General features: G+C 34.8%; 4 protein-coding genes across 4 annotated transcripts in view; 3 read left to right on the top strand and 1 right to left on the bottom strand.

Moving 5' to 3' along the window:
• Smp_154930 (putative pold3 protein) overlaps positions 1-10400 on the top strand; it is a gene marked incomplete at its 3' end in the record, with an annotated part of 10803 nt that extends 403 nt beyond the window's left edge. Inside the window, exons 2-13 of the mRNA XM_018795666.1 lie at positions 1507-1592; positions 1634-1689; positions 1741-1924; positions 1964-2025; positions 2116-2234; positions 2271-2345; positions 2382-2427; positions 2472-2545; positions 2587-2751; positions 8329-8556; positions 8739-8902; positions 10296-10400. Coding sequence (XP_018649956.1) covers positions 1533-1592; positions 1634-1689; positions 1741-1924; positions 1964-2025; positions 2116-2234; positions 2271-2345; positions 2382-2427; positions 2472-2545; positions 2587-2751; positions 8329-8556; positions 8739-8902; positions 10296-10400 — 1338 coding nt within the window. The 5' untranslated portion in view covers positions 1507-1532. The remainder of the gene's footprint in view (positions 1-1506; positions 1593-1633; positions 1690-1740; positions 1925-1963; positions 2026-2115; positions 2235-2270; positions 2346-2381; positions 2428-2471; positions 2546-2586; positions 2752-8328; positions 8557-8738; positions 8903-10295) is intronic.
• A 2985-nt stretch (positions 10401-13385) lies between these two features.
• Smp_154920 (putative ral guanine nucleotide dissociation stimulator,ralgds) lies at positions 13386-50515 on the bottom strand (the record flags this gene model as incomplete). Its single annotated transcript, XM_018795665.1, has 15 exons — positions 13386-13714; positions 15029-15146; positions 18392-18631; positions 21395-21548; positions 24840-24908; positions 25740-25972; positions 33207-33448; positions 33563-33722; positions 39951-40004; positions 43586-43762; positions 46721-47059; positions 47551-47705; positions 48473-48830; positions 50263-50460; positions 50498-50515. The coding sequence occupies 15 exons, from the start codon at positions 50513-50515 to the stop codon at positions 13386-13388; spliced, it is 2844 nt and encodes a 947-aa protein (XP_018649955.1).
• Positions 50516-55245: 4730 nt separating this feature from the next.
• Smp_154910 (hypothetical protein) lies at positions 55246-55893 on the top strand (the record flags this gene model as incomplete). Its single annotated transcript, XM_018795663.1, has 1 exon — positions 55246-55893. The coding sequence occupies one exon, from the start codon at positions 55246-55248 to the stop codon at positions 55891-55893; it is 648 nt and encodes a 215-aa protein (XP_018649954.1).
• A 3938-nt stretch (positions 55894-59831) lies between these two features.
• Positions 59832-70515, top strand: Smp_061000 (hypothetical protein; the record flags this gene model as incomplete). Its single annotated transcript, XM_018795662.1, has 3 exons — positions 59832-60083; positions 65514-65975; positions 69811-70515. The coding sequence occupies 3 exons, from the start codon at positions 59832-59834 to the stop codon at positions 70513-70515; spliced, it is 1419 nt and encodes a 472-aa protein (XP_018649953.1).
• Between the last annotated feature and the right edge of the window lie 1574 nt (positions 70516-72089).

The raw sequence follows: 72089 nt of genomic DNA, 5'->3' as shown, positions 1-72089 counted from the left end.
GCTAGCTTGGTTGTTGGGTAGAGGTTTTCTTCATGATATGACTTACATAAGCCGCATTTGTATAAACTAACGTGTTATAGCTCAAATCACTATCCATTAAATATGCAGTGTCACACAATTTTTTCATCCTTCGGATGTCATCTCATCCAAACCTCATTCCTAGATATCCCACGTTATTTGATCTTATGTCCTTGAAACGAGTTTGTACAAGCCACTTTATTTTTGTCTTGATGTCAGATGACGGTTCAGTCTTTAGAGTAGTCTGTGTTTCCAACCAATTACTCTTCCGAATTAGTTCTGACGATAGTCCTAGTGGACTTTAAAGGTACTTCGGAGCTGACGTATTTCGTAAATGAGAGATGGAACAACATATTCAGATATTTATTAAGTTTTTGTAATCACTGTGAGCACTACCAAGTATCACTTATAAGTGAAAGCATATCACTGTTATTTCGACTTGTTTAGAAGAATTATGCTGGGAAAGACACAGGTCAATGTTACAGCCTTGAGTCATCAGTCACAGTTACTTGCTGTTTCTCGTTAAGAATTTTCAGTAATAGACCTAGGCAACAAAGTTTGTGTCAAGTCAGCAACTAGTTTTACTATATTACATCCTATAAACTTTCCCTTATCTATAATTTGGTGCTTTTCAATATTAGTTGTAGTCCTACCATATTTGGTACACATGGTAGATTTATAAAGACCAGCTTCTTAGTGCTGGCAGAAGTTCTTGGCTGTCTTTTACTTCGATCATCTAGTTAACTTCGTGCCACGGTCTGCGTTTATTCTAAGTGAAATCTGTGTTCATTGATTTTGGGGTTTTAAGGTCCGGTAATTTTAACACATTTAAAGTACTTGACAGGTTTAGAATCTAGTTAGTTGGTTCTGGAGATCAGATCAGTTAGGTTTGATGTTGTCAGGCTTATCGACTGGGGGACCAGCAGATGACTTTCTCTTCAGTCAAGTACTCTTCAGGGGCGCTCACTTGTTGTTCTACCAGGAATCAGAACCAGTACCTTCAGGTGTTGAAGCGAGCTTAGTTTCTTTGGACCTATGGGTTGGGATTCTGTGGTCTACATTTTTGAATTATATTAGCTTTAGATTTAGCATGTTAATGATGCCTTTCTCACTGTCTACATGCTCAAAGAAGACCAGTCACAACTTCTGACTAGACCTTCGAAAATTCTCCAGAGTTGGTCACTAATGCATACGCCATTGCTGTTTAGTCCTAACCGGCTAGTTTGTGACATAACTTTTGAGTTCAAACACAGCTTTGCATGTATCAGATTAAGAATATAACAGATATTTTTATCTTGTGAATCGCAATTCCAAACGCAGTATATAAGCATTTACTTAATTACTGTATTTGACTATATTTTTAAGTTGAGATCTACAAAAGCAAGAGTCTGAGTTGGCATTTATCTTCAAACCTTAGCTTTTGCAAACTGGAAATTTTCGTCTTGGTTAACCTTGTGTAATCAATCCTTTAATTTTTCGTGTTTACAGTCTTATTCGAATTCGCTCAATGTACGATGGGGGATCAACTACTTTTCGAAAATCTTGACGAGAAGCTAGAGGATGAAGATGGATTTGTATGCGTTCTGATATGTACTAGATAACTTTCATTTTCTAGATTACTGCCAATTGGTTATCTATCACTTTCGACTTAAATATAGATGCATCGAGACGGTAATCCATCTGGTTTTCAGTAGATATATATATGTATACATATTCGTTTAGTTTGATGGCGGCATATCTCCAGGCACGTGACAACTTGTCATCTGTATATCTACTGACTGGGATCAGTAAACAAAATGATATATTAATTAAGTTGGCCAATTCAGACCAGTTATCACTGGCTCAGAAGTCGTTCTCGTTCCCACCTAAGTGTGTTGTGTATAGTATACAACGCCGAAGGTGCAAGGTGTTTCTGCCGACAAATAAATTAATAATTGGCTTTTAGGATTCTTTATCACTGGCTTGCTACGATTTATTGCATAATATTTCTACAGATCAATTAAAAAGGTTAGTTTACTTTTTTGAGATATTATCCAAATCTGTCATACTTGCACTCGTGTATATTTTGTGTACTACTTTGTAACTGGTTCTTTTTAGATTAAATAGTATTCCGTGGGAGTCATATTCTGGTCCACTCTCATGTCGAGAAAATCAAGAGACTGCACAGAAAGCTCCGGAACATGTTGATTCTCCTGTGTTACCGAGTCTTGCTACCAGTAAGTCTTACTGGAATTGTTCAACAACAAAACTAGGTGGATGCAATAAAAAAATTAAAACTTCAGATTTCAGAAACTTTTTCAGTAAGACTGAAAAGTCTGTCCAGGATGGTTAGTTAACTGTTTGTTCTATACTCGTTTCTGTAGATAAAATGCTTGAAAATTATTTGGCTCCAAACACTAGAAATGATATGTAGGTCAGTATTAAGTTTCTTACCGTCTGTAATATTATTCCAGAGTTCCCAAGCCAGTAGAAAGTGGGAAGCTGAACGTATCGGACGAAAACGAAGAATTCGGTTTGAAAACTACATGTAACAGCTCACTCAACTATACTTTTTATGTATGTTTTTAGATTCTTCACAAAAGCGGAAACGTATTGTCATTGAATCGGATGAGGAAGAAGAAGGGAGTGGTACAATTCCCAAGGATTGCCTGTCTACTAATTTACTTAATTCTAAAGCAAGTACGAAACTTAGAAACAATGATATACAGAAAAAGCGACCTACTCGTGGTAAAGGTAATCGGATTTTGTTTTTACGATAATTAAAGTTATTTAAACTTCTCTATTAAATATTCGACGTACACTTCTGGCAAACGGTTTTAAAACATTGATAGGAGGGGGATATAATTTAGGTATATAATTGTTGCCGCTTTTCAGCATCGTTTACACGTACAAAGCAGAAGTAGTATCACTAACCGTCTCACAGAACGTACTTTCGGAAGCTGAGTACTTAAATTTTATTTAATAAATGACTTATTAATTGCTGTTTAATCACTTGCATGTGTAAACAATCAGTTGAAATATGTACTGAGCGTCTAGTTGGAATTTGCGCTCAATATATTATGGATTAGTATTGAATTAGAAGTCTTAAGATGGAGCGGTTCAGATATATTATTACTTCAAGACATTAGATTTTTATCTGAGTCGTTTAATGGATTATAACCTTTGTGAGTATGGTTTAAAGAGTAGTAAAATCAGTAATTAGTAAATATTTGTAATTTAAATGGACGCGAAACACGGTATTATTGTAACTGGGCAATCTAGGTTTCGAATTCCCAATTATTGAGTTGTAGTTCCAAACTTATTCCATTATTTGTTGCTGTTACCTTAACGTGGTGGTCGAGTTTGTCTATCGTGATGAACCAATCGAGCTATACTGTCTGGAACAATCGTTCCTCAAAGTCCTACCATGCCAGACAGGTCGGTTAAAGAGCGATAAGACTAAAAGCAGCAAACCCAAGGTCTGGGGACGAAGTTGTACTGCTGACTTTACAGAGGTGTGACGGCAGTAGAGTGTTTCCTTCAAACAACCAGCATAACGGTGATGCTGCCTTCCCACAAGGAGGGGTTGGGTTCGAAAAGGTCGACCCTAAAGATGCACACCTCGCCTTATTCCACGGATATCCGTCTCCGGCGGTAAGGTCCTTTGAAGAACGGAGCTAACACAAAAACTACTCACTAAAAAGTTGTGTGTGACAGACCTCAAGCAGTTGTCCCTTGGACACTGTGGTTACGCTCTCAGGTCCTTAAGACCAACTCTAGCCCAACTTCCTTTTCAGGCATCTCTAGAAAAAAACTTTCCATGGTGTGAGCAGCCGGGAAGTGATAACCACTCTCATAACTCTAACAACACTCACGACCATTATGTTCACAATCAGTTCCCCTATTCAATTCCTATCATTCCTCCTACCTCGACTATCAACTGTAAACTTCCTCCTCAAGTGTCACCATTGCCAACGATTCCATTGCTCGAAAAGCTGTTTCAGGTCTACTGAAACATCGCTCCAAAGTGCACATTGGAGCCTTCAATGTGTCATGTCCTATGTCAAACCGGCCAACAGGCCTTTTTGACTAAGGCCCTAAAATCTCATACCATTGATGTATGTTGTGTCTCTGAAACACGCATACAGGATCCTAGTGTAGTCATACAGTTGATCTCACCTAACCAAAACGATGAGCCGACGAGATACACCCGTTTATCTGGCGATCCGACGGCAGGTTCTTATGGACTGACGAGTGTAGGCATAACACTGAGTATGAGGGCAGAACGAGCACTTTTAGAATGGATCCCTGTTAATAGTCGCTTATATGCTGTTCAGCTAAACGGCTCCGCAAGAACTCAGAAGGATAGGGACACACGTTGCCTTTTCGTCATTTCTGCCTACATTCCTAACGATTGCAGCCTGGATAAAGTGAAAGATGACTTCTACAGAAAGCTTTCTGAAATTCTTCAAAAAGCTAGATACTCAAACATAGTACTGGTAGTAGGTGACTTTAATGACCAAGTAGGTAGCTTAGGCCAAACAGAAAGACATTTAGGTGCGTACTGTGGTATTCCGGCTCATCGAACAGATAATGGTGACCGTGTGCCACAACTGTGCTCAGATAATCGTTTAATTTTAGAAAGCAATAATTTGAAGCATAAGGAGAAACATCGCCTAACATGGCGACCCCCTGCATTAAACCAACTATAGACTCAAACAGACATTAGTCATCGTTGGAGACGCTCGACAGAAGACTGTCGCTCGTTCTGGAATACATGTTTAGGCTTTGATCATGCTCTAATACGAACACGCATTTGCTTGCTCCTCGCTGGACGCAGAAAAGCCACATTAAGAAGACCCATTAGAGTTGAACTCAACGGTGAAAAAGCTAGAAGTAGATTCCAGGGACAGTCGAGGTCACACTTAGTTTTGAAAACAAGGCTGACCCAGATGTTGCTTGGAAAGATATAGAAATAGCTGTGGAAACAGCAGCGACACCTATTAGTGATTTTAACCAAAGGGTTACGAAAAACCGGTGGATTTCTGCAATATCTATTGCATTGATAGATGCCCGTAAACTCATCCCATCTGGCTTCGAACACGATAAAGAGCGAAAACAAATCAGATCTAGGCTAACAAAATATCTACGGAACGATCGTGAGTGGTGGTAAGTAACGAAAGCAAAAGAGGTGGAAAAGTCTAGTGACTGTAGGTAACACACAATGATTTTTCAGACTAAAAGAACCTGGAATTAAGAAGTTAAGTGTAAGTGAGACGATTTCAGACAAAGGCGACACTTATCTGCTCTCAGTTCAGGCGTTTAGAACGATGGGCGGAACACTTTAGGTAGTGGTTCAGCTGGCCTTCAGCTACTCTACAACTACCCACCATTCCCAAACAGCCTAAATGGAACATTGGAGTAGGCCCCTGACTCTAATTGAAGTTCAAAAAGCTATAGCTAATCTGAAACGAGGAAGAGCAGCTAGTCCAGATGGACTGGCTCCAGATGTCTTTAAATATGGTGGTCCAATTTTAACGATTAAGTTCACTAAGATTTTGGCTAAAATCTGGGAGTTGAATGTAATCCTATCTGACTGGTCACAATCACTGATTGTCTCAATGTATAAGAAGGGGTCAAAATCATCCTGTGATAATCATAGAGGGATTAGTTTGACTAATGTAACATCTAAAACACTAACCTCATTAATCATCAAGCGCCTAACAAAGACTCGTGAACTGCAAATACGAAAAATTAGTCTGGCTTCAAACCTGGTCGTGGCTGTATCGACCACATATTCACCATTCGTCAGGTTTTGCAACACAGACATGCTTAACGGCGTCCGACAATGATAGTTTTCCTTGGCTTAAAAGCAGCATTTGGCTTTGTAGACCGAGAGGTTCTGTGGTACTGTCTGTCATTGAAAGGTATACCTCAGAAGTACGTAGACCTTGTGAAGGCTCTTTACTCGAACACTACCAGTCGAGTGGGAGCTTTTGGCAAACTGTCATCTGATTTTGTCACCTCAAGTGGTGTCCGGCAATACTGTCCACTGTCTGCATTTTTTTCGATTTCATCATGAACCTACTGCTGGAAATAACGTTCTCGTCGTCTGAATTTTCGGGGATTGATCTCCTTCCAGGAGGTCCACTTGTCGATTTAGAATACGCAGATGACAAGTCCTGTTTAGTGGAGACGCTGATAAAATGCAGTCTTTTGGTAGCACTGATCAACAATGCCAGGATGTTTAGGGTGCGTTTCTTCTCTAGAAGCAAGTTGTTGCTTCAGGAATGGCCTGCATCAACGCCTGAATTAAGAATGGGGAGTGAAGTGAACGCGTCGGCACCTTCACGCGCCTTGGAAGTCTGATCAGCCCTAATGGGTTGAGGTCTAACGAAATCTCAGCACGGATTCAAAAAGCTCGTTTGGCATTTGCCAACTTACGTCACCTATGGCGAAGACGAGATATCCGTCTATCAATTAAGGGACGAGTATACTGCGCAGCAGTTCGTTCTGCTATATTTTACGACTGCAAAACCTGGCCATTAAAAGTGGAAGTGATTCGTAAGTTACTAGTATTTGATGACAGATGTCTTAAAAATATTGCTCGGATCTTCTGGGATCACCGTGTAATTAATGGTGAGGTTAGACGCAGAGTATTAGGGACTGATTGTAAATCAGTTGATGTGGTTGTGAATCTTCATCAACTGAGGTGGTTGGGCTATGTATTACACATGCTCAACCACCGATTACTGTTATATGCTAGTGAAGATTAAGTTACGAGTAACTTCTGAGAACTATTAATGGACTAATATTATATATATATTCTTATTGTATAACTATTCAGTAACTAGATTATGTATATCTATATTTCTCTCACTATAAGCTTTATTTTGATCTATAGACTATTATGATACAATTTACCATTCTTAAATTATACTCAGTTTATTAATTACAATATCTCACAATCACAGCCACTTTTTGGCTTGATCTTGTACAGATGTTATTTCCTATTTTATGGTATTATGTCTGTTTGGCTTGTATATAAACCAGGCATGTTTGAAATACATGATTTTCATAGTGGAAGCTGGCATTGGTATTCTGGACTCAACTGGCAGAGCTTAAAATAAAAGAACCAATGAGGACACTAGGCTGCTCATACCGGCAGATGTCATTGGTTTGGCACAGTATTAAGGTTGTATAAGTCGTATTCCGATTGGCGAAAAGTCATGTGATAATTAGCCACTCTAAAAGTCACAACAATTACCACGTCGCTCAATGCTGACTAGTGTTGGAGACGAGTGGGAGGAAGTTAGGGGTGACCAAACCAAAACGTGGCATCAGTCGTTGAAGTCACTAATTTCTGGTCTAAGCCATGTCAGTAGATGCAGACTACTATGTTGGGATCGGCGTGACTATCGTAACCAATGGTTGGAGACTCTGGGTGACAACGTTCAGAATCAATCACAATTGCGTAGGTGTATACATTCTTTGTCTTCCCCTAAACCGTGAGATTTAAATTATTTTATACTTTTCTTTCTACGAACCAATTGTTTTTTTTGTACCTGGTCCTGCGTTGTAGATGACTGACATTATTTGTCAATAAGACGTGACCAGAGTGCCCAAATTGCTCTATTTAAACAAATTAATTGTATTGTAAAGGCATATGAGGAAATTGTCATACAATCTATGCTTAAATAAGCAGAAATATTATTTGATAAAGGATATAGTTTAGTTGAAAATATAGTTAAAAAGGATTTTTCTCACTTAAGGAAGTTCATTTCACTTTTTGTGACAGGAAACTAGAACGGGATTGTCACTGGCTTCTGTCCTGACTCATGTTTGACAAAGTTCCAAGCTACTAAGTTGCATCTTATCTAGGACCCCAAACGGAAAGTTATGATTCCCCAACATATGATAGTCTTATATAGCTGTATTTCATACCACAGTGCCACGTCATAAACCAACCCTCTTTCCGTTTTTCTACCGAGTTGCGGTGTCAGGAATTAAAGCTCCGTGTAAAAGCCGTTGGGTTTATATGAAATATGTCCGAGCTGCCACAGTCAGCTTTTCAGAATGATAAAAGTAGCTTGTCACCACTGCATCCGAACACACCCTAGCCGAATCCCGGAATAACTAATTAATATGGCGACCGGATGAGTGCAATCCTTTTGCTTTGATAATGGTAGATTACACAATCACCAAATATTTCAATATGAACAATAATCCTTCAGTATCATGACTTTGATGTGTACTAGAGTATATAGACGTTTATAATTTTACATTATATGTTTTTCGTTCAAAGGTATTTGTTTTTATTCACTTTTTCAGATAAACTGAAAGTGTTAGCTTCTGACTCAGAAACTGATTCATTTTTCATGGAACCTACACAATCAGAAAAATCACCCGATGATGTTAAGAAAATCAGTGTTAAAACTTCGTCAACACCAAGTAAATGTGAAGAAAATTCAGGAACTGAGAAATCTAGCAGTGCTGCTCGTTCAAATCGCATTCGCCACCAAGTAATGAAAACGTTTGCAGATGAAGATGGCTTTATGGGTAAAATAGATTTTCCCGATACACTATTGTTAATAGTGGACGATTATGTGATTGATTTTATTACTGAAGTGTGTGATTATCTAGTTTTTATTGTTAAATCATCATACTACATTAGTATTAAAAGTAGAGTTCTTACAATAATGCTTTAAAAGTGATGTATATATATATATATATTTATTTAGTTACAGAAAAAGGCTGGGAATGTTCGTCAGACGATGAAACATCTAAACCTACAAACGCAACCTCTCCTCCTTGTACGGATCAAAACGGGAAAAATGAACGTGTTGGGCAACCAAAAATTAATAATCCTGTCCCTCTAACTGCACCACCAACGATTCAACAGACTGTAAGTAGGAGTTAGAGTTACTTTTCTGATTTTTCTATCACTTTTAAAAAACTTACTAAGTAATATTATATAAGAGTGGTTGACCTCACTACAGTATTAGGTGATTTATTCGTTACTATGTCGTTGGAAAAAGCTTCGAACTTTCCGATGATTATGATACATGGCTTCTACTAATAAATTAGTATCTGAACAAGTGAGCTGAAAAGATATCTGTTAAAAGTAGACAGTACTGGAAGAAAACAGGTGTTAATTCCTTCAAAGCAATAGTGAAACTCCTAGATAACCAAGGCTAGGTTTACACTTTTAGGTGATGCTAATAACTTAGTTTTTAAACACTCAGAATAAAATCCCTCGGTCATGGTGGATGTCTTCAAACTGCGAACTTCCAGTAAAGGCAGTTAACCTTCAGTTGACTACATTTTTGTGTTCTCGTCATTGAAAATTGAGGTATCGTTTGTCACCATACAGTAGATGTCTGTAGCTAATTACGCTCTTGGCGCCCTGACAGTATCCCAACCCTCACGCAAATCGAATGCCGAAGTTTGGCGCATATAAGTTTTGGTGCCTCTTTGTACCAAATAAAGTATCTAATTACTTGCACTTTTATGTAGTCATTAATCAAAGGTAAGTAAAAGTTATCTGTGATACCGATGGTTAAAAATACTCAAACAAGAAGAATTCTCTGAGTACTTACTGTAGTATGTGCTGTTCTTCAAACTACTAATTTATTCAATTCTGGTCTGAGAATTTCAATCTGAAGTGTAGATCTTCTAATAAGGGCCTTTTCGTATTACTTAGACAATATAAACTGGTCATGAAGCATTTAAGATCTCATTTTCAAACTTCTTGAGAATAAAAAGGGACTAGTGCACAGCCAAGCGTTTTATTGTAGTGGTTATACGATTGAATTTACCGTCATTATGATAAGAATTTACTAATGTACGACACAATTTAACGGCAGTATATCTCTGTATTTACGTTGATAATGTGTAAGAAACAAGCCTTTGTTATTTTTTAAGTACCATATTGGGAAATATTTCCCTCAGCTTGAACAGTTAGTGTGAATGAAGCTTTCAATATTTTGGCATACAATTTCTACAGAAAATCCGAAACAGCAGTTGTTGAAATTCATTATTCCCATATGAGGCTGTGAATTAACATATCAAGATGTAAATGTTTTTAAGGAATACTAAAATTCTGGTTAATTTTTCATGAGCTTTGGTTCCGTTTAGAGTTGAATGTGGTGAATTCTGTTCAAATAATTCATACTACTTATAAGTAGCTAAGATCATCCGCAACAATTGTTTAACAATTTTTCACATTGTTTATCAGTGTTGCTTCCGTAGGTATGAAATTCCGAATTTTAGTGTTTTAATTCACTTTACTTTTACAGAAGCCACCCAAGCAGCCAAACAAAAAGAACACGAATAATAAGCCGGTAGCTAGTAGACAAGCTTCACTGTCATCATTTTTCAAACCCAATAATACTGGAAGCTAATTACTTGAAGATCCAATTGGTAATTATTTTCTGATTCTCTTATGGAATCTTTGTATAAAGAAGATTTATTCATGAAAATAAAACATTTTCTGTGTACCAGACATTTGCTTTTGTATTTATTTGGCGTAAAAGTTCAAATGCGAGTTGGTTGTGTGACTGAATGATGCTTGTACACGAGACCGAATTATTAGCTCAACCCTCTGAATGAACTAATATCAAAGACAAAACTATCAGTCGGAAAAATAGGTTTTATATGTAATAAAACAACATGCTTTTATACAAACTGTTGGAGATAAAAACAGGTATGATTAGAAATCAGTTTAAAGATGAGCGATTAGAAGATACTGATTTTGTAGATTACTTGGACGTCATTAAAATTAAGATCAGAATATTAGTACAAAAAGGATCGATAGTTACTCACCAATACAATGTTCATTTTAAAATACTTATCTCTGCCTTGGTAATTCTGTAATAATCATTTCATACCTAACATATATAAACCCATAGTTTATATCACTTGTAAGCTATTTGTTTACTTCATACTGAGCTTTATAGAATTATTAATTAGAAAATGCAAAATAGATCAACCCTCCATTTAATGATAGCATTTTACTGAAATACTAAATAAGTATATCTAAAAATAGTATGTTTTTAGCAAACTATGCATTAGACTATTCATCAACTATCTGCCAATTATATATTCACCAGTATTGGTCGAAATAATTTAAAATGGCTGCTAGACTTTAGTTTGTCACTTTTTATGTTAGTTATAGCTGAGAATAATCATTCTCTTCAGAACGCAGTGTACATGGAACCTGGAAAATACTCGTGGAATCAAGTTGACCAGTGCAGCAGTCAAAGGATTAACGGTTAAGGTATTGGTTGTCTTATTTGCGAAACATACATGTTTACAAAATTGGCAGTAACACTACTATTCCATGATTAAAATAAAACAATAGGCTTTTTATTAATAAATTATAAACAACTGTGTGATTGTAACACTAGGTAACGCAGACTTGATTCCCACGGAGTCTCAGTTCCTCGAAATTGCATAATACTTCTTGCTATTGAGTGTCTAATAGCACGACACCTAGGTCAACGGCTTCCTATCGGTTGCCTCTCATTTTAAAAATCAATATACTTCTGTCTAATGATACCTCACATTTAACAGATAGAGGTTACATACCTTTTTAATGATTTAGTACTAGACGTCTATTGTTACTATCCGATTATTTCTATTCAATTCTCTTTAACGATCATTTTCTTCGTTCTTCTTAATACTGTGCATGCTCCTTTGCATTGAATTTCCACCAGGGGATCAGGTGATTATTGTTGAAGGTTTGTGTCTAGGTCGGTAGACGTTTAAGACACGGATTGCAGGTTAGAATAAATTCAAGTAATTAAATTAGCAATAACTAATATTCCTGAAGTTTGTGACGTTTACTGCTATTTTAGAAATGAAATTTCACTCAAACGTTTTTAATACAGAGACCGATTGTCGGGATATGATGCGCCAGTAATGCTCTGTGTAATACATTTTGAAATAAATAGTGTAAGTCGAATACATAGACAATTATTGCTATTTCAAAGACCTTGGATGTCGAAAAAATGTTAATACGATCGCGAAAATCATAACTGGAAAGTGAATTTGATTCATATAAATATAAAAATCGTACATTTTGACTCACTAATGACTGTATCGTATTTATTAATGTAAAATAATGGTCAATATTCCAACTTGACTATTTGGTTAATAACAAGCATTTACCGACGGTGACTAACTATTTAAGGTATAAATTATACTTCTTAAAGGGATCTATTTGTATACATAGTGATGAGTCTCATTTTCGTCAATTTGCTATGGACCAGGTATGTTCATGGTAGCCAATAATTTCAAGAAAGGACCATGCACCTCGTACGCTGCCCCACAGTATTCCACTGTTATAATCATAAATCAGTTGAAAATTGTATCACTACTTAAGAATAATGTTATGAAAGAAACTGCCAACGTTAGTATAACTAACACACTTGGTATCTGATATATTTGTGGCTCTTTCCACACTTTCAATGTTTTCATAATTAGCTTAATAATTATCTCCGTCAATGTAATAATGAGGTTATCTATTGTGTGTTAAGCTTTAGATTTGAATGAGATCATATTTAAAATAATTGTATCAAAGACTTGGTATGTCAGTAAGAACATGGCTTGTTTTGATTGAACTCTAGACTATCGCCTATCTAACTTGAAATATCAATTAATAAGAAAAAAATTCATCAAAATGTCTAGATTAAGAAATTATCCTCATAAAAAGTTGTACAGAAAATATATTCATGCATTGTGACAATGATATGGTATTCGAAATACACAATTATTTATAAATATACAGTTGATTATGTTCTGAATCCAATAGTGGTATATCAATAAAAATAAATAAAAGTAAAACAAACAACGATTCTTTACTATTGAACAGTATCTAGGTTGAAAAGATAGTTTTAAATAAACAAAGAAAATGTGAAGTCACAACATCTAATAATCACATTAATATAGAGGATACACTATTAGATATGTTTCGACGTAGCTTATGATTCTTCAATGTTCACATCTGTTTCTCTGTCAATATCAGTTCATGATCAGTCCATAAAGGATTTAACCAAAACAATGAACAACACGACAAAAAATTCAAGGTGAGTAAAGGGGAATTGGATTAGGAGAGGTGATAGGAATAAAAGAAATTAGAACAACTATTTAAAAAATGCGCGATCATGAAAGACAAATTTTTCTTTAGGGGAGAAAAAATTGATTCATTTATTTGGTTATTGATTGATAGGATCAATGAATGACAAAAAATAACTGGCGCAGTGACAAGAAATATTCACAATATCAAATATGCATCTGAGCACATTTGATAATGAAAAATAACGGTAAACTGATAGGGAAAAACAATCAACTTTTCTTTTTTTTAATAAACAATTATTGATAAATATTCATGACCATAATTCAACAGTACAGTGTTTATTTGAGCTTTTACTTGTTAATTTATACTGTTTAGTATATTCAGTTGTAGTCATGTTAGGCTTTGGATTGTGTTTTTTACCATGATAATTTGTATTATTGTTGGCTTTTATATATGCTGCTGTTGTTGATGATGATGATGGTGAACTGTTTAAACTATTATTATTGTCATTATTATTCTCATTATGAATAGTTGGTGTACAAATAAATTCTAATAATTCATAATGTTTATTATTTGATAAGTTGAAAGAAGAATAATTTATCGATTCATAAAAGTTGAAATGTTTTGGAAGAGTTATATCTGTGGGAAATGAAAATCGGAGAAAAAAAAGAGTAAATTAAAGATATAAAATGTTATAGTTTTACATTTATCGACTATTTATTAGAAAGTAACTGTTCAGTAATGGAGATGAAAATCCAGTCATTAATTTTAAGCGATACAATATAGTGTTACATTGCTATTAGAGTATAACGATTGTTAGTAGTAATCCAACAGGATATTTATGAGAGTAGATTCTATGCTTTTTAAAACACTTATCAAAAAGACATCTTTAAGGTCAATGATCTGTATATCCTTTGTTACATTGAATATTTTCAGATTCGAAAGAGCTGCTAAGCGTAAAATTTGGATCACAGACGTTTTAACCATTATATACCTATAACAGTTTAATAAGAATGCAATTATTTGGTGATTATTTCTAAATATACATCAAACGAACAAAGTCAGTAGAAAATAATGATACTTCACAGAGAAGGTAAACAGGCTCAGTAGAAAAAGTAAACAATTTTCTACACCATTTATATCTACCACTAAGTTTCCAACTACCTGTCTCAGTAAAAATAAATCAAAAATTAACATACGATCAGTGTAAGGGTTTTGTGGAGACTTTTGAATGTTACTGATATCACAAATCGACATAAATTAGACATTTATTAAAAAAACATGAAGCGCTGAGCAGTAACCAAGGGACTCCTCAGTGGTGTGCATACACGACTTCGTCACAAGAGATCAAAGGCATGGTCTTCAGATCTCGTGGCGAGCACTTAATCTCCAACCTACTTAGCTGGGGTTAGGTGGTGTACATGTTTCGTGATACTGCGAGACCATTTTTTATTATCTTGAGGGGGGAATCGCTTTACATGACAGTTGAACTTCACTGGTCGCGGTTTTTCACTAAAACTGGATATTACTCCTAAAATCATTCACAAGTAAGCACATGATAATTATCAGTATAAAGGTTCCAGAAGATATCGAACGTTACTGATCCCCAGAGTTCTGGTGAGAAACCGTGATTGGTGGAATCCAACAATCTTGAGTATGAGGCCGTCACCCTCAGAAGATAATGGAGGATGTTTGCGTAACGTTGTGATGTGATTGAAGTTAGAAATGTACATCACAGGATGATTGCTCAGTGGTCTGCAGATTAAGCGCTCGCCTCCAGATCTGAAAAACCTGAGTTCAATAGTTTGTGGTAGGGTTGTGCGTACACTACAACGAAACTACCATCTAGTGCTTCCTGCTTTCCATGGTTGTCTAACTTATGTCACTTCATGATATTGTTAACAAAGGAACAAAAATAAATACAATTCTCGAAATATTGCAAAAATAACTTACCTCGGGCATCTTTATGGACATGAATTAGATCGTAGTTATCAACCTTTTGATCGGCACAACCAAATAATTTAAGGGCTTTTGATAGTACATCAGAAACACTATCCACAGGAGAAACTGACTATTGAGAAAATATTTTCAAAAAATATATATAGACTATATAGATTATGACAGGAATTAGGGATTAGAAAAATACGTTGATACCTATACAGGATCTGAAATTATTCTGAGAAAATGTTTATGAATAATCGAAACGGTGTTACGCCGTAGGTTGATAATGTATGAATCTCTACAGAATGGAAATCAGACGAGGGTATTGCAGTCTGTTTACTATGTAAGAATTTGTTTACTGAAATAGTCAATCGCAGTTTAAATCTGAAAAATTATCTTAGCAATGTGTTAGACACGATGCTTATTCAGCTGGTAGTTTCTAACAAAATGTTTGGACGAGGGACAATGGTTAAAGTCACGAATTGATATCGGCTGAGGAACCATCTAAAAGAGTAGTGCTCGTAGGCGGTTCTACCGTAGTATGGGATTCTTCACCACTATGTGACCGTAGCTAAGGGAGAGACTATACACAAGGAGAGGAGAATGACCTACATCATTGATTAACTTAAGCTAGACGTTAAAGAAAAGTCGGGATAGATAAAATCGGATATGAAGATATCTTGGGATGGAATGAACTTGGAGAAAGAAACGAGAATCGTGAGAAACTTGAAAATTTACCTGGGACTGTATTCCGCCACAAACGCATGCACAAATCTAAATGGGTGTCACCGGATCACCGTACATAGAACCAGATCGATCACATCTGCATCAACAGAAGATTTAGGTCCATGGAAGATGTAGTAACAAAACGAGGAGCTAATACAGTTTCAGATCACCACCATCTAGTGGTGGCCTAGTTGAAACTAAATAAGCATTAGACAACTAGGTACACAGTATCATGAAAGTTTAATACAATCTTTCTTTGAGGTACCGATAGACTCAACGAATTCAAGATAACTCTTAGTAATAAGTTCAATGCCTCACAAGTCCCACAGAAAGAAGACGAGACTGCTATGGAGAACTGGAAAAGGACTAAACAAGCAATCAGTTCAGTGTCAGATGCTTAACCGTAAGTAGCACCAGCATGAAAAGTTGATCTCTATAGATAGATAGCTTGAGAAACATTCAAGAAAAGGAAAACAAAAATACAGCAATTAACAACAGTCAAACAAGAGCAGAGAAAGTCAAGGCACAGATCGAACATACAAACAAACAAGAAAGTGAAGAGGAGTATTAGAGCTGGCAAACAGAAATATATGAAAGACCTAGCAATGAAAGTGGAAGAAGCTGAAAGAGAAGAACATTAAGGACAACTATATGATCCAACGAAGAAACTAGTAAGGGAATATAGTAAAGCAGAGAGACCAGTCAACAACAAAGAAGCCAAGCTAATAACTGAGATTTAAGAAAAGAGGAACATGTGGGTAGAACACATTGAACATTTCGTGAATAGATCAGACACAATGAACTCACCAGACATCAAAGCAACACCTACAGACTCTCCTATATATGTTGCCACACCAAAGATCGGAGAAATCAGTATGATCATGAGACAGATCGAGCATGGGAGAGTAGGAGGACCAGACAGCATACTAGCTGACTCACTGAAGTCAGGTATAGAGGTGAATGCAAACATGCTCCACATTCTATTCAGAAGGATTTGGGAGGAAGGACAGGTGACACCGATACACTGGAAAGAAGGATTCTTCATCAAGATGCCATGGAAAGGAGATCTGAGCAAGTGTGAGAACTGCAGAGAAGTCACACTACTATCAGTATTAGGAAATCTTTTCAACAGAGTGTTCTCAGACAGGATAAGATTCAGTAGACTCTCAAGATTGCGATCAGCAGGTCGGACTCCGTAAGAATTGGTTGTGTATCGATCATATCGCGACACAACGGACTATTGAAGAAGATTCGATTGAATGGGATTCGTCACTATACATCAACTTCCTTGAATATGAGAAAACGCTTGATAGTGTGGATAGGAGAACCTGATGGAACTATCTTCGACAATATGGTGTACCGTGGAAAATCGTCGACATCATACGGAATTCATAAGACGGACTACACTGCGATCTTGTGCATGGAGGAAAACTGACGGACGCATTCCCAGTGAGGACCAGTGTCAGACAAGACTGAATACTCTTGCCTTTCCTCTTTTGTTTGGTTGTTTTTCGGAATATGAAGACATCCGTATCTCAGGGGAAGCACGGAATACAATGGACAGCTAGGATGCAACTAGACGATTTGGACTTCGCAGGTGACCAAGCTTCCTTATCTCATACGCAGCAACAAATTCAAGTGAAGACAGTCAATGTAGCATCAGGTTATACAGAAGTGGGCCTCAATATACCCAAGGAAAATACCAACCCAATCACACTTCATGGAGAAACCGTAGAAGGCGTGAAAAGTTCAAAGTACCTGGACAACATCATCAATAAACAGAAAGGATCTAATGCAGATGTGAAGGCAATGATTGTTAAATGAAGGGCAGCATTCCTACAGTTGAAGAACATATAGAAATCTAAACGACTGTCAGCCAACATCAAAGTCAGAACTTTCAATGAGAAAGTCAAGACAGTTCTAGTGTATAGAGCTGAGATTTGGAGAACGACTACGACCATCATCAAAACACCAAAGTTATTCATAAACAATTGCCTACACAATTTACTCAATATCTGTTGACCGGATACCATCAGCAACAGCCTACTGTGGGAGAGAACAAATCAACTTCCCACTGAAGTGGAGATTAGGTAAGTACGCTGGATGTGGGTAGGACATGCTTCACAAGGCAAGCCCTATTTTGGAATCTTGAAGGCTTAAGGAAAAGGGTAAACCAAAGAACACATTGCGTATGCAATCGGAAGCGAACATTGAAAGAATGAATAGAACTTAAAAACAAATGGAAAGAAGAAACCAGGGGAGAGATGGTCGGAGATCTTTGTTATGAAGCCTTTGTTCTACGTGACGTAACCGGAGTAAGTAAGATCTTAATCTTAATCTAAAAAGTACTGGACTGCCGTTTCATTATTCTATGAAGCACATCACAAGATTGATGTAAACAAGATCCTACAAACTTACCTATACTGTACCCCATGAAGATATATTCATCAAACGTTTCGAGAAATCAATGATCGGAAAATAGTATTTTTGATACTTTAGAATCTCCCCCTCTAAATACCATATATTCTATCAGTTAGAGCACATTTTGAATATATCCATGTCATTTTGAAACTTTCCCCACATTTCATTTAAAATATCTAATACAAATGAATAAATAGATAGGTTTTATACTTGTTATTGAATACTTACCAATTGAATTATGGGTTGTGTTTGTTTCGAATGAGAAAAGTGATTATCATTATGGCCATGAGATCCATGAGACAGACTACCTAAATGAGCAACTTTAGCAATAAATGGTGATACACGACCATCATGCTGACTATTTGTATGATGCAAAGAAACAGTAATGGATAAATTACTGTTGTAATCATTACGTGTATCGAATGTAGTTGATGAACTTTTGTGTGTAGTCCATCTAGAAGTTGATGTCTATAAAGGTTGAAAAGAAGAGTTTATAAAGTATGATGATTTAGTGTTAAATGGCATCTAAAGGTAGTCAGCTATATGGAGTCCTATCATCTATCGATAGTCAACTAACTCTTAACGGACAATATCAAGGTCATATAACCCATCAGTTAGTTAATCTCAATGACAAGAGAATCTTCATGAGTGCATTGTGAATAAGATAATTTTTCTATTCTTAGTAGAATGAAGAGACTGTGAAAACAGTAGGGTTCGATAGTTTACATCACAGGCCGGTCTTATTAAGAGAACCAGTGTAGAGCAAGAGGTATTGGGTAGCTGCTTCATCCTAGTATAGTGCTCCTCAAAGGTCTGTATCTACGATTCTACTGGGGCTCGAACCAGGGAATTATGGGTTGCGCAGTGTGCGCTTAATCTTTAGACCAATGAGTCATACACGATGATTCACATTTTTAACTTCAGTCGATTCACGATATTGTTGATTTAGTGATCTAAATGTTCAGGTATAGTCGCGAAAACTGGAGGTCCTCAGTTCGATCACCAGTGACTGGTGTGCGCTGTTGAGGAATCCGGTACTAGAACAGGGTAGCCGTTCAGTGATTTCTCGTTTCCAATGACTGCTGTACAGTAAACCACAGAGTATCTCTACTGAATCATGATAAAATACTCAATCGTTGCATCAATCGTCCGCCATCATGTAAATCTCAATTTTGATATATATGTGAATTGTTAAAAACTATGCTGTGATTGTACTACACTACTGAAATGATTCTAATTTCTAAGGAATTTTAAATGCAAACAGTGATCACCAGAAGCGTATTACACAACATCGTTTAGAAATTGTAAAAGTAGATTATTTCCGACAAGCTCGTTTGTCGACAGGATCTCTACAAAATTGTGTCATAACTATGCAGCTTATTTCCAAATGTAAAACGTTTGTTCCTTCTAGTGGTTTATTTCCTGTTTAAAACTTAATTAATTGTTGAATCATTATGGAGAATGGTAGAGAAAAAATGCCGGTATGAGATACGACATGGAAAAAAGAATTGTTACGGAAAATTCTCATTTAATTTAATAGTCTGCTCCATCGATAGCTAAAACACTTATGAAGATTACATATGACGTAAATTATTCTTTCTGTGACGAGAACGTTACCTGACATTATTGTGTGGGAATAAACGTAACTAAAGTATATTTATTTCATAAAATCTAAAGATGCAATTTACAGTTGATGTTTCTCGCTAGTAAACAACTTTTCTTTGTCAAACTAATTTTAGTAATCGTGTTATTGAGATCTATTAAATGTCCACAGTAGTAGGTTGACAGGCTTTTGTCGGACAACCAACAACTTTATCCAATATGCATTTTGATTTATGCCACTGTGTGGCCTCAGTGATCTTCATGTACAATTTATACTTTTGTCGAGGTAATCAGTGAACAAATACTTCGCATTCGGACTAGTTGAAAATGTTTTAAATATGAAAAATAATCCGAGATTCTTTAGGGATTATTCAAATATGATTTTTACGTATAACTGTGTGTTTCAGGGTCTAATTTCTGTCAAACTATTCGTTCAAGTTGTGATGGATGTTCATGTGTAAACATTATGATACATTTGTGATATCTCAACGTTTTGCAACTTAATTTGAACTGTTTCTTCAGAGTCAGTAAATAAATGATCAAAATAAAATAAACAGAAATTTAGATAGCCTAGAGGAACAAGACAGAATATCTTTGTCAATCTGATTTTGGTTCTTTATTTATTTACTCTGGAAAAGCAACTTGAATTAAACCAAAACACTCCTGAGATTCTGCTTTTTACTAATTGGGATATCAAAAATATTATTATTACTTTATCATCAACATTCTGTTCAATGTCCAGTTGATTGGGAAGTATCAAGTCAGCCCTTGGCAATGATACTAGCAGACTTATTATCTAATTAAATATTCATATAGTTAAAAATGTATTTGAAAAGTTGTATTTTTATTAAATAACTATTATCCGAGCTTCCAGGACAGGTGTCATTATCGGATATTCTTGGAGCTCGGTTAGACGTAGTAAATTACGAATAGCAACAGTATTTGTTTTAATTTGTGTTATTTAGTGCAATCTACTCGGTTGTACCAAATGGAATCTCTTTAATCAATAATTTTGTTGTAAGAACTAAATAATGAACAGTTAACACAGAAAACCTATATTCACATTACTGAAATCTATCCAAGAAATTTTATTAGTAACAATCACATCATGATTTCAAATAATATAAATGGAAACAAATGCTTTTTGACTCTTCTATGTTATTGAAATTATATTGAACAATTGTATCTTAGCACTTTTATTATTAAACAATCTACAGACCACACATATTCCTACTTGATCGAATTTCTTATTAGAATAGTAAAAAAAAACAACCAGATAAGTGGTTACAAGTATAGTCGATTAACTCTCCTCATAATTCACGTGATCCGGCAAATAAAATCACAAGGCATAAGCTACCACGATTTATGGACCTGAATAGGTACATAACTGGAACATTTTCGATATAAAGCTAAGTTTTATATATATATATATATATATATATATATATATATCAGCTAAATAACTGAATTTACAAAAGACAAGAGACAATGCAATATCTAATGAATTAAAAGATGGCCTACATTAAACACAATGGAAATATATTACTAAACAATTGTTTAATAAATAATTACCAGGAAAATTTCACTTTTACCCTATTTCTATTTTAGTCCAGTAAAATAGTTACTTACTTTCATATTATGTTTGTGATTATTTTGCTGATTCGAAATGTCCAAAGTATTTCCTGTGATTAGTTCGTCAGTAGTTGTTGACCTGTTATATTTGATATCATCAAGTAAATCACTTGATGAATATGTTCCATTAATTCGTGATTTATTATTTCGACTTAGACTACCACTAGTACTACTACTAATATTACTAATGTGAGTGTTAGGATTCCTCATGATTGAGGTAGTAGTAGTAGTAGTGGCATATATAGGTGTAGCACTGGGTGGACGGGTTATAGCATATTTAGATCTTTCCACATGGATATTTGTATCATTACGTTGATGTCGTGGTTTATTAGTATTTATTATATCGACTGCACCACTTGAATCACTTGTATCAAATGTGTATGGAGATGCGCTGAATGAGAATTAGAAATAAGAAGAAGTTAATCTAACATTCACTTAATAATTTTATGTAACTTCTGAAGTACAGGTTTATGCGCTTAATCTTTAGCCACACTGTTTAATGGATAGCTAGTAAAAACTAATCAGCTGCTAAAACAGAAATAAACGGAGTTTGAACTGCAGACTAACTGGTTGAAAGGTGAATACTTAAACCCTTATGACACTGTTTCACGAACATAGCATATAGTTAGGTAGGACGCATTTCAAGTTATTATAGTGTAAAATTGGTTTTGACGACGGTTTTACCGCACTTAAATCGATTGAAAATCTCCTAAAAAGCAAAACAGGGTTTAATATATAATTGTTTAGTTCTTAGTTTGAAGCATATCGGTTAGAAAAAAACACTGATTGTAAGAGTCAGAAACCTAATGTAAAGTAACTTTACACTAAGCAGTAAACTTGAAAGCTGAACAGATGGACTTTTACTGATATTTTGAATAACAGAAATTCATGTAAAACACTTCAGAAATGAAACAAACTGTAAAGGCTATTAAGCAGAGATGGATAGTGGCTAGCAGTGGAATCCAGGACGCGCGTTTCGTCCTATTTGGGAAGATGCAAATGAATAACATGAGACTTGGTAACCAAGTGTTTGTAGCTCTAAGCTATACTTATTGTACAAGGACTAGTGATATTACCCCATAGACTAAGTCGAAGTAGGTGGCGGAGTTGAGATCCTTGGCCCTATAGTGCTTTGAATATTAGATCACCGTTTCAGGACACTAGATATTTTAGTGTTTTTATAGAACAGTTTTTAAAGTTAGATATGAGGTATTAGCCTAAACTTCTCCAAATAATTTGAATATTTTATTAAACTGGAGCATATAAAACCTGGCTTTAATCAAAATATGTTTGGGAAGATCCAAACAAACAATACCAAGTGAATTCAAACTTCACCCCATCGCACAAGCAAGTGGCTATCAGGACTCAGTGGCCGAGTGGATAACGCGATGGCGTTTGAAGCGAGGGTACTGGGTTCGAGTCCCAGAGTGAACATCAACTCTGAGATGCAGGTACATCCAGCTGACGAGTCCCAAATAGGACGAAACGCGCGTCCTGGATTCCACTGCTAGCCACTATCCATCTCTGCTTACCATGCTTGTGAATTAAGGTATATCGAGGCAATACGCACAGTATGCACATATGCCAATTAGAGACTGACCAGTTGCAGTCCGAAACACATCGATGGGAAGATCCAAACAAACAATACCAAGTGAATGTAAAGGCTATTGTTTGAATGAACTAGAGAAAAAAGAGCGCTAAAATAGCATTCACCGATTGTTTTCTCAGAAGTCCTTCTGGTAAATGTAGATTAGAACAAAAAGGATGACGCAGTACATAATGTACAAGACAACAATAAAAATGAAAATGTAGCTACTAGTTAGTGATCGTAGAATCTTGTAATAAAGTGATTCTAATGAAGGCCATTCACACTAACATTTATGAAGTTAGAGCTTACAAACATTCTGTTATCTCAAGTAATCAAGCTAGATGTTATGAATATTCAGCATTGTCAATCTTATGATTTGATATCGTTCATACAACTTGACATAGACCTGATCTTGAAAAAATGTAAGGAATTTCGAATACCTTCACTGAGGACACAAGAATGCGTGGAATATTTCCTATCTGAATGCTGACATTTCCTTAAAGACAAATCAATATTTAGTTAAACGATGTAAAATGAAGTAATGCGCTAGACTGACCACTATATTTTCTCCAGAGATTGTTTTATTCACTCAGTATTTATTTGTTTATTTAAACACATAAACATTGGTACGAGGAGGCACTAAATACATATAAGCCACATAAATCATTCGACTTGAGTGAGAGCTGAGACATTGCTCGGAAGCCTAAACCGAAGCAGGTGGTTTTTTCAGGGGGCCACACCCCGAGTCTTTGACCTAAAGGTCTGATCCACAAGGCAGTCAAGCAATGTAAGGAGATGCAGTCCCATGGTAGCCGGTGACCAACGATTGATCCATACTCCATTTGTTCCTTCAGAATACTGGGGCCCATGTGCACCATTGGTTTGGAATCAGGGTTTTCCAACTATCCTATATGGACTCATCGTGTCCACCAACCCGGTTAAAGTGACGGACATTCGCTTTCCGCCTTTTCAATTTTGTAAATAACACCTCCTTCGCGAGAAGGCAGTGAGTAGGCTTTCCCTGGCAGTGGTCGTATACGCGTGGCTGTATGAGCATTTCGAGAGGGAGAGCTGACTCTTTCCACTCTCTGCCGTACCAGGGCATTCGGGGGCCTCAGTAAAAATACATTTGACTGGACAATACATCTTACCGAAGAATTTTCTTTAACATGAGTTGAATAGAATTATTTAATAAGAAATTTATTTGGCTAAAAACAAGTAGACGTGAGTTGGTTTAGGAGAATTTTTAGTTCATAAAGTATCGGCTATATTTGATACAATTGTCTGGCATGATGGAAACTATGTAGAGCTTTGAATAACATCCATTCAAGTTGTTATGCTTTGAAAAATTACAACAGTTGTGCCTTATACAACAACTGAAATCGATACTCTGTAATATTACTGTATTCAATATTTATAAGCGCAGTATTTATTCATCGTTTTATATAATATTTGATTGATGCCAATCGATCGTTGGCAATGTGACTATTTACTAGTTATTTACAGCTTGATAAATAAACTAACTTGTTTCACAATACTAAGAAACTTGTATACTTAATGATCAGGACTTCAGCTTTACTTAGTACATAAAATTGAACAAGATAACTGGATCATTAAATTGAAAATCTTTTTTTGAACTATCTACTTCTATATCGAAAGGGATATTTGATGTTTACACACAACACAACATGATGTTTGATCGACAATTCTAAATATATGGCAGTGTACTTGAATATTATTAAATTTTGTGAAGATATGATTATATAAACTTTAAGTGATTATTTGTTGTACTGCAATCGTTATTAGAAAGAAAGTAGGATAAATTCTCAATTTAATTATTAAAACTTTACTTACCTGAAAGGTCTGTTTACATGCTGTTGCATTTGTTCATCAGCTGGTTCTAGATCACAAGAACGATTGAGACTGTGGTTATAAGATAAATAATAAGTGAATAAACAAATTATGAGAATATATTCAATACAATCAGAATAAATAAAAAGGTATAAGAAAGAAATATCAAGTTATTTGCACTTAAGAGACATCATTTGTGCCACATAGGAAATGATCGACTTAGTTGTGGATCCCAGCTTTAAATATTAGATAGTTGATAGTAACTGATAGAAAATCATAAAATTAAGCCTGGGTTTAGCTGGCACACATTGATAAGATATATTTGCACTCTCGAGGTAACTGAAGCTATTCCAAACGTCTTAACATTAACCAGATCTGAGATACAAAAAAGGTTTTAAAAACTACTGATTACGAATGTTGGATTATCGAAGGCGCTTTAAGTGTAGATGAGTTTCGAAATACAATGACTTGAAGGAAGTTTCAGCATCAACTGTAAAACTGTTTAGAACCCGATGACACTAGGGATATGTCTCAATATAACACGAGACTTCTTGGTCTTGGGAATTCACAACAAAATCAATGATTAAATACCTGATACCATCGTTTCACAATAAGCAAGGTTTCGTCAAATTTAGTCATTCTGAGATAAAGCATATTTTCCACTCAATGTTCACTGTTAAATTATCACAAAAACATCCATACTATCTCTGATTTTCAAGATATCTTTAAATGGCATAAGTTCATACTGAAAAATCTTTAAAATTAACAACCCCCCCAAAAAAAAGTAACCATATATCCTCATGATATAATGATTGCAAGTGTAAGTTATTGTGATCTGTTTTGTAATAACACTAATATTGATAAAGAAAATGACAATAAAAATAACTGATGAGACAAACTTACGCTTCATTTTCTGAGATTAATGGATAAGAATGAAACCAGGTACTAAAATCTGGTTCGGGTCTAAGTGAATAAAATTGGGCATTTTGTTGAAGAAGAAAAATATTTGCTAAAATTTTAAGAAGAAAAATATTTGCTAAAATTTTAAACTCTCGACGATGTTTATCCAGATTGATTAATTTATCATCAGTGCTATCGATTGTAGAATGACGCCTAGAAAGGCCAAACTTTTCCTTCTATAAAAATTATGACAAACTAAAATGTGTAAATAGTGTGAAGATATATATATATATATATATTCATCTATTAAGCTAATAAACAATCTGAAACAAATTTGATCACATATTACATGATGTGTAATGTTAACTATCATGAAGCCTGGATCCAGAGTTTCAAGCTAACCACCTCCAACTAGATAACATGTTGAACATTCTTTGTAGACAGATGAATATTGAACAAAGCTTTTTAAAAGCATCTTCTTATGAATTCATCAATAAACTCTAACTCAGTAACTAAAGATAGGCTTATGTACTCGATTTTACGGGACGGCCGATAATAATACTGTTCGGTTGGTTAAATCAAGGTAGGTGGAGTACAGTTTAAACATGAGAACCAGTCTTTAGAAATTGAGTATTCTAACAATCGAATTATTACTCCATTAAATCTGTGGTAAATACATTCTTTGAACAGTGGTTCGAATGACAGACGTTTCAACCTTTAATTAACTCTTAAAGGAGGTTCACTAATCCACTTAGAGTTATATAACAGCTAACGCTTATCAAGCTCCAACTCAGTAAGAAAATACGGAACTGTAAATTTAATTTTTATCAGGATGAAAATAATTATTTTACCAAGTCATGTGACTCTAATCACGTATGTGTTAATGCTTAAGGTCACGATAATGTTCGTGAATGCTGATACTACTATTAGCTAGCTATCAAGTGAGTCTAGGTACAATTTAGCTGGGCTCAAATATGTGATACAGTAGTAAAAAAACTAAGTCCTTAAATCATTATGCTAAAACTTTATTTTCCGAATGTTTTAAATTGGTTAGAGATCAGTGTTTATCCAGTAAGTACTGAAATTATCATTACAAATATGATAAGTCTTCTGACGAAAAAAATAATTGATTAACAAATTATAATGAAAGATCACTCAAATAATAACTGAATATTCATAACTTATATGGTAGACAGATCTTGGTTAGACAACCACTGAAAAAAGAGATAGTATGGTACTCCTCGAAAGTGGGTAGCCATGATTTCTTCCAAGGGTCTGATCCAGGACTTTTAGGTACGACGATGAGTCCTTGACCTTGAAAATAATGAGTCGGAAACCAATAATATACACCTATAATTTTAATCAACTGGTGATGCTACGTGACAATCCTTCGTCGCCCGTAGCGGACAACTGTCTCACATTTGACCTGGTTAAACTCCACTAGTCACAGCTTTTCACTAGAACTCCTTGAACTGTCACTCAAAGTTAGTGACTAGTGAGCACAATATTATTGCTATAGATCATAAGGCAGATTTTTGAATTTTCATAATTTACATCATGGATTGTTAACTGAATAGTTAACAATATTATTACAAGATTTTGCTGTTCGGGGTAACAATATTTATTTTTAAGTGTAGACCTTTTTCTGAAATGATTGTTGTCACACAATATTATCATCAGTTATGTTAAGTTGACTAGGCACACAAAAAATGGAAGAATAATAAACATCAGTGATGTTTAAAATTTGAATCCCAAGCAGGTTAAATTATTCATAGTTTCAATTAAGAACAGATCTTAGCTAGACCAGGAAGCATTGGATAGTCGTTTTGTTTTAGTACGGGACGCCTCAGTAGTGCCCATACGGGAATAAAACTTAAGAACCTGTCTCGCACGCGAACGTTTAGTCTCTAGACTACTACACTGATATCCAACAGCGTTAATGTCTAGCTTTGATCAACTCACTATATTTGGCAACACTCATCCATCTTCTGTCATGTCATTCAACTTCTATGTTTCAATAATTTCCAATTAAAATTATCCTCATTAAAATCTAAACGACAGGACTAAGCAAAAATAAAGCTTTCTAGCATTCCTATGTTTATTCTGAGGAAATCTTCACGATTAGGCATTTGTCTACTTTCACTGAGTTTCTAAACCCAAGTGATAAAAACTAAAGGAAATGATTAAATGCTTCATCGATATATTTGAGACCAATGTATACGTGGAACAAAATGTGAATAACCGAAATCTGAAAGTCACAAAGTATTAGTTATTTATAGAATTCTGGTAGTTTAGCGGATAAAGTAACTTAATTTTAAGAAACAGATCCCACGTTTAGATCCAGGTTCATTTATAATTCGGTTCGGACAGAGAATCAGTAGTATTACAAGCCCTTACATTTAAAGTATGGAACAAACTATAATATCTAGATTTTTAGTTGGTAATTCACTATTAAATTAAACTACTTCAAAAACTCGAAGAATATTTGTTCCTTCCTTCAGATAAAAATAAAAATAATGTATCATCAGGTAACTAATCTTAAACAGCCACAACGAGCTTAATACTATTAAGCACTTAAAGATCTCGCTACTTATAACATTGAATTAATCACGAGTAAGCGAGACTATAATTTATGGATGAACCAATGAAAACAAAGATAACAAGTCTCGGATTTTGGCGCAAAGTTCATTAACACGTTTGGCTAAATAACATTTTGTTATCATAGCTGATATCAGTTAATGATGAAAACCCTAGCTCTGAATACTATACCAAATTTCTAACTCTCAATCCTAATAATAATTCCTCATACGAAATTATAACCCTCTTTTGACCCCAGTAAGTAGGTGAATTTTCTCAAGGTCAAGTAAGAGTCGTTCAAAATTCATCCATACACAAGTAAATCATAAAAGTTGACATAAGGAAACCACATATGTCTGTAGTCTAATATATCTTCTATCATGAAAATATTTTAGTTGCACGTCAACCTAATTGTTTTTAAGATGTTACCTTGATCTTTAAGCTTATTGCTGAATATACGTTAGCAACTGTATGCAATCTTAGTACTTTTATTACTTAACAAAAAGATAAAAACAAAGAATATGAGAACATCATGACTATCACATGAATAATCATCTTATCAAGACAGATATTAATCCAGATGAGAGTAAGGAGATATTTCATCTAGAAAAGTACCACTATACTGGAGAAAATATTGATAAATCTCTTTGGATTATTTTTTTTTAGTTCTAGATACTCATTTTGTCTTATCAACAGTCATATGATTGTTTATGTCAATACACATATACGTAAGGAGATGATCCTTTGAAAACTTAATACTTCTTAATAAAATTATCAGAATGAAACAGAATAAATAGTAATGCAATTATAAATATCTAAAAGAAAATATTGGTATAGTTAGGTAGGTTAAATCACATGAGTGATTTACTCTGTTACAGTTTGAGAAAAAAAAGATGACAGTATTGATTTATTATTGAAAAAAAAACACAAACTGAAACTGTTTAGTGAAGATAAGGGAAAGGATATATAAAGTATTATTACAGTGTAAAATTAAAGTTGAGTGATCAACAATAGTTATTTTCATAGGTATATATTGAGAAGAATGTGTGAAGTTCTTGAGCTTTTGTTAAATCGGCAATACAAGACTAATAGCTTAACGGTTTTTGGAAAGGCCATATGTTAACGACGTAAACGAGGACGACAATAAGACAGTCTAATAAAGAGTAAGATATAAACTGAAGGTAATACTTTGATGAGTGATAAGTACTCAAGAGAGCATTGAATACTACAAGTAACAGCAAAATCTGTTATTGAAACGACAAAAATAAGTATCGCCGATACGATACTAGAATAAATAGTCGACTGGTAGGTAAAAAGATAAACACACTAATACCATATATATCACGATATCTGATAGTTAGATCACGTGATACACAGATGCACAATTCAGACCAACAATTGAGAACCGAATTCTAGGTCAGAGAATAGTTTAATTTAAGCACATAATAGCAAATTACGGTTGGTTTTCATCTGAGGCATCAGCAATTAAAAATCGTGTTGATCTTTAATGTTAATTGATGATACTGTTGAAACTTAATCGTTCCCAATTACTTAAATATGGACTACTAGTACAACTAGTTTAGTTCATGTTTTTTTTTATTACGTGGCACAAGCGAATTTCCCCGTAAATTATTATGAAAATACTAGGATGTAATTGATTGCAATGTTAAATAATTAATATACATAATCTATATCCCAATAACTTAACTCATCTTTAGTTTAATGAATCAGCAACCATAAAATTAATTCTACTAACAACCTTTCAATAACAGTATATATTATGTAATTAGTTATATTTAAGTTTATTGTCAATACACTTAGAACATTATTCTTCTCTGATGTCTTTAACAGCCTTCTATATAGATCAGACAATTCACTTTTGAATAATATATAACATGTTTAAACAAACTGATAAATCACAAAAATACACTAGTAACTATTATCACCACTTTTTCGATGATCTCAAGTTATCCGTAATGTTTTCATGGCTCTGTGCTGTACACAGACCGTTTGACCATTTTCTTGTTTATTTAGTGAGTGATCACTGCATAATACTCTTATTTTCATCAAAAGTTTCATTTTTTATTCCAATATGTCGAACTACGTTAAACTGGGCATATCCATCTGAGACGGTTGTGGATAACTCGAAGTTCAAATGAACATTTTGATGAAGATTATACTTTAATATCCGGCACTCGTTCATTAAATAAACAGAAAATATGTCTGGAAGTATTGGGTTCAACATATTTAGTGTTAATACATAAATCACAAGGAAATTACGTTATGGTAAATGAATGGCTGTGATAATATAGGTAAATAAGTTAAAAATTCACTTGAAGTTTTGTTTATTTAACTCATTTACCACGTACAGATTTTTGTACTTGGCTTCAAACTATACTCTTAGTGCGACGCTTAGTGGGACTACTCAGTTACCTAAACCGGGATAAGTGTAGTGAGGTTCCAACTTGCGAATTAGCGGGTTAAAGTCAAATGCAAAAAACAATTGAGCCACCGTTTCATGTAACAATGACTTGTTTAATGTAATCGACTAGTTGAAATTCAAGATCAAGACCGTGATTGATACATCAAACAACAGTTTACTTCAAATAAGATATATGACCAGTATTGAGGAATTTTCAGACAAGTTATGAAATTACACGCAACAATGATGATTTTGAAGTATAAATTACATTTTTCTGGTGACTAATCAAGTATTTTATGTTATTATTATTATTACTGTAGGGTCAAATCGTTTATAATCATGTGACTTAAATTGTTAAAACAATGACGTAAAAGGTAGCTCTCTCTGTACAATAGATACACGTGAGTGATATCTAACACTGAAACAATCTGATTGGATAATACTTACTGAGAAGTTATAATATATAAAAGAAACATTAAAGTTACCCCAAAAAAAGAAGAATAGTGTTATATCAGTAAAAAATGACGTTTACAACGTAGATCAGTAATAAGAAATCTATGATTGATCCCGTCTCAACGAATACAAACCCGTAAAAGTATTCACAGTTATCATTTAAATATTTGAGAAAAAAAGCACATTTCAAACAATTTTTATGATCGACTTTTGATCTTAACAGCTAAATTTTAATGAATTAGTGACCAGTCCATGTATAAGTTAGCACTGGTAATATTGATTATCTTCGATTAAAAGAATACAAAAATATCAGATTATTAGTTTATTTAGGTTCTTGAAACAATATTAATTCAGAGGACTAAATTATTCTCACTAAATACGAACCAAGTAGTGATATTAACAATTGATTGAACGTAACTGAATACTATACATAACTGATTAAAATTTCTGATCAATGACCAGTCAGTTATAATAAACAAAAATACCTGACATATATGTTATTTGGTCCAAGTTGTCACATCGTATTACTAAAGTGAGACTAGATTAACAATATGAATATCAGAGTAGTAGAAGTAGTATCAACTCATACTGGAGTCCTATTACGGCTACTGCCCGGATGACAGATAAGATTTGAGCATGGGGTTATAACTCTATCCCATAGAAAAGAAACCTGCCAAAAAGCGTTAACCAGTAGTAGCATAAATAGTTATAAAAAAGAATGGGTGTAGAGAATTAGTTTCGGAAAGAAAAAGTGAATCTGTAGAATATAAAGTAAAAAAATACTTTCGAAACTCAGGTTTTGGGGACCAATTCTACCCAACGGTCCCTGGTTTTGGTAATCGCATGGGATCTAAAAAATGGTCTAAACCTGATCAAATGTCCCAGACCAACAGTAAACGACTTATTGGATCTATCACATGTCTTTGTTCAGGCGCACCTAGGTTTCTTCCAATCTACTCCTACACCAGTCAGTCATCATCATGCTTCGAGGTAGGGTGTGAACGACTCTACATATTATACGTCCTAACCACCTCAGTTCGTGAGGATTCACAATCGTACCAACCACTTTGCTATTTGTGTCCAATACCCTAAGTCTAGCTTTAATGCTGACCGGTGGTCCAGTGGTGTATGCTATTTATGTCTGTCGACATAGGTAGTATATAACACCAATCGGAAGTGGAAATACTGGCAGCAGAAGGCTAAGAAGATCAAGTTGAGGAGAATAGAAAGGGAAATAGAAAGAAATTGCGAACATGAAGAATCATACAGAATGTGAAGGACAAATGATGGAAATTCGCAAATGAAGTATTCAATGTATGGTTCTCATATTTTACAAAGACATTCTGTAGTTTTGTAGTAAAAATACATTTGGACGTCCCCATCTGAGTATTCGTTCATTACAGTCCTAATACACACACGCAATTTTTATGAGACATTTGTGATCAGAAAATTGTAACCCAGGAAAGTCCTCTACCTATAAAGATCAACTATGGGTTCCTGTCTCTGTCACAGAGGCCAAATCAGGTCAAAGTCGTAGAAATAAAACTAAAAGATTCCAACGTGAGCTAGTAAAAGAAGGATACTACTGAAGAGTGTAAGTATTTGTCCCTCAATTATATTCATTACCAATACACTTAACGTACAAAATTAAGGAATAACAAATAAGCCATACTATGGTATAGATGGAAAGAAAAATGAATAACTCGATGGTTTGGTGAAGTGGTTGCATATTGGTCTAAGAATACAACAGTCAATCATACAGGCATAAATTGATATCTATCTGATTCATTTCAAGATGGTTAGTCTGATAAGTTATCCAAGTTGAATTCATTTTATTGATTACATACCATTTCAAAACTAAATCACGTAAATCAATCCGAGGAATATATTTTGGACGAAATCGATAACAGTAATGACAGTGATAATAATAATTAACGTTAAATTATAATTTAAACCCTTTTGCCCAAGCAAAAGAAAAACAAATTAATCTCCATAGCATTTTGTGAAATTATATTTACCTTGACACGCCCATTTAATTGGATATTATCATTACGATCAGCAGAAACTGATGGTTTAACAGGTGAAGCATTTGTGTTCGATACATTTTTCAATAATTTCCAAGATTGTTTCGTACTGTTATTATCTGATTGTACGGTTGATGACGATGCTACTACTACTGATAAATCAGGTGTACTACGGGTAAAATTTCCAAGTTGATCTGATATATGCAATAACTTTATTATACCATACGGATTTTTAACTGATTGTTTTGAAAAATAATTAGTATTATTTATGGCACTGATCACTGATGAATTAATATCATCATTAATATTATTATCAGTAATAGTAGTAGTATTAGTAGAAGGGAGAGCACTTTTCTGATTATTAGTAATAATTTCTTGTTTATTCTTATTTGATGGGGAATATTTTGATCGACTGATATAATCCGGTGACGAATGATGCAATAAAGTTAAATCACTAAGAAATACACCGAGATACGGTATGACACCGCTTAAATAAGATGACTGATTTGGCTGAAAATGTAAAGATTAAAAATAAACAAACAAATAAAAAGTAATTTGACATTAATGTTATTGCGCAAATATACCTAGGTAGGAGCTATGGTCAGGCATTAGTCATGTAAGTGAAGCATTTGATTCGTTGTTAAAACAGGTAACTATAAATGACTGTTGTTACAGTTTTTAACAACCCCTATGCCCATTCTATTTAGGCAACTAGGTATTATCTCTACAGCTTCCTTACAAAAATATAACTCATTACGGAGTACCTGTATAGGTAATTGGTAATGAGTTGTAAATTTTGAGAGGAAAATTCCAATAAACAATGCAAAGTATCAGGTACATCAATCAAAAACATACCAGTTTTTTGTAGATGGATCGCTATAATTTGTCTTTAAAAGCCAAAAATGAACGCAACAGCATAAATTTCAGATGCGACATGGCTAAAGCACTTATATTCAGGACGTGAATATTTTTATATTTAGAACTCAGGCACATACACCTGCAACCCAGTGTGGACATAGAAACCATGACTCTAACCTAATACCTTTCCTTACAAAAGCTAGTGCTTTATCCATTAAAATACAGAGTCCAGACAGCCAATAACATATTGAAAAGGTATGATATTTACAACGGCATAATAAAAACCCATTACCAATAGTATGAATCATAATTTTTAAATTACGTGGTATGTCAGACATGGTAAATTAAAAGAACGTCTCCAACCATAAAAGGAAAACTGTGCAGTGCATCTTGATTTCTAATGATATCAATCTGTGATTGGAGATTTATTTAAAAAGGATATAGGTATTCGAATCGATATATTTTCAAGAGTTACATGAATTGAACACTCACCGAGGTTGAATATTTAGTCCTTCTGCTATATTCTGCATCTGAATCTTCAAATTGTGAGATATCACCAGGTCTGCTTATGTCTCCCTAAAGAGCAGAAGCAAAAAAATGAGCAAACTATAAGGAATCTAAAATATCAGAAGGGGTTTTTTGTGGATATTATAGTAATTTTAATAGTTGAGATCATGATTCAATTGAAGCTAGACCACCATGGAAAACCTGGATGCACTGGAATGCCGTTTCTTCATATTGTGGGACTTCTCAGCGGCACACATCCACCCTCCCGCCTCGCGAGATTCAAACTCAGGACCTATCGGTCTCGCGCGCGAACCTTAAATTTGTCCAGAATCTCTTAGTGGTTGATATGTATAAGATATTGATCAATTTTAATCTATTCGTCAAATTTTTACTGATATTTTTTATGTAAACTCACCTTTACTCAAATAATCTACGTATAATACCAGAACATCACGAAACTTTTGATCGCCGACACAGTGTACTACAAAGTCAAATCATTTATTTCAGTGGAGACACTGCAAACTAGTCGATAAATTCTATTGCTATTAAAGACTAGAGACAGTATAACATCGGATACTAGTCGGTGGCGATTAGTATGATTAGAAACTCAGTTGGGAAAAGGATAACTTAATTGTAACGTGTTTAACTGAGCCACTAGGTCATTGTGTTTCAAATTTTCACGAGCACATTAGTCCTTTCAATTTTGAAGCTATTTCTTAATGAAGAGTACAAACCTACAGAAAAAATAGATCCAGGGTTTTGTGTCAATCGGCTCTAAGCATTAACTATGAACAATAAAGTTTCAAAATAGTAATTGTTATTGAACATATGTAGAGTAATACAAGTCATAACCTGCTGATCCTAATTTTATCTTATTTAGACCAAACAACCAATAGAATATAATGGAAAGTTCTATTGTAATAGAAACATTCAACTCTAGATAACAATAACTTTTTAAATAAACAAAAAACTAACAATACCGAAATTTCTTTTGATTAAAAAGGAAACACAAACAGATGGCATAAAAGTACATTTGAAACTTTAAGAAATATAAACATAGAAGAAAAACATACTGAAATAAATAATGATAATAATGGCTTTACTAAGAACTCTATTGAATGGAGTGATTATTATCAGAATATGTTTGTTTGACAAAACAAAAAATGTATTAATAGATGTTTATTTTTATTTATCAACAAACCAATATATCTGTTGTATCCATTGTTTTTAGAAGGTCATATACAGTGTGACTTTTGAATAGGATTGTGATAAGATTCAAATAAAAATTTACTCTAAACTGAATATGGTAGTGTTATAATGCGAAATATATTGTGTTGCGATAGGACTACGCGAAATTCTACCGATTGACCAAATTCAGATATCCTAGTTCGACCCCAATACTGTTCCCCAACTCCAATAAATCAGAACACAGCCGTTAAATGAGAATTGTTTATGGGGTCAGCAGCAGAACAAAAATGGTTTACAGACAAGGCATATTTATACAGTTACGATGACTATTAACGGTAACCAATGGAAAGGAAGGACACGTGAAGGTTATAATTAGGACGACTCAAAATTGACCAATAGGGAAACGACACATGAAAGTCATAGTTAGGACACTGTAAATAATGGCCAATAGGAAATAACATGCGAATTATGTGAAGAGTCTGAAAACATACCATTTTACATTCGAGATAATTTTTGGGATATTCTTGTGAATATCCTAACACCTCCCCTTGGAAAAAATTAATAGCGACGCAATCGTGGGTTTACCTGAAAGTTCTCTATTCCGTTGCATTCCAGCCCTGCTAACTAGAGGGAGAAGACAAGATTCAGCCGAGGGAGATGTATATTCCACAAGCAGCCCGGGATCACGAACGAACAAACAACTCATATATACAGTACAAAAATGTCCTTGGAAAATATCACAAAATAGAGTACTAAGAGAGGAAACGAACCTATGATATTTTAGGTCCTTCCAAGTGGGAAATAAAAACTGAAGGTAAAAGTGGGCGCTTTTGGAGCGGAAGTGAGAAACTCAAAAATTCAAAATAAAATTACAAAGATGAGACGTTTACCAAGTGATTTATGGTGATCTAGCATCCTCAACAATATTGTTGATTTCCAATCATATATGTACCCTTTGGTTGCATATGATTTTATAAACGATATATATAAGTGAAAAATATTGTTTCCAAATTGATTGTTGCCAGACTTTACTCATGAATATTTACAAGGGTATATGAAAATATCAAAACACCTGTCTTCTTAATATCAATTTGTACTTTATACCTAATATATGTAACTAAGCTATCTATTTCATTGTGACTACTAACTCATAAATTGTCTTGATTGGTGTAATGATCTCATATTATCCTGATGTGTGGGCGAGAATGACAATGATTGGTTGTCTTGATGAGTCAGACATTAGATAGGATGACAGGTGTTATGTGTTATATATATTCCCCTATCCTTATTATGTATGAACTGTTCCTTGTTGATGGACACTTATTGATTGACTGTTTCTTGTGTCGGATTTTGGTGTGGAAATATATTGACGTTGTAGTCAGGCTAATCTCGTGTTCTTGATCTGAGTTCTGTTGAAGTCCTGTAGAATAGACACTGGGTGGGAATCTAGTGTAGATATTCGTCTAAGGCAAATTAACGTCCCACATACGTGTAAAAAGTGAAAGGACTGTTATAACCAGAAATCCCAAGCGTTATAACAGCATCCTCTATGTTTATAACATATCCATAAAAATATTCATGTATATTAAAGTTTGATGACGATCTAACTGAAAACAATATTATTTGCTTACATATGTTGCTATGATTTTCACAATAAAGATTTTAAATATTTACAAACAAATTATGCATCATTACTATAGGAGGTTTGTAGAGATCAGTGGGTTTAATACTTAGCATCACGGACTGAAGTTAGACATATAAGCCGTGAGATGTTGGGTTAATGGTTTAAAGGTTGAGGGCTCGCCTTGAAAACTGAAGGTCCTAGGTCCGATTCTCTGGGAGGTCGTGAATGGGTGCTACTGAGAAGTTCCATAGTAGGACGAAAAAACTTTTCACTGTATCCTTATTTTTAGCGGTTACCTAAGTAAGATTAATCAGTGATATAAGCAATGGAATATGCATCCATAATATTAAGGATACGAGTCACTCAAAAAGTTCAAACTCTGCCTCATCTTTCAACTTTAGCCCTCAGATAGTATCACCAGTTCTCACATATTAACAATGTGACTGGAAGCTGAACACATAACTCTGTACTTCGTAAATAAATTTAGGTTACCAAACAACCGATGACTAATCAATGGGGATATCAAAGTCGTTAAACAACTTATGAGACTGTAGTTTCGTTATTGTATCAGGATAGGTGAACATTTTCACTCACATTAATTATGAAATATACCTTTGGATGTAGAAGGTATATAAATGCTGCAAGTATGTGATGATATATGTCGACAAGGCATTGTTTACTTATGGCAAGACAAACGAGTAAATTGCTGATAATGGACACAGAGTACTAAGGTAAAAGGGGGGAATCTTTTGATAGTGCTTCGAAAGTTCATTGACTGAGGCGTTCGAGAATTATATTACGCATACTTAGTTTCCACCTAACCCGATGCTTAAAGTTATTAGGTAAAAATAAACTCAGGTTGAAAAAAGACTAAAAGTTTCCAAACCAAAACATTACATTAATTCATAATGTCACTACTAACGGTTAGTTTGAAGCATCTGAGGCGGTGCAGACCACTTCCATACCTTAAACATGGTATTGAAATAGACCTTTATTACTTTACTTCTAAGAATTTCGCTAGTTATTATTATATCCCTTACTTTGGATTCTCTCTTGTTTTATCGCTTTCATCTAAATTATGTCAAACTGCTCCGATATGTAACTGTGTTAGGCCTTGCTTTGTTCAATATTTACCTGTTAAAACGGTTTGAGTAGGAAAATTAGGGGTAACTATATAATTGAAAGTCATATGTAGAGCGAATCTAAAATAAATGGGAAGGCAATGATTAGTAACCGTCAGTTCATTCAATTTCACGCCGTTGGCTAACAAGGTTTGGATACAGCTAATGACTACAATGTACAGTGGGGATTATAAGTAACTATTATCAACTTTTGTATGATGAAACAAAATGCAGATGATAGTAGAAAACATAATAAACAACCAGTACAGTATTGAATCTAAGCAGTAATTTAACTAGTTTATGGTGGAACGAACTGAAAAACTAGGGTATGAAGAACGATATATGTAAAAATCCAAGTTAATGTTTAAGGAATTTAATCTATTATTTTTCAAGTTACGTTCAGTAGTTTGCTTTAAAAAAAGATTCATTTTTATTTGGAGTTAGACACTTATCGAATGAAGTATACGATTGTACTGGAAGCCTAAACTTTACAAACTAAATTTATGTACCATGATAATAAAACCGTTTCTCATAAAAATCTATCTACATAGAGCCAGCATCAATAATTTGTCCGCATTCCAACAATCGTTAACAATGTATACTTCACTTTTTATAGTTGAACACGTCTTACGAAATTATCAAATGTAGTTCAAGTTGGTATATGCCACGTTAGTTTTTATTACACCAAGACTAATTTTGCGTATGGATATAACAATATATTAAAGGTATTCAGAAAAGTGGACTTTTTTTACTACTTTTGAAAAGTCATCTCCAACAATGTATTCAGACACACCTTTATCAATAACATGTAAGTAAATAGAACGTATATAACTGAAACTCATAAACCATACATGTGAATCCTGACCTTTGAATGCTAAAGTTTAATTTGTATATTATCTCTCATTGAAACCAAAGTATTCATGTGGGAGCATTAAGATCTTTCTTTTATTAAGATATAGATATATCATCACTTACTTCAATACTGATGTATGGTACAAACTACTCACACAACGCACTTCTGACTGTTTAAAATTAGCAAATAATTACTCAAAATATTATAATTTTGAGCGAATTCATGTGATGACATAGAATATAGTTATGCAATAGATGACTGTTGAAAATATCCCCAAAAAATTCATATTCCTGAGTTTGGAAATGTAAATTCTTACTGTTGATATGCAACTTTGCTTTACGTTTCCCAAGAATATTTACAGACGAAAAATACAGAAGGCTAACACAGCAACATTTCGCTTCTTACGGACAGTTTAATATCTTTTACAAAATACTAGTAACTTTTTTTTATTCAAAGATTCGTTAAGAACACTTTGAGTGTCGTAAACCTGTATACGTTTGGTAACAATTAAGTTTGTTGAATTAGTGTTCTGCCTCTAACATGTTAACTGCGAGGAGATTGTTAAAGAATGATTCTATAAAACTTACACATAATGGATTTGGATTGTTGAGTTTTAAGTACCAATACATTTTGTTTGCACACTGTATCAGAATATAAAAAAAAAGGAACACAGTGAATAAATAAGTTTTTTTTCGTTCTAAGAATAAGATAATTCATTCAAATACGTAGATACATTAACACAATCATATATGGTGAAAAATGAATAAGGAGAGATGGAATATTTATGCAATTAGAAAGAATTTATTTGAACAAAAGTGAATTTATTATTATCGGAAGGTATTTTGTGGAGATTTAGTATTTTCATAATGCTTCCAGGTTTTTCATGGTGGTCTAGCTTCATTTGACTTATGCTTTCAACAATTAAAAAAATGAGTTTCTTATACTGTTTTATCGATTATTAATGAATCAAGTAAAACTTGGTGATTTCTTTCAAAATCCAATATCAGTTGATTGGCAGGAAAAAAAATTAAAATATATTACGTATATGTTTAAAACTAGCTTCTTAAGAAAAATTGAGAACTTTAAATCACAAAATCATACAACCAAAATGTGAATAAGTCCAAAGTGTAACAAATAATACTTCCATATATTTCTAAGTCATGATATAATAATACTCCTTTGACCAAACAAATTTAATGAAACGATAATGAAAAGTACATATCTAGACATTAATTGAACAATATTTGCTCACTAGTGATTATGTTCGGGAGGAAATGTTATATCCTAGCGAAGACATAAGCACGGGTAACTCCCAGGACCTATTATTGGATGATTATTCTACATATATTCTTATTGTATAACTATTCAGTAACTAGATTATGTATATCTATATTCATCTGATTATAAGCTTCATTCTGACCTAGTGATTATTATTATACGATTTACTGTTCCTAAACTATACTTAGCTTATTGATTATTGTCTCCCACGTTCACAGCCACATTTGGCAGTTTTGTACAAATATTATTTTCTATTTTATGGTGTGAAGTGGTCTGTCTGTCTGATATATAAACAGAGTATGTTTGAAATAAACGATTCGCATAGATTCGCATAACAGAAGCTGTCATTGGTGTTCTGGACTCAAGTGGAAGGGCTATGAGGATAAAGGACCAATAAGGCCGCTAGATTACTCATACTAATCGAACGTCATTGATTGTCAGTGTTAAGGTCGGGAAAGTCGTATTTCTATTGGTGGATGATCCACGTGATAAAAGCCGGACATGAAATCGATAACGAATTACGATACGTCCTTGGTTTATCTTGTAAAGTCATAACAAATTGGCGATGGCCTTGATCAAGACATAACAGGAAATTTCAGGAGTTCTAGTGAGAAGCCGTAACCAGAAAAGTTAATCCGTGCCGGGTGTAAGGTAGCTACACATCGATGACAATGGAAGATGGTCGCACAATGTCATGGATTGACTAAAGTTAGACATTAACACCATTGCATGTTGGTTCAGTGGTCCAGAGGTTAAGCGTTTGCACGCAAGATCGAAGGTTCTGGGTACGGGTTCTGTGTGCGGGATGGTGGACGCATATTGCTTAGGACGAAATGGCTGTCCAGTGTACTTCAGAGGTTTTAATAGTGGTTTGACCTGGATCAGTTCATGATTTTAATGAAATTCAAAAATCTCCACAACCCCATACTGACAATATTATAAACTAGGTAGGATAAAAATGAAGCGTATATACAATTGTTGGGCTGTAATTTCAGACACAGCCTACAGAACTTATGTTTCATTACCAGAAGAACATGGATTATTTACCAATGCATCGCTAAAATAGAAATTTAAACAGTTGGTCGCTATTGGGTGACTAATACACTGATCCATTAACTTGATCGAAAAACTCAAGTGGCAAGTATATCATGATGTATAACCATAATATCTACGTCTTCAGACTTCCATAAATGAAAAAAAGACTTGAACCTCCAATTTAATGACAGCTAAGTGACTAAGTCAATTGATTCTTATTTTAGATAATGTTAAACATCCCCTCCCTAGCGTTGTATTGCTGATAACAATGTAAAAATAACAGTCATGATTACTGTTATCATGATCAAGAGTTCCAGTACATAACTAGATTGAAAATTTTCGAATACCCTACAGTATTGGTCGTTCAAACTATAATGTGATTTGTACATCCGTGCAATGTTTGAGATCATTTTAGAATCACTGGTTACACAAGCTTATGGAAGTTATATACTTCAGGTAAGCAATCACACAAGAGACTTAACTGAATTAGGTACAGTGGAGTATGAGGTACTAATTCATATATACATTCTGAATGAAGACAGTTCACCAGAATCGGAGTGTAATAAACGGCAAACTTTTTTTATGGAGATCAACAGTTTGAATGTAAATGATATTTGTTACACTACATTAAAAACTAATCAATGGTTTCAAGAAAAATGACTAAGATTTCCTTGCAAAATAGTACAATATTATGCATTATTGGTTTTTACACAGTTGGTGTGAGATGGATCTACCCACTTGGTAAAAACCTAAAGCTTCGAATCCATCCTAAACGTCAGCTAATTTTCGGTAACAGAAAGATCAACTGATTTAAAGTATGTGCCTTCAGTTAGTCCAGGTTATACTTATGAATAGCCATTTTACATTATTAAACAGCGTTTTCATTCCCCTCACAACAAAACGTTTCTATAATGTGAGTTTTAGTTAAAAATAATTAAAAAAAACAACCATTTGAAGACCTGAGGAATCTATGATATTAGATGAAAGATGGATTTAATCCAGAACATTATTGGATTTTTCAATTCCTGATTACTGACTGTTTAATACTGAGCAAATATTTTCATTTTTACTGACTTCCATATACCCAATTTGAAGGGTAGGCAGTGATACTATTACTAATTGTAGTCTCATCAATTACCAGAACACAAGTAAGACTATCGGTGAATTCATACACATATATCGTTTACTGTTTTTTTAAAGTTAGATAATTTTGATTTTCTATATAGTGTAACGTGCAGAAGACAATAATTGCCGACAAAGATAAATGTTTGTATTGTGCTTCCTAACAAAATCGAATTGAGAAGGATCAATAAAGTTTATATGAGCTGGTATTTTTCTGATTATCAAAAGGAATGTTTTTTGTTTTTACTTGTAAGTACACAAACAAGCGTATACTGCGAATAAATAGTACGATAGATAATAATTATGGAGGGCAGTCAAATAAAACAGTTAGAAAATCTCTCACATGTAGATCTCTATTCTTTTTTAAAAATATAGAATAAGAGAACTCTTAAACAGTGTAAACAATTTAAGACTTTGCGCGTAGTTTCTTCTATTTCTATAATCGAAATCGGCAAACTGAACCAAGATCAACATCCTAATAGCGTTTTACAATCTACGACGAAACTCGTTTCATCAATCAATGAAATAAGCAACTACTCAAGTGGTTAGATAACTTTAAATTCTGTTACAGTCCAAATTTTTATTCAATATAGGATGGAATTACTAATCATTTAAGGTTTGTAGAACCAGAACAAAACAAACGTAACATCCTAGTTGACTTTCAAGCGATTTCTACTTTAGTAATAAAAATATATATGGTTTTCAGTTTGTTTACGTGAATAATAACAATAATGGTAGTAATGATAATATTGTTAGTCATTCAAATAATTACAATAATAAAGCATACCTTATCTAACCGTTTCCTCAATTGTTCTTGATTATTATCAAAGCTTACTACAGAAGCCAAATATTTAAACTTCATAAAATGTTCATGATAATGACTGAGTTTACGTTTACATAAAAAAGAGAAAATACGTAGAAAAAAATATGCAAGAGGTTGTAGTATAAATATAAGTTGATAATCCTAGAACAACAAGTTCCAAACAATATTTACGAATGATAAGACCACTGATAAAGTAAATTTGAGCACAAATTATACAACTGATGAGACGGGATCTGAATTATGAAATGGGACTCGAAGAAAGATCTGATGTAAACACGTGCATTCACTAAAAGTTAGTTTTAAGTTGCGTAAAAATATGTAAGCCTTCTGAGTCTGCTTAGTGAAGTGATGAGTTTGTGAATAGCAACTTTAGGCTAAATCATATATATATATATATATATATATATATATATATATATAATGCTAGGAATAAGAATTGTTTATTCAATTTTGAGCCTTAGTTTTTTTATAATGAGGGCTATTCAGAATACCAGGGTAGCACAAATGAACTAGGTGAAGTGGGAGCTTGAATGTGCAACCCAACGGTTGAAAATCGAAGACTTTATGACACTGGAATATTATTTTCTAAAATATTTAACTACAAACTTTATTTTTTTTTATTTTTAGTAATAATTACTACTTATTTATTCTGAACAAGTGGCTTACATTAAGTTATGGAACGTCTACTTATTGAGATATCACAAAAATGTAATTTTATTATCAACATTCGTAACGTTCTTATATGAACCATTTATGAGAATAAAAGTAAGATAAAATATTAAATAGGAATAATATATTTAACATCAACTCGGCGCTCAAACACTGTGAAACTATTCGCTCTAATTTAGACGAAAGTTCTTATATAAGATAAAATATGTTAATAAAGGATATTTGATACCAGATACCGATTTTACTAATAAGTAATGTAAAGTGCAAAAGTGGAACTGTTGAAGAATCATGTGAATTAGATCTATCTAGTTGTGAAAATATTAAAGTCAATCAAAAATCATAAGACATTAGTATAAAAACAAAATAAACCAATAAGATCAACACAGATGTGGAAAAAAATGGAGTAACTCAGAGTAATTTTAAAGTCTCTATCAATTTCATTAACATAAAATAAGAAAAGTATTCAACGTGCGATTTGAAATAAATTTTTTTTCTATATTTTATATTTATTATGAAAGAGATAAGATATAAAAAGAAATTTTTCCAATATACAAAATCTTTTTAACTCACTATTCTAAAACATTCCAACTATGCCATAATCGGAGTACTGGAGTGGACTGTAAAGCCATAATTATGGCTTTTAATGCTGAATAATTTCTTGTTTGTCGTAATCGCTTAAAAAAAGGAAAAAAAAATAGACATAGTGGAAAGTATATTTTATAGGAAAGATGCAACTTCTAGCCACTATAAAATATTCATGGTATTATTACACTAGAATTCTGACAAAAGTTGTACACTAATGCAGTACAGGTTCAGAAAACCAGTGAAACTGACGAAAATCTGACATAGATTCCCAAACAACATTATCTATTACGGTTTTGTGTTGATTTAAATACAAACAAGGGAGTGCAATGATGATTAACTGGGTAATTCAACTAGATAGTGATAATTGTTCACATTACCCATCATGATGATGGGTAGGTTGCTGTTTATTTTGTTTTTACCCCTAGTTGAATTGATCAAAGCTAGGAGACCGGATTAGTATTCGAGTCAAAACTAAGGCTATATCATATTTGATTAACTGTTTTAACAACTAAAATGAACATACAGAGTTTATAAATGCACTTGACAGCACTACAGAACACTACTTTAATCATTATTTAGGGAATCTAGAAACAGACATTGAATTTACTTTGTTAAAACAAATGATTACGTTCCTGCTTTGAAAAGTGATGCATAGATAAAAGGAATAAATAAAAATTTATGAACAAGAAGTGGATAATTGATCCTAGTTTAAGCCAGTGTTAATATGAAACTGCTAAACCGAATGATAACATGCAAACGAGTGCATTTGATTGATAACTCTACTAGTCAGCATCATTCAACACTTCTGTTTCAGAAAGGCATCCGTATAAAATGATGTAAAAATCCTGGTTGACAGATATTTATTTATCTGTCCAACAGTTTATTAATTGCTACAGACTTGTCCTACAAATCTCCCATTCAATAGTTTTACTGCATGTAGGTGGTGTTTCCAATATGTCTATAATCAATCTCTCTGTTAATTTAGTTTATTCTAAATGTACATATAGGTAAATGGTACAATAAGACCGATAGTTTATTGAATAATATATGTTAAAGTAACAACAAATCAATAAAATATATCGAAGATAAATGCTTTTCACATAAGTAAAAATGGTGATGTATCTCGGAAACAACTTGAGTCATTTTTCATGAGGAACCCACAAAACATTGTATTTATGTTATAATCAAGTGTTAAGTGAAAAGAGGATGCATTATATTCATGACAACTGTCAGATGAGTTATGGAATTCCCAATCTATCCAGGAATCCAAACACGTATAAAATATGCGTCTATTAATTCTTATAAGAAAACTAAACTATACTACGTTAAGTTAGAAACATGATCAACATGATCTGAAGTTAGAGAAAAACATAGGTTATCAAATAATAATGCTGTTACGAATATTCATCAAATAATCACCGTCTAATCAGTTAACTAACAATTAGACTGGTCAAACTATACTTTCCAAGAACTCTCATACCAATTTTAAACTAGTAGATCTCTAAGAAGTAAAAATGAATCAGACTTACAAACTTCAACTGGGATAAAAGTACAATCATCTCAAGAACTACATTAATGTCAAGTAGTGATAAATAACACAGGTTTACGTTACAACCAATATAGTTGAGTATAGAATTAAACTTGTGACCTAAAATACAATATCTAAACAAGTACAGTGTGGCTCTAATAAGTGCAAACTGGTCAGTCATTATATTCTTGTTAAACATCAAAATAAAGGATAACAATAAACTCAATAACCTCATTTGCCGAAAAAGAAAGTTTGAAGTAAATACACAATTGCGTTAAGAAAAAATCCATTTATAACTCACCGCACAGTAAACTTACATAAGCAATATCAATCCATGTAATGATGCATCCAGTTTTTAATTTTCCCACATCCGATGCCGAAGAATTATGATTAGGTGAACTTTTGGACCATATCGTTATTATCTGTGGACTAACTCTTGTCGCTGGACTATTATAGTTACCCCGTTTATTAAAACGTCTTGAATAGATCGGTGTAGGTTCTACTAGTATTGGAAAATCCTGATCTGAGTTAAACATGGAACTTTGGACAAGATGATATAATTTATTATACTGATCAATTGTAGCTTGCACGGATGGAGCAGGTTTGCCTCTAGCATATATCAGGCAATCATTTAACTCCATGTCAAGAAATAATCTCTAAGATATAAAAATATATTAAAGCCAATAAGTAATTTAAAAATAAAATTAAACGCAGATTCTAATCGAAAATTAAGTCAAGGCTAAAGGCTGTTTATATCCACGTTTTCAAAACTTAAGAGTGAAATGATCAGCCGACATATACTTACAAGGTTAGTGAGTAACACTTCGGTATTTATTTGCCTGGATAAGTGTCTCGAGTTCAATTGAAGACATCAACAATGGGATCCAGATATATCCAACTAGTCAGACTTAAATGGAAAGAAATGAAGGTCATAGACCCCAATACTGAGTGATAACCGAGATACGCTTAAATAAAAAAACTTGTCCTATTCGGACCACATGGACAAAACGTATCATCAAAATTGTCCAGGTATTGTTACTATAGGGTGAGTTTTTGTACACAAATCGTAGGAAAATATCTATACAAAATGTTTTTCGAATAGAAATCTCATATAAAAATAACCAGGCTATTCAATAAAATTTCCTACCTGATCAGCAACAGTCAGTTGTTCAGCCACTGTATCTAAATTTAGATTCCATAAATTAATTAAGGGGTTAATAGAAGGTGTAATGGTAATTATTTCTTTAAAATGCTTTTCTGATTTATGCATTGCAGGGTTGTGTGATGAGTGATGACAACTGGCTAAAAAAAGGAAAAGTTAAAAACTCGTGATAACTTAACTTTTCGAAATAGATGGTATTGGTAGAATTATATATATAAATCAGCGGTTGAATTATGCAATTTTATTTATTGTGCTAAAAATATAAATTCGCTCCCAAATGCCCTGGTACGGCCGAGAGTGGGGAGAGTCCGCTCTTCCTCTAAAAATGCTCTCACATGGCCTCGCGTATAGAGCCTCTGTCAGGGAAGTCCTACTCACTGCCTTCTCGTGCCACAGGTGTTGTTTACGAAATTGAGGGGACGAAAAAGCGAATGGCCGGCGCTTTAATCGGGTTGGTGGACACGGAGGGCCCAACTAGGGGAGTCGGAAAACCTTGATTCCAAACCAATGGTGCACATGGGCTCCATTATCCTGGAGGAACAAATGGCGTATGAATCAATCGTTGGTCACCGGCTACCATGGAACTGCAACTCCCCACGGTGCTCCACTGCCTTGTGGATCGGATCTTTAGGTCAAAGGCTCCGGGTGTCGCCCCCTAAGAAAACCACCTGCTTCGATTTGGGAACCCGGGCAGTATCACAGCCCTCACACAAATCAAATGAGATTTGTGTGGTGCATATATATCTGGTGCCCTTTGGTACCAATATTTATGTGTTTAAATAATAAATACCTTACAAATACAAATTTAAACTACCTCACGATGGTAATTAGATTAAATATCCACAAATGTTATCCAGTTATGTATATACATAAACATTATTAGACGTTATACAGAATTAACATTTACCTCGATTTATGGTGATAATACGCACTGACGGCAATTTTTTTTCTGGATTTAAGTCTATTTGATGTTTACAGGCTATAATTTTCAGACAATTTATAGCTTGTCGGCATAAATACTCCATCTCTGCAGTAACTCGATCCCAAACTTCCGAATCAATGTTGCACAAGACGATTCGCGTCGCATCTTGATTTTTAGAAAACACATTATTTCCACAGCATCTCATAAACTCATTTAGGATATAATTGTGACTATCTTGATTATAAGAGGGTTGAAAAACATCAAACCAGCCGGCGAGGATCCGTACTAGACATTTAAGATGGATAATTTTCTGTGGCGAGTCGAAATCTTTGACATGAGGCTGCTGCAACCATGCCCCAAGAAAATACAGGAAAGACCTATACACAGAAAATAATTTTCCAAAACAGTGGGTGGTAAATCGCTAACATTCTGATGAGGAATACAAACAACTTCGAGAGGCTTCGTGTAATTTAAATTCAAATATGAAAATTCAGTCAAACAAAATACTCTTAAAAGGTGATAGAGATCTAAAATCACTGGAAAATAACTGACTACCAAAAAAATACAAGTTACATGTGAGATAGTAAAGGATAATTGACATAATTCTTTAACGAAACCTGGCCTTAGAGTAGGAGATCATATCAGCGAACATTCAATTAAAGAAAACGAGAAACTAGTATGCAAGTAGTAAGTAAGCACATGTTTTGTCATGCATTCAGGTCAATTTTATAAGTACATCAAATAATATTTTCAAATATGAATGTAATAACGAGTGTTCCCATGGTCTTTGAGAAATATACATAAAATAGTCAACAAAAAATGTTTATATTAAATAATAAAACAAAAGCTTAACAAAGACGAAAGATTTCTGATCACGTTAGGACTTAAGTCCCACACCTCAGTGCGTAAAACATGTGTGATTCTTTACTTTACCACATCTTGAAGGAACTTTGTAGAATTAACAAGATATAAGGTAGGAATGATGTCAAATATGTCCCAAATATCTGGCAAATCCAGGGATCCGAAGTACAGCTTCAGTTTTAACATATGCAGATACTTCGTCAAAACAACAGGTGACATATTTTTTGATAATGTTGGTAATTTGATAAATCCTAACCATATCCGGTAGGCAAATCAATGCTTGAAAAATCAAATATTTACTGCAAAGTTGAAAATACTATCTACCAGAGATTTTGCTATTATTGAGTAAATAGGAATGAGGAAGTTTGGACGATATTCTCCAGCGACTCAGCGAATACATATTAAGCAAGTAATTGCTTTGCGGTATTTCAATGTCGCCTTAATTGCATCCTTCAGTTTTACCCATTATCTATTCCCATATTTTCTCCATCCTCAAACTATTTTTAATCAGTTATACACTCGTTGTCCAGATTTATATTGTGAATATCCTAGATTTGCACATAATATGATATATCTTCATGGGACGTCATAGTCTTGTATTTTAAGTATGTAATAACACGAGCTTTAGAGCCTGAATAATATTTAGTAGTGTAAGCTACCCGTCTAATCCTTCAGGCGTTCTGATTAGCAGGCTGAGAACGTATGGTAAATTTTGTGAGTCACATTATAAAAGATGGAGTATGTAAATCCATAGTGAAAGGTAAAGGCAAGAGAATGTACAAAATAAAAAGGCAGACCATTCACAAAAGAGACTTACGAAATAATCCCAACTTTCCAAGAGGTAGGTATTAGGCTTGAAAGACATGTATCCCAAAATCTGTACGGATTATTATACAGGTTATAGAAAGTCATACTTGCTTTTTATTTACAACTTCCAAAACTAATTCCATATCAGCAAATAAGCGATAGGTATATAAAAAGGTGTTAACAGACACAGTATCAATAACCTTTCCTTCATTCAACACGAAGAAATCAAATAATTCCACAAGAGACCCAACTCTTTTTAGCTTTCCTGGGTGTCTAGTAGGTGGGACAGATTGACTCGGTTGAATCTAATCATAAGGACATCTAAGTTATCAAAATACTTACTTTATTGACGAGTGCCATGTGGCTTTTTGGTCTTTTTTAGGAGGGAAAACACCGACAAAACAACCAAGTAGCAAAGTGATATGTTTTTAACGAGAGGACATTCTGAAACTTTGGAAGAATCTGGAAAGGAATAGATCAAAATTACTGTTTTTGGTTAACCCATACTTACTGAAGTCTGAATACACCAACTTTACCACACGATGAGAGATTGTGTCCCATTATTGGCTAAAAAGAGGTAGAAATTCATTTCTTAAAGAAGCAAATGAAGCGAATTGTGAGGAGGTATAAAGTTCAACAAGCGATTTGCTTGTATGAACAATTTACATGTACAAGAAATTATTATTCCTAAACGTAAATCCGAACCGAACCTTCCAGTATAAGGTTGTGAAATAAGGAGTTGTGTTGAGAAAAATAAAGAACTAATGAAATCATATGTTATCCTGGATCCAAACGTTTTGAAACTAACAGATGACGATCCGTATATTCTGCTGTCGAAATCAAACTGACAGAGATACTTAAATGACGGGATGTTTGTAATAAGCTCTAATGCCTATAGAAAATTGCAAAGCGAAAGAGATACAAAAAACAATCGGATTTGTTTTTACTAGATAATAATGATGATGCAAAAGATCGGCAGATAATTGATTGTTTCAGTTTGGAAAGGAAAGGACAGGAGACTTGATGGCCTGTGTTAGTCCTGGCGTGAAAATATACTTATTAACAAACTAAGTCGAAATCTAACTCGACTAACAAGACCTAACACAGAAGCTGGACTGGTCGAAAAAATTGAAAGCTAACACTGAATGGAATACCACTGGACATACTGAAATATGAGAGTATCTGTTAAAACTTATCAGATGACATTCTATAAAACACGGAGTGAATGCAGGAAGACAATATTTTCGCAAAACAGAGATAGGTAATTGATTTGGATACTGAGAGGTTTTCATATTTTGCATGTTACAATCCGTGAGCTAGTGAAATATAGATCATGATTTTGATAAACTAACAACAGTAAACAGAAGTAAATCATACGTCAAGAGATGAAAATGCCAAAATATCACACGTGGAAAGGACTGAAACTAACAGCAATCCTAGTTTCAACTTTTCGACGCAGCAGACATTGACAACGATAATAGGGAACAATAATCATCGAAGTAACGTACAAACCAAAACAAACGATCAAAATAAAGATCTGAATAAAAAGTGATGCGTAATTGCAATATAAGTTGATTTTGTTAATTAAAAGTCATAGCGGTTCACATCGTATCGAGTTGTTTCGTTTTTGTTTTGCCGAGTCAAAAAAGCGCGTTTTACGACCGCTTATTAGGATTGCAAAGGCGGGATTTATCAAATGGTTTTTTGGAGGACTGTACTTGTACGCAACATCTCAAAAATCAGATCAACAGTTTTCACGTGACTATAAAAGTGTGTTTAGTTCTCTTTAAAGTGTTATACTGTTTTTTAAGCCAGTCTAGTATTTTGCTCATTCAAGTTTTAATGTCCGTATCGGTTCACCGAAAGGTATAGTTTCTTATTTCTGTTAATGTTTTTGGCGTACTTGCGTTTTTCAAACAGACGGGTGTTTCACCCTAATACTGGTTGTCAGGCGATCTATTCCTTCCAAACATTACAGTTTTTTAAGCGGTCAATTAATTTAGGTAACGCACTCATCCTTCATGGCTAAAAGTTTGTTAATAGTGATATTGTTTTATCAGGGATTAGGAGTGTCATTCATTTGTCAGATCAAACAAGTGCCCACCTCCGAGGTTGCTTTTGGGATTTTATGTTGATCCCTAATTGCATATTTACTAGTTGTAAGTGAATTCTCTTACTTTAAGAAGAATTAGTCGTTATGTTGACTGTTAGTGTTCTAAGCAATAAATATCATTGTAAAAATTCAATTTTCTCTATGAATGTTAATAAAAATGATTGGTGTACGTAGGTCTGCTGTTTACGTTGTCCATTTTAACTGCCTCATATACTCTTTGTTTCTGGTTGTAATCATAGATTGTCTTCTATCTAGCCCCTATTTCTAGTTTTTGCCTATAAATCTGGTTGCTTGTAAGTGAATACGTGGCGCAAAAACTTCATGACTTGTTTAAATGGGTTATGTATACTCAGACAGATCGTTGTTTTAAGCTACAAGCATTTGTAATGCGTGTGCAGCAAACATAGTCTCCGTTTAGACTACCGTATTTTCTTATAAATCAGAATTACTTTACAAATCAAGGCTGGGTAGCACTTCATTCAGGGGGAATTGACAAAGTGTTTACATTTATCATACTTTTTGATTGTATCAGTTTAAGGGAATTTCAATTATGTTCTAAGTTTTTATGGCTTTGAATAAAAATGCTTTGGCTAGTGTAAATTCCCATCGTTAATTTGCACCACTTTATAATGCCGATAGTTTATCAAAATAGACGTTAAAGTCGACGGGAATGACTTTTTTATAGTTTCACTAAACGTTTGCAAAGTACACACCACACAAAGAAGTACACTCTGCAACAGTGTCTGTATTAGTTTATGACTATTAAGCATGGTTTTCGAGTAGCTAACGTAACTACGCTCGCTTGTGTCAAGACCACTGAGTGAATATCGTTAATTTATTGCAAATTGCAGGCACTCAGTTGTCTACCTATTTATTTATTTATTTATTTTAACACAAGCATTGGTACAAGGAGGCACCAAATACATATGCGCGACACAATAACAATAAGACCAGTAGTAGTTTTCATTGGTTTGTGTGAGAACTGTGATACTACGTGGGTGCCCAAACTGGAGCAGGTGGTTTTCTCAGAGAGCCACACCCCGGGGCTTTTGACCTAAAGGCCTGTCCACAGTTTCCGCCTCTTGTTATTTATTATTTTCTGTATTAAATCTAGCTCATAGTCAGCCTGACAGTTTTATTTCTGTAGTTGCTCAATTGACCAATGATTCTGTATTCTGCTATTTATTCATCTACAATTTGAGGCGTTGTTAAATAGATAAACTTTAAAATTTCTGCATTCTTATTTTGAAGATGCAAGCAAACTGAGCCATGTAGGTAGGTGTAGATTATCTGGTTGGGGTCCGCGCAATTGTCGTGATCAGTAGTCAAAGACTTCGAATGACATTCTCAGGATTGTTCTCAATGGCTCAGGCATTCACTGTTTGTCTTCCCTTAGAACCTGGTGGCGAAATGCCCTTATACTTTTTGTATGTCTAATCTACTGATATTATTACTACTACTGCTATGGGTTTTGTCTTGATAGTTTTATCCTGCTGTGGTAATGGTTTGTGGCAATTTCAGCTGACGCACATGTCTGGTTCTACGTTGTTTATCGCTTACGTGTTGATATTAAGTGTGGTCTCACCAACAAGTCTTCTAGAATAGTGACGGATAGTAGGTGGCTGCTGATGTGGTATGGTCTGATAATATATTCAAATATCTGTAGAAGTAACTGCCGATCAGTGGCTATTGAAAAAAATATTCGATTATTCCTCATGTATCTATACTATGCAAGGTATACAGTCTCATTCGTACTAATCTATTGAATAGCCTCTATTTGCGACGTATATGTGTCGATCATGAACATTTAAGATAATAAGATTTGGCAGTTGAAGATTTTGAAGGATATTCATCCAAATATTTTTAATCTTTACTTCATTCAGCTTCAATATCTTATCACTGCATTTATCTCTTTTTCATTCCTTAATTTTATTGTGTTTTTCGGATGATTTCTTTCTGTTAGCAATGTAAAGTATACTAACCAACCCACACTTTTTTATTACATCCCTGTTCCTCTTTATTGTCGTAAGATGTGTATTAATTATCACCTATTCTAACAATGCAATATCCCATACATAATTGACCGCTTTACAATGGATGCTATGCTCATTCTCTTGCGATCAGTCACATAACTGGAAAATTAAGATGATGTAAAAGCTTTAGTGTCTTCAGTCAGTTCACTTCACTTCACTTGTACAAACCAAGATGAAATCGATACGTCTTTTAACATAACTTTACAGTTGGGAATTACTGGTACTTGTAACACGAAATGCTCTTCACTGTTCAAGCACCGAAAACAAACTTCTTAGACGTCCTGGGTATTCATTCAAATGTTTTGACGAAAGGTTTGGTTCCCAAGTGGGTGGACGAGATATAATCGTAGGCTTTCTTTAGTCGAGTCAGGTTTAGATATCTCTCTTTTTCTCAAGATTCTGGATCCTATGTCCATTATTGGTTTAGAATGAATTTTCTAAAATAGACCATATCCGCTACTTTCGCTCACGTATCAAAGTATTTCATTTAGTTATAGATACTCAGCATAATATAGTTAATTGCCGTAACATTAAGAGCGAGTCCGTGTACTCATTACCACATACATTTGTTCTCTGGCAATTATTATATTTACATTTGTAATTGATAGCCTGAACCGGTGCAATGGACTGAGATTTCACATTGTTTGCTTCTCCATTAGTCAACAGGGTTGATAATCTCAGCGATTCGGAATTGTTTAAATCCCTTTTACAACTCTGCTTATGTCATATGTTATCACCTAGTCTTACGCAATAAACCTAATACACCTGTACATAGTCAATTATTATGTTTTACTTTTCAAGTGAACTCATACGGCATCTGAAACTCGCGTAATCTAGTATTTGTTTTATTAATCTATAGTAATTAACATTTGTTCAGTACTACTGTAATTCTGACTTCGTTTTCTTTGTATTAAATGACAGGGTTTATTTAGAACATACTGACAATGAGTGTCCGAAGTTATGACAGAAAACGTACCTATTCATCTTTAAAGCGAAATATCCAATTGTTGGAAAGTGCTTCAGGGTGCTTTACGTGTTCTATATGCTCACAAGACAAGGGGCTGAGTGATGGCCATTTAAATTATCTATCAAATGTATCTCATAAACCTGACTCAAGTACTTCTGATCCCGAAGTTTTTGTCTCACATTTAACGAAGTATCATTCAAATGATGAAAACCATTTATGCCTTTACTGTGACTCCATAGTTCATTGGAATTATTTGATGATTCACATTTCCCAGCACTTACTAACTCCTTCCTCCTCAAAATCGCTGAGAATCTTTTCTTGTCCATCTAAACCTCATTGTTCTCATGAATTTAGTACTGATCGTTTTCAACATATGCAGATTCACTGGGAGACTCAACATAGTAGTTCATCTGAGACCTCCAAATTGCAATGCAGTCAATGCATGAATACATTTTCTACATTGTTGGAGTGGGGAGAACATATTAAATTAAATATATGCTCACTTGTACACTGTACATTCCCCGGTTGCTTTGTGAAATCACCATCTCGAACACTTATCTTAGATCATTTTCGACGAAAACATACTGATTCTCTTGATCTCAAAGGAATACTTCTTTTCCATTAATTTGGCGAAACTACAGAGGTAAGCTTTTTTTCAATTTCTATGGAATGTGTACTTCACAACAACGTTTTAAACGTATGTCGTAGTCATGCAATATTTATGTTCGTTGGTTTTGCTATATGGAAAAGGTGTCAGTCTGTACATAGAACTTGGTACATATGTACATCGGTTCAAATTTCCAGGCCGAATTCCACAATAGTAGAGATTTTTATTTATTTATTTAAATATTGGTGCAAGGGGGCACCAGATATGTATGCACCACACAAAACAATGAAAATGGGAAGAGAAAAGGGGTAAGATGCATATATAAAAAAATAAGAGTAATGGTATGAGTGAAGATTGTAAGAGAGTATGGATCGGTGATGTAAAAACATAAGTTGTGGTGAATTCAGAAGCTCAGTAATTAGGGGAAGACGAAGAATGGGTACACCTTCGCCATTGCAAACTATTTTGGTTCATGTCATTCAAAGTCTAACCACTGGCTACGATAATCACACGGACCCTAACGAGATAATCTACACCTATTAACATGGTTCAGTTCAATTGTCAGTGACTTCATGGACTGATGTCATGTTTTGATTTGGGATCGGAAAAAATGTTTTCATAGACTAGTTTAGTTCTTTGAATAATGTATTTGTAGATTGCTAATTGCAACTTGTTGCTCTCCACTTATACAGAAATATTTTCTTACTCACTGTCTTCTTGCGGCGAGGATGTTGTTTATGAAATTGAGAGGACGAAAAGCAAGTGTCCGACGCTTTAACCGGTTTGATGGACGCGGAGGGTTCACCTAGGGGAGTTGGAGAACCCTGATTCCGAAACGGTGGTGCACATGGGCTCCAGTATCCTGAAGGAACAAATGGCGTATGAACCAATCGTTGGTCGTAGGTTACCATGGGACTGCATCTCCTTACGTTGCTTCACTGTCTTATGGATAGACTTTTAGGTCAGAGGCTCGGGGTGTGGCCCCCTGAGAAAACCACCTGCTTCGGTTTTGGCACCCGGGCAGTATCACAGCCCTCACACAGATCTAATGAGATGACAATCACTTCACGAAATTTAGAAAATTCACATTCACTTGATAACTCTCATTTTTAGTATTATTACTATTATTGTTTTTCTATATACTACGTCACTTATCCTCTATGTACTCCCATTTTTCAACTTATACACCAGCTTGCCCATGGCGGAAACTCGATGTTCGCACACTAATGCAGATCGGACAACAGATAGGTCTGACTATGTCCTTAAAAAGTTTTAATGTCAATGTCTGCTGTTTATCCGAGACCCGTATTCAAGATTCTAGTGAAGTACTACAAATTCGCTCTCCATCTGTCCCTTCAAAAGGCTTGTTTTATGTGCGTTTATCCAGGGGATTCTGTTGCATCTTCGTCTGGTCCAGCTGGCGTTGGTGTCGTACTAAGCGCTAGAGGTGAGACAGCATTAATTGATTTGATCCCCACTAACAGTCGGTTATGTGCTGTTAGATTAGAAAGTTCCACCAAAGTAAGAAAAAGTCGGTGTAAGAATCGATGTCTTTTCGTCATTTCCGCTTACGCTCCGACAGATTGCAGCCCGAATACAATCAAGGATGAATTTTACCACCAGTTAACTGTTCTTTTTCAGAAAGTGCATCCGACAGGTATTGTAGTACTAGCCGTAGACTTGAATGCTCAGGTCTGGTGTCTAGGCACAGAAGAGAATCGTTTAGGTGGCCGATGGGGACTTGTTGGTCGCAGGTCAGATAACGGGGACCGTCTACTGCAACTGTGCACAGACTACAACCTTTTTCTGGCTAGCACTAACTTTCGGCACAGTCCGCGAATGTGCCACTTGGTATTCTCCCTCTGCATCTCAAGCCTGGACTCAGATTGATCACATCGTGATCAGCTACTGCTGGCGTGGAGCAGTTCAATCGGTATGCTGCTCCGAAAACATCGATCAGACCGTCCTTCCCTCGATGGGATGTGATAACTGATCCACCAAATGAGGCGGAAGCCCGCACGGAACTCCAACTCCTGAAGCGCTTCAAATAACCGTGTCCCAACGACTTACCTTCGGCTTTTTATAAAGATGGTGGTGGTTCTCTGGTTAAGGAACTGACTACTTTGTTTAAAAAGGTTTGAGAGTTAGAGAGTGTTCCGACATCGTGGAATAAGTTGATAGTTGTCCCTATCTATAAAAAAGGTTCACATCGTCTCTGTAACAACTATCGGTAATAAATCTACTTCCGATTGCCTTACTGTGCGATGATACTTAAGGTATGCAATCTGTGCTTAATCAGTTGACAATTAGTATCTGTATGTATTGTATGTGTGAAGTACTTCAACAAGACTGGCAGGATCCTGATTCTGTGCTTACCCTGGGTAGTGAGCAGATAGAAGTAATCGAGAAATTCGTGTATCTTGGTGGCTGCATAAGTGCTGATGGTGGCGTGAGTGATGAGATCGATTTACATATATATTGAAAGCCAAAACGGCTTATGCCAATCTGGGCCATCTTTGGCGCCTTCATGATGTTAGTCTGGCTGTAATAGGTCGGATCTACGACCCGTCGGTGAGAGCAGTTTTGCTCTATGCTTGTGAAACCTGGCCTCTCCGAGTTGAGGATGTTAGACGTCTCTCTGTGTTCGATCATCGTTGTCTCCGACGGATTGTTGACATCCAGTGGCAACACCATGTTAGTAATGCAGAGGTTCGGCATCGTGTGTTCGGGCGCAGACACGATAATCCAATTGGTGTCACCATCTTGAAACACCGACTTCGGTGGCTTGGACATAATCTAAGAATGTCGTCTCAGAGAATTCCACATCGTGGTCGGATAAAACGGAGAGGTGGTCAATATGTGACATAGTGTCGTGGTATGAAGGAAAGCTGTACAAGACTGGCTTCTGTTGGTCTTCCATGACTTCCTGGTTGGGGTCCTAGTGATAGTGTAACACGGTGGTTAGAAACGTTATCAGATATGGCTCAGAATAGAAGCCAGTGGCGATCCTGCTGTAACCTTCTTTTACTTTCCTCATAAAAACTGGCCGTAGCTTCTTTGACTGAAGAATTCTTTCTGGTTGTACCTTTCTGTTTTCCCATTACTATTATTTCTTCACTACCATACACTAATTTGTGGTCGTTATTGTTTTTTCCTTTTATTCACACTTTCTACTCTTTATCTCTTCCCATTCTACTTGTCATTATGTGGCGCATACGTATCCGCCGCCCCCCCTACAGTGCTGTAAAGTTTTAGCTATCTACTACTCATCACTGATATTTTTTTAAATATTCTGTGAATGATTTGGTGTGTTTACTGTACGTCTATTTGTGGCTTCATCTTTGTTTTTTTGAACGATAATGTAAGTTTCTATACAGCCCTGTTAAGCATATGATTACTCATTATTGGTATTCGTTATAGTTTCGTAAATTAAGTAACCGCTTTCTGTACACTTAAATGGACATATATTTGGAAATTTCGGTTCATTTTACCCTTTGGTTTACTGAAATATGTACCAACTGGTTCACCAAGTACAGACTTGTGTATTCCGTTATAAGTCACACTTTATTTAAAGGTTTGTGAATGTCTGGCCCCCAAAACTGAAGTTAGGTAGAGCGTTATTTATAGTAATTGCAATCTAGAGATCGATAGTTAAATGTTTTAACCATGTACCCTCCATCCAAAAATATTGAAATAAATGCTCAAACTTTGTACTATCACAGCTTATATATATAGCCATTTTCTTTAGTTTTATTTTGTTCTTACTGTTTATTTCTTGGCAAACTGATTTTTGATATTTGTTCTCGAACTTGTTCTGCTTTTTATCTATATTTCAGTTAATTTGTAACCATCTTGCTACAATTGTTGCTAAGTTAGATAATGCCTCACAATATGATTGCACTTCCTCATTGACTGTAGTTGATCAGGCCTCTATTGTTAACAAGATATTTGCAGATATGTCCTCTCCATTCGTCTTTCTACTTCGTTGTCCTTATTGTGATCTTACAACTGTTCGGTGGATTTATTTTCTGATGCATCCTGCTTCCTGTACAGGTATAAGGGCATACTTCCGTAATCGTTGCCAAGAATCTGAGAAAGTACTACCTCTAGTTTATCGCTGTCATATTTACTGGTGTTCGAAATGTCAGGTGGTATCTACAGAGCAAAAATTAATTGCGGAACATGTTACTTATTCTCATAATCCCAAGGTAAGTTGTTTAGTTGTCTGTTACCATATACTTACCGATATGTTGCTTTAAGAAAAATAATTTTCTTCATTCATATTGTGTTATTAAATAAACATACAATCAGTCAATCTTGTGACTTCACAGTTAAGACAATTTTACAGGACCTTTACATGTACAGCGTCAGGATACTTCCAATTGGTTTTAATTCCTATCAGAGGTCAGTGAAGCATTTAACTCGTAATTTATATGGTTTTCGGAGTATGAAGAAATCATTTTCGAATCCAGTCATAGAAGATAAATTTGGATTATCAGGATAGTAACCGAAGCTTAGTATTCTTATTTACTAAGGAACTGTGACTTATCAAACTATTTATTTTTAGGTGCTGATTAAAATCTATTTAGTTTTCAGGTTTTATTTCATGAGTTGTATTGAAGGTCCTGGGTTCGAGTCCTGCGAGTGGGATCGTGATGCGCACTGCTGAGGAGTCCCATGCTAGGACGAAACGGCCGTCCAGTGCTTCCAGATTTTCTATGGTGGTCTAGCTTTAATTGACTCATAAACTCAACTATTAAATTACTACAATCTCCACAAAAACCCCCTTCTGATAAAAATAAATTCTCATTTCAGAATCATTAAATTTCAAAGTGGTTGCGTCTATTCTTTGTTAACTTCCTCGTTCGGTTTCCCCATAACAAATGGTACTCTCTGATGTCATGTATATGCTTCCTTAAAAATCAACTCTGCTAGCGATAAAGGTTTATTGCATTTATTGACCCGATAACTGTATCTACACCTAAATATATTGGAAAAAAAGAGACTACTTCTTAAACATCGATGTTTTAATAACTTCCATGCCTTTTAATTATCTGTTCTTAACATGCGCTCGTAAATACACACGAAAACTCAGATTCCATTACAAGTATTATTGTATGCTAAATGATTAGCTGGTAGGAAAGCTTTCCTTTCCAGTCGGTAAATAATGCCATACATCCACGTTTATAGAAATTTCATGCATGTACCCATTTTTATACTTGTTTATTGAAACCGTTAGAAGTGAAAGCGTAACTGCTGTTAAAATATAACTTGTTGAGTAAACACGATAGACTGTTCAGATATAGGACTGAATCTCTTTCTATGGTCTAGTAATTTGATTGTACAAACTTAAATAGTTTCAATACTTTTCTAGATATCCAACTTTCGTAATCTCCATTAAGTCAAGACTTAGTTTCGTCCTTCTTTATAATAGCTTTTAAATGAAACATATTAGCGGTTGTTTAAATTACCACGTTATTTAGGACTGAATATCGATCAGTCTCCATCGGCATATGTACATCTCATGGTGATTGCCTCGACATGTCCATTTTGTCACATATTTTTAGAATAAATGAGTTGTGGCTAGTAGTAGAATCCAAAACACATGTTCAATCATGTTTGGGACCCGTCAGCTATATTGAAGCAACTCACACAGAGGATGCGCACATGCCAACAAGACTGATCGGAATAATTCGAACCATTACTAATAATAATGTAAACCTCGTGCTCATTAAACAAGTTATTGGTTATTTAGATTCAGTAACTCAGTAGATAACCCGTCGCCGTTTGAAGCGAAAGGTACTGGGGTCGAGTGCCAGTATGAACACCAATACTGTGATCGGGTACATCCAGCTGAGGAGTCTTAGATGAGAGAAAATGGACATTGTGTTGCACTGTTCGTTACATCACATCAACTGCGTCTTAGTTTACAGGTTTTTTGTATCTTATTATTTTCATCATATATGCTAGTCATCTAAATCACCTTAGTCTCCGTTAAAATTGGAAATAATGTCAGATTTCTAGACAAATTCCAAAGTAATTCGCATTTCGTTGAATAAATGTTAGCATGTAGAAAGATCTTTTTATTCCCTTACAGATTGAACAACAAGGAGCAATTAATACTTTCCTTCCCAACCGTTTATATCGATCCATCCTCTACACATGTCTTAATTATTCATATCCTCAGAACTGAAACTTAACAGTGGCTTCGATATAAAATAAATAAAACTTCCAACATATTTGGTTTATTAGTGGTTATAAATTAAGGATTAAAGGATATTATTTATGGTGCTTCACCACCTATAAACAGTTAACTCCATACCACTGAATTTTAGTTTCGAGTTAATTAGTCTATTTTTGATAATGGAGACGAATAATAGCAGTATTTACCATTCAGCCTTATCCAGTGTAGTTCTTTAGTTAGTAAGTCTTATTAATTAAATTTTTGTAGTCTTCATACTTATTTTTTATACAGTAAGCTTGTTCTACATCCTCTAGTTTTATTTACCTTTTCGTTTAAAGGAAGCATCAGTCTATCGGGAACACTTACGCGTTTCTTTACTGGATAATGACTCTGAACCGGTTACAACTGATATATCTCTCAGTACTGAACAGAAGTCGGAATCCTCTACATATGCTCTTGATTTTTTCCCTTTTTCCTCAATTCCTGAAGATGATACCGAGGAAACTGAATCACCTATGAATCTTGCAGCTTTGGCCCGACCTACTGCATCAAAGTTAATGAGTTTAACTAGCCGAGTTCAACAAACTCCACCAAGCAATGTTCATACGCTCTCTATTGATCAGTCTTCATCTAACAATAACGGTATGATGGTTAGTAACAGTTTAGCCAGTATCCCAGCAAGTTCACCAATGAATATAATAAATAACGCTGCTGGAAACTTAAGTGCATGTGATGCAGCCTCAGCTGTTGCTGCTATGGCTGCAGCAGCTCTTTCAGGTTTGACAAACTTCAACATAAACAATGCTGTTCCGAATTCAGTCAGTACATTTTCAAAATCATTAGCTTGTGATATATCATCTCCAATACCAATTCAGCCTAAACCCAGCATTCTGTCTACAGAATCTATAGATCCAATTCAAGATAGTAAAGAAGTCAACAATAACGATGTATTGGGTTCCCAGTCCAGCGACTCCTTAGATTCACTAGATAAATTTGCTGATGATAACCTTTCATCGGATGAGATTATTCGTGGCTGCGAAGGTTTAGTTTCTTTCCCATTCGATGAATGTAAATTCCGCAGTGAACTATGTGCACAATTACAACCTCATGTGATAGATTCATTAGTTTTAAAAATGAAGCAGTTCTCCTCTTACTTTGTTCAGATTTTAGGGAAGGAGAATCATCGTCGTATCCCAGTTTGTCCAGAATGCGAAAAAGTGTTTCCATACGGTCTTGGTGATTTTAAGCGACATTTACTTACAGTGCATCTGGAAGTCCCCAGAGAACATTTAAAAGATTGTTTGCGTTTTACTTATCTTCCCAAAAGTGAGGAGAGGTTTCAGGAAGTTCAAGAGCAGCTCGCTATGCGTCAGATGAAGCCTCGTGTCCTCGAGATTGGGCGCCGTCGTATTCCTTTACCATATTCAATACGCGTTTTACGAAGACTGACTGCCCATCTTCCTATTGCTACGCGAGAATTCCTGGAGCAAAAGATGCAGTTGTACTGTCGCCTGTCGGTTATAGTTGACACACGCGGAGGGTTTCGGAGGTACAAATGCAACCATTGTTCTTATTCATCACCACATGCTCTGGCTGATGTGAGGAAGCATATATTGGGGTCTCATTGCGGCATATCGACTAAACATTTTCGCCACTGTCTCCAAGCATCCCGCTTGGATCCTGTTGAGTTTACTTTGTTCTCTGATGAAAAGTTAAGTCGTCTCGCTAGAGATTTTTTACACAGACGTTTGGTTTCAAATAATCCAACCAGCCCAAATGCTTCACCAAATCCAGTTGATGAGAATCATCCTAGTTCTTCTGAGAGTTCTACGACTTTTGCTACATCGTTGAATAGTTTGTCTTGTACACAAGACTCGTATGTCTCTCATTTTACTACCGTTGTTCCGGGTTCCCAAACTAAAGTTACTATAAGAATTCGACCTCCGGTGCCTCCAGATTTTCATCCTCCTAATTCTACGAGTCCTATCCAATCAGCTGATAGTCACATCAATGGTTCCCCTGTTACATCTAATATAGAACAGTCGACAGCATCTTCCAACTCAAATGTGGATTTAGCTTCACTACCATCTATACCAGGAATAGAAGGCGCTGATAAAGTTGTTGACCTTGCCTTGCCGTTTTCTGAACCAGTTCTCCGTCATTTGTTGGAATCCTCTGGTGCTCCTGAACACCATATAGAAGATATAGTATCGAAAATGCGCGTATACTCAACTTACAAAATGAGCCGAATATGTCGTAATGATCGCACTATAGCTTTCCGCTGTCCCTGTGGGCGCCTTTTTATCACTACTCGACAACCTGACAGTAAAATTCGCGCCGCAACATTAGCTGATAGTAGGCGTCATGTAATGGGTGTTCATGCTCGTATTCCAAATGTATTTATCACCATTTGTTGCCAGGCTTCTCGTATTACTAGGGAATATGATTTTCAAATCTATCCTGATGATATGCTTCTTCGATTGGCTATGGACAGACCCATTAAACTTAATAATCTTCCTAATGTTGGTCCTCCTGACGTAACCACTACTAGTATGAATGGTCGTTCAGCACCATCTAGCTTCGCAAAACCTTTGAAAGAATTGGCTCCTTATCCTTCTGTGCCTACAACAGCACTTCAGCCGTCGATGAATATTCACTCTGTTTCATCTTCACCTCGAACACTAATCACAGATGTTGCTGAAACAGACTCAGTTAGTGAAGGGACTGATACCGGTGCAGCAAGCGGTTCAATTTGTCATGATGATTCACTTACTAAATATGACGGTAATGAAAATGATGATGACAAAGAAGGCTCAGATATTGATCCTAAAAAGATGCAGAAAGAAATGGAAGATCCACTTGCACAATTAAATGCTGTCCAGGCTTCTGGTGCAGAGGAAGTGGAACGTGTAATTGATCTTCCATATTCATCCGAAGCTTTAAAAACTTTAGTACAAGGCTACTGTCCACCCAACTATTTTCCGGTTCTTGAGGTTTGTATAACTTGTTGTTTGCTTTAATCATGGTATTTGCATAAATTAAACTTTTTAACAGTGTTGGTGCTTTAGCATCAGAATAATCTTGAATCGAAGAAAAACTTGTATTTTCATTGTTTTACATAATACCATTCTTTCCATCCAAGTCAGTCCAACAGTTAAACTTGTTCGTTAACAATATTTTGATCACTCTATATCTTCCTTCTATAGTTACAGAGTGTTTTAATACTCAAATCACTCACACAAGCATCGATTTCGATCGATCAAAAATTTTGACGAGCAGATTATTGTATAAATCCCTGCACAGCTGCTGCACCATATTTATTTAAAGTGGAATAATTATTGATAACTATTATTCCAAAAAGTGAAAATGTTTGTATTTTTCACGGTTTCTACTATTTTTTTCATAGTTTTTACAATATCAATCACAGATAAATGTAACGTTTATTATTTTACAGGCTAAAATGGGTGTCTACAGTTCACTAAAGGTGTATATTACCAGACGGCGAGGTAGAAGATATTTCTGCTGCTCTGGTTGTTCCTCATCTTCACCACATGGAATGGGTGACATTCGAAAGCACATACTAGGTGTACATGCTAAAGTACCAGAACGTTACAAAGCTGCTGCTATGCATTGTAGCCGCCTCAGTCGTGAAGATAACACTCTATTACCGAATCATGTTTTACTTCACTTGGCTAAAATGAAATGGAAAGGAACAGTGATTAAGCCACTGTCTGAAATGGACCTCAGTCAGTTTGGATCTCGTCGTGCATCAGCTGTTGGTTTACCTCGCCCATCAGGCCAGTTTGCGTCTCAGGTTTATCAACCTACTATCCATCGAGAAGTTGTCAATTTTAATCGTCCTGAACATTTTTCTTCCAGTCCAAGCAAACATCCAGTAAATAAAAGTTTGTCAAAGGTAATCAAAATCATTTAGTAAATAGCAAACTTTTTTTGAGATTGTGAACTAAAGTACAGTAATGACAAACATAGTTTTTCACAGATACACTGAATATCATTGTAAATAATTTGATAACTAAGATTTTATTGTCGACCTTACCTTTTGCTTATTTATTTAGCCTTATTTTGCAACTCAGTGACATCTTGTAATCGAAATTCAGTATAGAATAAAAATAGTTACATCATTCTTTTAGATGAATAAAATACATTTGGAAAGTACTTGTAGGTCACATGGACAGGAATATCAATCATTATTACAGATTATCCTGGAAAGTTACTTATATTTACAAGCGGAGTTGGAAAAAAATGTCTAATGATATTATTGGTGAGACTATAATTTTTTGACGACCTTGGAATATTCACCTACACACTAGGGTTATAGATTAGTGTGAGAAATTAGGATTTACAGTTGAACGTTAGGGTTAGGAATTAGATTTGATGTTTAACCATATTAGTAAATGAATTTCGCACCAAAATTCAAGATGTGCTATCTTAAGTACGATTGGTTCGTCTATAAATTATAGCCTCGCCGATATTACTTTTATGAGATTTGACTTGTTAAGTTTCACAATGTTTATTTTTCAAAGACAGTTAAAAGAAAGCAACACTTCTATCCTTCTGGTATAGTTATTTATTTATTTAAACACATAAGTATTCGTACAAAGGGGCACTAGATATATATGCGCCACACAAATTTCATTTGATTTGTGTGAGGGCTGTGATACTACCCAGATGCCCAAACCGAAGCAGGTGGTTTTCTTAGGGGGCAACACCCGGAGCCTTTGACCTAAAGATCTGATCCACAAGGCAGTGGAGCATCGTGAAGAGATGAAATCCCATGGTATCCGATGACCAACGATCGATTCACGCGTCATGTGTTCCCTCAGGATACTGGAGCCCATGTGCACCATCGTTTTGGAATGAGGGTTTTCCAACTCCCCTAGGTGGGTTTTCTGTGTCCACCAACCCGGTTAAAGCGCCGGACTCTTGCTTTTCGTCCTTTCAATTTCGTAAACAACACCTGTGGCACGAGAAGGCAGTGAGTAGGACTTCCCTGACAGAGGCTATATACGCGTGGCCATGTGAAAGCATTTTTAGAAGGAGAGCGGGCTCTCCCCACTCTCGGCCGTACCAGCGCATTTTCGGGCATAGTTAATTTGGAAAGCATATTTGAATACGTTAACACAGTTGACTCGAGTAGTAGTTACATAAACCACCAGATTAATTATTCATAATTCTCACTGTTATTTGCCCCAAAAGCTATTAGAGTAATCACTGCTTTTTCATAGTTGCTGAGGTTTTTTTCTGAACTAGTTCGTTCAGCAATAAAAACACAATCTCACGCGTGAACGCCTAGCTTCTAAATCTTTTAGTCGACTGTCGTATCAAATGGAAATTCTAAAATGGACTTTCTGTGCGTTGTGAGTTTTGGGTATTCTGTAGCCAAAACACTTCATTAAAATTATCTTTTTTTAACAGTTTTTTGGTGTATTACATATATACCGTAATTATAAGGATAAATTAAATCACACTCTCTACATTACAGTAATCATGAGATCTATGTATATTCATGTTTCGTATAAATGTTAAAGAGCCATTTCAAATTGTTTTTCAACCTACAGAGACGAGGCCTACATCAAGTAACATTTCAGTAATCCCTAAAATCTTTTATTAGGTGCCAAAAATCTTCTGATTGGAAAAAATTCATGGTACTTTTTCTAAAATTGAGTATTTGGTTTAAAATAAATTACCCCTCACTGGAATGTTAGTGTATACGGCAAAAAAATACACATTTGTTTTAGGCTTTAACTGGTTTTGTAATCTGTTCAAATAGACATGCTAAACCCTAATTTTCATTATGTATAGTGATTAGCACTGTTTAATTTGACTTGCTTTTAAACACACTTTTTTAGGAGTAGCGCATTGATCCTGGTTTTTGCATGAATGGGGTTTTTGGCTTATGTACTATTGACTCAGTGATTTAATTTGAAACCACTTTTATTAGAGATTACTAGTATTCGATCATAGATCCCTTTGAGCCACTGTTCGCTTATATTGGAACCATTGAGTTAGCAATTCTGAGGTTAGACGCAGAGTACTAGGTAAGAATTGCAGATCGGCTGATGACGCAGCGAATATTTGTCAATTAAGATGATTGGGACATGTATTACGTACCCTCAGCCATCAGCTACCCAAATACGCAACGACAGCTGGTGTAAAAGTTTGGAATAAAGTTAGGGGCGACCAAACCAAGACATGTCATTAGTTGATGGAGACTTTATTTATTTATTTATTTAAACGCATAAATATTGGTACAAGGAAGCACTAGATAAATATGCGCCTCACAAATCTCATTCGATTTGTGTGAGGGCTGTGATACTGCCCAGGTGCCCAGACTGAAGTAGGTGGTTTTCTTAGGGGCCCACACCCCGAGCCTTTGACCTAAAGGTCTAGTCCACAAGACAGTGGAGCATCGTTAGGAGATGCAGTCCCATGGTAGCCGGTGACCAACAACTGGTTCATACGCCATTTGTTCCTTCAGGATACTGGAGCCCATGTGCACCATTGGTTTGGAATGAGGGTTTTCCAACTCCCCTAGGTGGATCCTCCACATCCACCAACCCGGTTAAAGCGCGCTGGCATTCGCATTTCGTCCTTTCACTTTTGTGAACAACACCCCCACCACGAGAAGGCATTGAGTAGGACTTCCCTGTCAGAGGCTATTTATTCGCGTGACCATATGAGAGCATTTGGAGAGGGAGAGCAGACTCTCCCCACTCTCGGCCGTACCAGGGCATTTGGGGGCACACTGTTAGATTGAGTTACGAGGGTAGGTGCATACTGCTTGGTTAGGGTCCGCGTTATTATCGTGATTATTGGTTGGAGATTGAGTGATATAGCTCAAAATTATTCACAATAGGACTGGTTTACTCATCCTTTGTATTCCTCTGGATCCCATGCTTCTAAATTCACTGATTTACATCTCCTCGGAACGTATTTTCAGAGCCTAATCTTTTCAACCACCACACATACTGCTACTACCTCTACTATTCTGGGATTTGCCCCAACAACTTCATTTTGGTGTGCTAATGGGTATGGCGAATTGAGCCTATGTACACATACCAGGTTCTACGTTGCATATGGCTGATTGACCACATTAAAGTACTATTATTTCGTGTTCACAGCAGCTATGAAACTCAATAATTTTAGTCAAGTTATATGCGACTTTATCCACACAATGATTTGTTACGTAATAATAAGGGCGTATAACAGTTTTAGTCGGTAAATATTTATATTAAATGCATCATGGGGTTGACCCATTTTAAGTTTAAAATATATTTTCAATAAATTAGCCCCTTTTATTTTCTTATTTCTTCCCTCCAAAAATTTTTTCGATGTGCTTGTATGTGTCCAACTACTTTGTTTAAGCTTCAAACAATAATTGTCATAATAAAATTTGTGCTAGAAAAATAAGCTCACATTCACACTACTGAATAGTGAAATTTACTTGATTTAAATCACAAGGTGAGTATATATATATATATATATGTTTCTTGGTACTGTATTTTACCAAATATTGTTGGGTTATAAGTTTAATAATAACCTTCATTGTGTCGACTTTCATACAAATTTCTGTTTTCGCGAGTTGCTTATTAATACGTTCGAACACGGTTCGATCACAATTCAAAAAGTTGGTAGTAAAATATTATCTTTCAAAGGATAATTTCGTGTTATTTGTCTTTTTTACGAGAGAGATTTATTACTTAAGTAATTCTTTTCTCGTTTTACTCAAGATTTCTACCCAAGATGTTGGAATCGCAGATGAGAGCGAAGCCACCAATCCAAACAGAACAGCAGGGAATTTAACAGAAGAAGATAGGACCAACAACCATGAGAGTGAAGAAGTGAATGGAAATTCTAGCGTTGTTGATAATGATGATGTGGATTTACCCAAAATACCAACTAACCTTTTCCACAATTCAATTGATTACCAGTTGAGTGATGATAGTTTTGATTTATCAAGACCAGCTAAAATATTACGGCTTAATGATAGTGTTGATGATAATAATACTCTTATTGTATATCCATTACAAATCAATGGTATTTCTTCGGTTCATAGTTCTCATGAAAATGTCCCTGGCTTATGTAATCCCTTCCCAGCTATTCAAATATCTAATACACCTGTATTTGAATCACAAAACAAATCAACTATTACTCTTAGTGGATCTAGCCGTCGTAAGCCTAATAAAATGCACTTAGTACAGCTAAGACCAGATTATTATTCAGAGTCGAATTTCCAATCGATCCATTCAAATAATCCTCTGGTAGACAATTCTACAGTTTCCTTATCAAATCAACAGTCTAATGACACAAATTCAATGCATTCTCAAATAACAAATACTGATAATAATAATAGTATTGTCGGAACAGACTGTGATCACCTTACTAAAATCAATCATCCACCTGTTAATTCGGTACACAATCGTATAGGTGTATAAATAATTTTTCATATTCCTATCCACCACAATGATATATAATGTTTCAACTCTGGTAGTAGTGTTTTGTTTTTTTGCGTACTATGTTTGTGTGAAAATAATGAAATTTCTTCCTTAGACATATATATATATATATATATATATATATATATATATACATATGCATATGTACATAACTTATTTTGTTGAATAGATATGTCTGCTTGTTTGTTTTTTTGGATATCTTTATGTTTCATTGCAATTTTCTTGACGTTTTTCCAAATTATTTTTGTGTATTTGCTGTTTGTGCATTATAATGTTTTGTACTAATGTAATAATGTGATTTTTTTTCTTATGTCCCTTGACACATTTACTTTCTCTCATATGTGTTGTGTTTAACTCCAGTTGAACCTTTCCTTGATGCGTAGTCTTTTGTTTATATTAGTATGAATGTAGGTTTACGTAATTTGTTAACCTACAGTGCAGCTGTAGTAAGTAATTCAGGTGTACTGTTCTTTAGAACAACTACCTCGATATGGTATTCGCTGCTTTCTTTTCATTTCTCTCTCTCATACATTATATATATTTTTTCTATGGATATGTAGTTCATCACTCATACCTGTTTTACGACTAATGATAAAGAAAAATAGTTGGAGCGCATTTAATCTTTTAACCAGTGGCTTTGCTATGAACTCACTAATTTCTTTTATGAAGTCTGTTTGGTAACTTTCTCTAAATTAATATTTATCAACAATTAAGTTGAATAACCTTATTGTGTATATTCCTTCTCTGGAATACTCTCTCCCTCAAACTTGTTTATGTTATATAACAGCATTTTTTTCTCTCAATGTAATACTTATCCTATATATTTATTATTTGTGTATGTATAATGTAGTTGATAATTTAATGGACGTTCTATTACTAATTTTGTTATTGTTTTAAGGTCTAGTTGTTGAGAAGTTAAACAGTGATCAGTACATCATGAGGAATGAAATGTTAATTTCTTTGTCTGCCTTTTGTTTGACTGTTCAGTTAAGTATTTCAACCTACTCTACAGCTTGTTTTATTTCCGAGATATTCAAACCACTTCTTTTTCTTTTGTAAAACAATTTATCTATTTATTCCATTGAATATTCACTTATTGTATAATAAATGATAACTAATGCTCTTTATTCATGTTATTTCTCTTGATCTCTATGATTGTGTTCTGTTTTTTTTTCTAATGATTGAATTTGTTATATTCAACAAATGGAATTTGTACATTCTGCACAAAACAAGTATAGTTAACGTTATTGTATACATCTGTACACCATTTGCAATACTGCTGATGATGATAATAACACAATACCTATTAATGATGATGATAACCTTGTGCACATTTATTATAATTCCGTTTCGTAATAAATTTATTATTTAGTAATACATTTTTTTGATTGATTTATTTATACTCTGTTTATTTTTTTTTTTGGTTTTTGCTTTTTTTTCGAAATGTTTCGTTGCATTTTTCAACTGTTTATACTTCCATGTGTGTATGAATCAGAAGTGGTGGTGGTAGTATAATGCCACTGTCTTATTTTGAGCTCAGTCAATTTTTGTTA

The sequence above is a fragment of the Schistosoma mansoni genome, chromosome 2, assembly GCF_000237925.1.
Source record: "Schistosoma mansoni strain Puerto Rico chromosome 2, complete genome".
Lineage (NCBI taxonomy): Eukaryota > Metazoa > Platyhelminthes > Trematoda > Strigeidida > Schistosomatidae > Schistosoma > Schistosoma mansoni.
The sequence above is the reverse complement of the archived record's forward strand: the minus strand, read 5'-3'. Positions and strand labels throughout refer to the sequence as shown.